The following is a 67,399-nucleotide window of genomic DNA, read 5'->3' on the forward strand; positions in this document are numbered from 1 at the left end:
TTGTATAATTACTGTTCCCAATCTATTGAATGATTTGTGTTAATTTCTCTCTCCTCACACTTGGACTCTCTCTCTCGACAAGGCAAATTTTTTACTTACAAGGTAAATTTATGTTACTTTAATTATAACTTTTTTATTTAATAATTCAATTTAATTATAATTCGATTATTAATTAACATATGATAAATAAAATTGCAAAATATAAAAAAAATAAATTAGGAAAATTTATTATTTTTATTAAATTAATAATATTTTATTATTATAAGAATCTCTCTTTAATGGAACAAATAAAAAGTAAAATATGTGATTTTAGCCAAATTTTAGCGTTGCCTTTACGTATTCCATATTCCAATACTAATGGTCTAAGCCTAGTGTAGCAGTTGTTGTGATACTTATTAGTTTTAAAAATAAATTAAAATATCAATGTTTTTTGTTTTACCATTAGAGGACTATTTAATAGTGTGTCGATGGTCAGTGTATCGAAAAGTTCTACAAATAAATAGTTTCTTAAAAAATATACAACAATATCGGTTGGCAAATATATATATATATATATATCATTTAAATGAAATAGTATGATCTTGTTAGTAGTTGGATTTAAAAATTAAAAAATTCTATTCGTCGTTTATTTTTTTATTATTTTATTATGTGATATTAAATAATAATTTTATAAATAAAATATAATAATTAATTTCTAATCATTTAATATCATATCATAAAATGATGAGATAATTATGATGAAAATTAAGGTGATAAGTAATATTATTATTTAAAAAATATAAAAAATTTAGTTGCAATCATAACTGCACATAATATATACATCAATCTAATGTGATTAGTTAAAAAATAGATTTTATTAAAAATGATGTTAATTTTAAATTTTAAATATAAAAAAATTAATATTAATACATAAATTAATATACGACTTTATTTGTATGCAGTAAAATTTTTAAAAATATACATATAGTGTAAGTAAGATCATGATTAGTCAGGTGAAGTCGAGATGAACCGGAGGATTACCGGACTCGTAGGACTTTGGTTGGGTGAGAATTTGGTTCATTGCAATTCTCCTAGAAAATCACGTGTATGGTGTGGTCTATATCATGAGACTTGGCGTATACGATCAATTAAACCCATGACCGGGACAAATGTTGAAAATCGACAGGTGCATGTTCGTCCGTAGTGGTTCCCTCTCCTTTGTGCTGACTCGATTTGACGCGGTAAAGAAATGTGACCAATCGTGCATGCACAGATCGCGTCGCTTTAACAAATCCGTTTCCCCGAAGGCACTTCCAATGCCAGATGTCCCGTCGCTGTGAGCAGGGGTCGGCCGGACTCCATTAGAAGTTCTCTTTGACTCGTTCTTAGAAGTTCCTTGCTAGTTGCTTACGGATTTGGCTTTCTTTCTATTATATATAGGGGAGGAGGAAGAGGATCGAAGAGATCAGTATATATGTTAAAGCTCAACAACACGAACAAATAAGACCACCCGGCCATCTTCTTTAGCTGCTTTTCTGTTTTTGACGAATTCAATCTGGGTACTCTGCGGCAACAAAAAGAGAAATCAATGGCTTTCTTCTTGTCAACATTCTTTGGTTGCGTTAGTACCGATTCTGGCAGCAGGGTTGCGTGCAGTGATGTTCAAGCAGGAGAGGAATGGACACATGGCAAAGCGAGCAACAAAACCAAAGTCCTCAAGAAAGCCAAGTCTAATAAGAACCAGTCCTCCAAGAGATCAAGCCCCCCTTCCCCTCCAATTATCGTGTCTCACTTTCCCGTCGGAACGAGACTTTCTCACTTATGAGTACGTACTCTCGATCGATCGGAAATCAGGACATGACCTGCATGCACTGATCATTATTATTAGTGAAAATTTCTATTTGTTCCGCAGATCAGATGTATCATCATGTATAATTGTTATAAGTTGATGATCATCATGTACGTTTCTTTTAATTAGGAGGAAATTAGGATTTAATTAAGCTCGATCGTCATTTGGGAATTATATTATATTTTCCATTATTGATGGATGGTACTTAATTATATGATGATCTAGGTAATTGGTTTAATGCGGCGGGCATTTTATAAGTTAACTTGATTTTGGCACGATCGATGGATGTGTCATGTATAGGCCTTTTGCTTGGCCGGCTAAAGAAATTAGGATATATATATGTTTAATTAATGGACGTGATATTGTTAAAGACTAGAATATCTTATAGCATGGAGGTCCATGTTCAAAAATAGAAAGGAACCCGGCCGTGCATGAGGTCATCCAAGGCATGGATGAACAAAATTTTCGAATACAGCAATTGGTACAAACACCTGCAGAGAATTAAAGCCACGGCTAGCCCAGCTTGACATGATCATGGTTTGCGACCAAATTCATGTCATAATTAATATATTCACATCAACAATTCATGGTGAAAATTTGGACGCAGCCGGCGGCGTATATGAACCCCATGTATTTAATTTTCTTCCTTTAGAATTTTATTACGTATAAGCAAATGTACATATTAATTTTGTGGGCTCTGACAATTTTTTTTAAAAAGTCAAATGCCTTTTTTTCATATATTTTTTTGTTTATATTCTTAAACATTTTTAAAATAAATTAAAATATTATTTAAAAATATTTATTTAATCATTAAATAAAAAAAAAAAAATGTCGATAAATACAGATCTCAGAATCCAAGCATTTCTGATATATAATTATTTAGATTTCCCTCCTCGATCTGTATAAGGTTCCAAATTAAGGAAGAGAGGAGATTTTTATGTGAAGACTTCACTATCAAATATTAGTCGACCAAAATCCATAACGTAGGGACTTCAGACTAGTCTATATATATACGGGCAGGTAGTGGTACATGCGTGCGTGCATGCATGCGCGCAGCTGCTAGCCTGATAAACCAAGTGATGATTTAGGTTAATGATGTTACCAAATTAGTTAGGTGATCATGAATGTTTTTCTCTATTTTGTTTTGACCAATAAAACCTAGCTAGCTTCACCAAACTTCCTAATTAAATACACGACACCGCCCACAAAACATTATGAAAAGAGAACGTACAATACCTTCATGACCACGTCAATTAAATAATATTATGATCTCCTCCATCTTCATCTTCATTTTCTTCTTCTTCACTTCTCCTCCTCATTAATTTTTTTCCATAAATATTATATTTGGGAATTAGTTGTATGTTGAACTCATACTTGGATTTTTTTTTTTTATAATTAAAAGTTGATTATTATTTCTAATTAAATTGTTAGTAGTGGAAGTAGGAGATTATTCATGTAAACAAGCCCACATAATGTTACCCAAATGAACCTTGAGCCCACAAGCGAGACCGAATAAAGTCTATGTGAGCAAAAAAGGGAGGAGGGACTAAAATTGTCTTTGAATCATATTAACTCAAGTACCCACTAAAGAATATCAATACTTTAAGGTAAATTTATATTCAAATTTGAAGCAGCACATGCCAAGCTACATGAAAATAACTTGATGACCACTGGACCACCACCCTTGATGGTCACTCTAATCAAAAGTTACTTCTCTTTCATTTCATAGCTCCCACCCTCTTTATCTTCTCAACTCGATAGCACTATTAAGAGTTAGCATTTCCAAATATCAATTTTATCATCTTAGAAGATTCCTTAATCATCTATTGTATTTTATTATATATTGAAAGGATACAAATTTAAATGATTTCATTTTTCTAAAGTTGGATTTCCAGCCATGTTGTTTACGTAAATTATAAACATATACCAAAAGCAGAAAAGCGTATAGTTTTTCATTGTAGGTGGGCCGGAATTGGGAAAGCAGTCTGATTTTATCTCCGAAAATGGCAATACTCCTGATAAAATAGTACCTTTTTTTACCATATCAAACTTCTGTTGGTTGGGCAAAGCCGCAAAGGTTCGCTTGTTCAAAGTATTACACAAGTAGCGCGGTATAAGATGCTGTAAATGTTTTCGGCTATACAGCCCATGAGCCTCTCTCTCTCTCTCTCTCTCTCTCTCTCTCGTCTACCTGTCTATCTAATGCAATCCGAGAAAACGCGTGGCCAACATTTTTGCTCACCTACCTCTTTCTCTCCGTCTTTCTTCCTCTAAAAGTCTCCATTCTTTTAATAAGCAGGACTCTCTTTCCTGAGTTGCTCTCTCTCTCAAATCTATGCATCCAGAGTTCCATTTTCACTACAAACTGAATCTAACGTTTTTGTGGGGTCCAAACAAGCCCCACTACCATTCTCGTCCACCTCCTTGACAATGCCGTACTGGGTTTCACCAAAACTCGCCAACAAACCCCTCCTCACCAACCACAACCTTTTGCATTTGGCCGAGACTTCGTGTTCTGGGTTCCAACATTTGCTTCGTTGTGAATGGCTCTTAAATGTGCATCCCTCTGGGTTTGCGCCAGAAATCCTTGTTCTAATCTCGGGGCCTCAGATTGTGGGTCTAGGAATTCTGGGGCCGCTTTGATCAGTTTTAAGCTCGATTTGGAAAAGTTCCGCAAATGGGAATGTTGTCGTTTTGGTGCTTTGACTCAGCAAGCTATCACTCCTGTGGAAGATGAGAAACCGCATGTGCCTGGGGTTGAGTCTTCTGGGGCCATTGAGCGGACTCGTGGTAATGAGCCCAGGGGTTTTCACAAGGATTTGAATCTTCTTCCCAGTGAGTTAGCACAAAATCTCAGATTTTTAATTGTTTTGTTTCTGTGTTAAGATTTATTTATTTCTTCATTCTTTCTAGTTGGAATAATATGTTTTACCTGATACTTATGTTTAATAGGTCATAATATGGTATTGAGCAATGTAGGTTGGTATGCCATGTTGCGCTAATGCTTGTAGACGGTGGCGGAGCAGGAATTGATCTTTGGGAGGTCGACTAATATTTAATAATTAACCTTGTTTTCTTAGATACTATATATTTTGCAATAAATGGTTATACTAAAAAATTACAAACGTAATTCGAAAAAATAATAAAAAGAAGAATCAGCGTGAATCAACCTACATGGCAAACGGAGAGTAAGGTGAGTTTGACTGAACTAAAGAGAGGATTGAGAAAGGTTGCTATGAATTTAAAATATATATATATATATATATATATTTTGTGGCTTTCAAGTTTATTTTCAGCTAAATCTTTAAACTTTTAGAAAAACTCTAGATATTTCTACATTTAAGGCTAAATTTTAAGTTTTGGCAAGAACTTGAGTTAGTGCCCCTTTTGGATGTATGAAACATAAACTATGCGTCAGTATAAGTTTTTTGCTAGTGAGGGGGTTGTTTCAATATTTTAGAGGGGACCGGATATTTTTCCTTTTTATTTTATTTTTTTTATTGGAGAATAAAAAGGGAAGAGTATTTATAAAAATAAAAAAATAAAAAAAAACTTCGGGGGGTGGTTGGGTCCTCCGTCCGCGACTGCTTGTAGGTCTTGAGTTTTCTTAGTTATGGATATAGGCTAATGATATGTCATTTGGTGTGTATGAGAGAGAAGCACAATAGGTGGACCCAATAGTATTAGGCTGCGTTTGGATGTTGAGATGAGTTGAATTATGAATAGTAGTATTTTGTGGATCCCATTGAGATGGGTTAACTTTTTAGGTTGAAATGTATAAAATAGGTTGGAGTGGGTTTAACTTTTTTATGGAAAATTGAAAAAACAGTGGGTCTCCCATCAATGATTGGTTTGAGATGAGTTGAGTTTGGTTCAACAACCAAACATATAAATGTTTCCTATGGGCTGTGTAAGAGCTCTGCATTAAATATTTGTATCTATCTCTCTTTGAATTGTAAAAAGTGCTTAGCATAGATATATAGGGTATCTTGATTCATTTCCTAAGAGGTTGGGTTGAATTGCTTTAAATAGCAAGGTTGGGAGTATTTAGTTCGATTACTTCTAGTAAATATTTAGTCATCGATCATGAATAAGGCATTTTTTGGAATTTGTGAATTCCATGCCGTTGCTGTCAAGTTGGAAGGCGGCTCTTTCCATGCATGCAACAAGTCATCAACCTCTAGATGCTCGAGTATGATCACGTTTTGCATGTTTTCAGATTAGCTGGCATATGATTGGGCACTGCTTTCTCAATACTTTAGCCACAAAGAGATTATACAAAAGTAATCCATAAACTGACGTGGCTTAATGTGGTTCATCAGGTTGTAAAGTTACTTTTATTGTAAAGCAGATCTAACAGATCAGATGAAGCTAAATCAGTTTATAAGATTACTTTTGTGTGATTCCTTTATAGATGTAGCGATACTCATAGAAGTATTATGCTACCTCCTTGGTTACTAAATATCAACATTGAAATTAAAATGGTTTAGTTATTTATTTCTTTGTATACTCCCTATATACTTAGGCTATGCCTTTTCCTATTAATAAAGTTTTAATTTTACTCATAAAAAATGGTTTTAGTTATTTAGAAGTGTCTTTTTTTTTTTTTTATACGTTAGAATGCATCTTTTTACAGTTGACTAATAATAATTATAAAAATTTCTTTCCTATTTTGCAAGTTTGCTATACATATTTTATACGTATACAATTTTGTGTTTGGACTTTAACGGTATTAAATGTTTCCTGTGGCTGGTGTAGACCTCAGCATTAAATATTGTGGGATCCGCATGATTTATCCATCTTTTTTTGAATTGTAGAGTGTTTAGGATAGAATTGTCGGGTAGCTTGATTTGTTTCCTCAAATGTTGAGTTGATTTGCTTTAAATAGCAAGGTTGGGAGTATTTAGTTTGATTACTTTTGGTAAACATTTAGTCATCAATCATAGGTAAGGCATTTTTTGGAATTTGTGAATTCCATATCGATGCTGTCTAGTTGGAAGGCAGCTCTTTTCATGCATGCAACAAATCAACAACTTCTAGATGTTTGAGTATAATCATGTTTTGCATGTTTTCAGATTAGATGGCATATGATTGGGGCAATGCTTATTCTAATACAAGTATTATGCAACCTCCCTGGTTACTAGATGTCAACACTGAAATTTAAATGGTTTAGTTATTTAGAAGCGTCTTTTTTTTTTTTTTTTTATAAGTTAGAATGCATTATTTTTCCAGTTGAAAAATAATTATAAAGATTTCTTTCATATTTTGTAATTTTTCTGTGCATGTTTTTTATACATGTGCAATTTTTTTGTTTGGACCCAACGGTATCTTTTTGAAATGTAGAGTGTTTAGGATAGAATTGTAGGGTATATTGATTCGTTTCCTAAAAGGCTGAGTTGAAATGCTCTAAATAGCAAGGTTGCAAGTATATAGTTTGATTACTTCTGGTAAACATTAAGTCATCAATCATGGATAAGGCATTTTTTTTTTGGAATTTGTGAATTCTATATCAATGCCGTTAAGTCGGAAAATGGCTCTTTTCATGCATGCAACAAGTCAATAACCTATAGATGCTTGAGTATGATCACGTTTTGCATGTTTTCAGATAAGGTGGCATATGATCGGGGCAACGCTTGTTAGATTTCAACTCTGAAATTAAAATGGTTTTAGTTATTTAGAACTAGTCATTTTTTATAAGTTAGAATGCATCTTTTTTAAGTTACTCAAAATAACTATAAAGATTTCTTTCATATTTAATAATACTTGAGCATTTGGTAAAATGTATAGTTTACAATTTTTTATTTATTTATGTTTTTCGGTTGCAATCTTGTGGGTTGAATATATAAATAAATTGCAGAACCATTGACTGCAAATGACCTATCTTCTTCTCCAAGTGATGGTTCAAAAGTACGGGTGGCCTATCAGGTATAACACTTTATTATTCTTCTTTCAATGGAATTTTTAGTATTCTGATATCGAGTGTATTGTAATAATAGGGGTTACCAGGAGCATATAGTGAGGCTGCAGCCCTAAAAGCATACCCTAAATGTGAGACCGTTCCATGTGATCAGTTTGAAGAAACATTCAAGGTTCAAATAATTGTTATTTACATGCTTTTATTGGTTGTCAATGTATTGTTTTTTATATGTTTATTGATGTTTAATTTGACAGGCTGTTGAACTGTGGTTAGTGGATAAAGCAGTTCTTCCCATCGAGAATTCTGTCGGTGGGAGCATCCACCGTAATTATGACCTGCTGCTTCGACATAGGCTCCACATAGTCGGGGAGGTGCAGATGCAAGTTAACCATTGCCTTTTAGGATTGCCTGGCACTAGAAAAGAGGAGATAAAAAGTGTTTTGAGCCATCCTATGGTCAGTCATCTTGCTTCTCTTTCATTCTTCTAGTCTTGTTGTGAAGGGGAAATCTGATGCATTCTTTGACCTAATTCTGCACAAATGACATGGGCACTTGATATGATTGTTAAAATATTAGTCAATTTTCTTTATCCTAATAGCTTTAGGATGTCCCAATCAGTCAATCTCAGCTGTTACAAAACACTGAAACAGTTAAAAGGTTAGTCAACAAGGTCTTGATACAATTCTCTTGTCATTTAATACTTGGGTTTACAAACCCAAAATATTTTTTGGAATAGAGCTGACCGTGTTACTAGTAAATCCTATTTGAGATGAAAGGCATGGCTTTGCTTTGTTCTTAAGTTGCCGTCTCAAAAATGTTTTCGTTTGCAGGCTCTTGCTCAATGTGACATGATGCTATGTGATTTAGGTGTTCTCAGGATTAGTGCTCATGATACTGCTGGAGCTGCTCAGGTTATATGTTCAACCCTGGTGAACTCAACATGTTTTTTTCCTCTGAATTACATTAGACGCTTTATATATTAATTGTTTTGAGCATTTTGGACAGATGGTGGCGTCAACTGGCCTAAGAGAGACCGGGGCCATTGCAAGCGCCAAAGCTGCAGAAATTTATGGGCTTGACATTCTTGCTGAAAATATTCAGGTAAGACTTCCCTTTCAGTCTCATATGACTTAGGCATATATCACGTGAAATAAAAGGGTTGTTCCAGTAAATACTTTTAGTTAATGTTCATAGCATAGGTTTAAGATAAACCACAGATTTCTGCATTATTTTCTTTTTTGCGATATCAATACCATAGACTGGGAACATTCTGCTTATGGGGATCATTGGGTCAGCCCTAACCAACCAACTTGACTACACTTACTCGAACCGACAATGTTCAGTTGGTGTTTTCTCCTCTCAGTGGTAGGACTCTAACTAAACGGGGGTACCAACATGGATAACCCAACCCAACCAATTATGATATACAAAGTTGATCTCTCTCTCTCTCTCTCTCTCTCTCTCTCTCTACACACACACACACATATAGATATATATATATATATATGTTTTTCCCAAGGAGTTTTTGACAAATCTGTTCTTGATTCTTTTTCTCGCCATGACAAGATGCAGATAATGAAAATGAAATCAAAGAAGGCTATTAATCACTACAAAATCTCAGGCTTTCTCTAGGATTCCCAAGGAGTTTATGTGGAGCATTTGACTGGAAAGGAATGAGAGGTGTTTTAATAATAGGGAAAGAACTGTAGAAGAACTTTGGAAATTTTTATGTTTTCCCTGTTTGGTTGGTTTTCAGCTATTGTTCTGAATGGTGGGGCAGTTCATGAGTTTCTGTCCTCGTTGATTTAGTTGAATGTTTTTAGGTGTTTCTTTTGTATACTCCCTGTGTACATGGGTTTCGCCTATTACATTTGTTGAATAAATTTTTTACTTATATAAAAAAAAAGAAAATCTCAGGCTTTCTCTATGACAACCTGAAGCCAAGTAGTGGACTTTAAATTCACAAAAAGCAATATCCATCCAAAACCGTTTCTCAGAAAAAATTCACTGTTCTATAAATTTCTTAAACGAAAAATGGCTTGGGAGAATATAAGGAATTCATTTAAGGAATATTTCAGTACGTATTTACATGGAAGAGGGCTATATATATATATATATATATTTTTATTTTAGGGGAGGGGGGGTGTTGGAGAGAATTGTGAACTAGAAGGGATCAAATTAAAATGATTTCCCAGAAAAGCAGAATGCAAGAAAGGGAAAGAAAGTAATGGAAAGCTCAGGATGTAGAGTGAGAGGAGAGGGGTAGACAGAACACCAATTCTCTTCTAGTGTAGCTTGTTATGTTATTTTATGCCTTTTTCTTTTCTATATGTTCAGTTTCTTTTTTATGTGTTTGTCTCTGGATCCAAAATCTTTGTTTTTTGTATTTTTAATACATTTTTCCATTGTCATTTCAATTTGTACCCTAAACCACCAAAGTTTTGCAATTTGTAGAGAGTCCAGATTTGACCGTTTAGACACAAAAGGATTACGAAAAAGTAAATCCACAAAATTTGTCTTCAAATTTTAAGAGCTCCAATCTCATCCTTAAAATTCTTAATTAAAAGCAATTGATAGTGTGGCCCATTTCAATGTTTTCCACATCAATACTTGGAGCCTAGCATATAATTCAGAGACCCAACGGCATAGCATGACCAAAAATCTTACCCAATTTTTACATGTGCCAATGTCAAATGTAACAGTGAAGCTGCAGAATTGCTCCCCCTGTCATACATACACTTAATCTTTGTAATGCTATTCTGTTATTGGAAAACTATTCCTCAACACGTGATACATGCAACTACTTGCTAGTTTGTACATGGAATACTTTTTTTACATGTAAGAGCTGTAAATGTCTTGACATCTTTGAGGCTTTGTTTAGCATTCATATTTGATTTGTCTCTTCCATTTTTATTGTTCATTATCAATAGCTTTAATGTCATGAATCATGCAAGTGCAGCTTAACCAGATTGTTCCCACCTTGTAATGACAGGATGATAAGGATAATATCACTCGTTTCCTGATACTTGCAAGAGAACCTATAATTCCTGGAACTGATAGGCCCTATAAGGTATAATTTTTCCTGGGCATTGTGTCCTTGCTGTCAATATGGTGATGAAATATTTATCTGTTGATTCTGTTCCTAGACAAGCATTGTGTTTACTCTAGAAGAAGGCCCTGGTGTACTATTCAAAGCTTTATCGGTCTTCGCACTGAGGAGCATTAATTTGTCTAAGGTAATCTCCAATAATAATTAAGTTTTTAAATTTCGATGTATCAATAGGCTTTGATTGTTTTCATCTGTTTTGGATAAATTTTAGATTGAGAGTCGCCCACGGAAACAGCATCCTTCGAGTGTTGTTGATAATTCCAATGAAGGGAGTGCCAAGTGAGTGCTATTATCTTTTGAATTCAGATTTGCAACGGTAGAATTTAATGTTTGAGCTATCCTGGATTTAATATCATATTCACTGGTGTTAAATGTTATGGATGGGGCTTTCTTTTTAGTAATTGTTATGAAAATTAGACCAGGTGGAATTAAATAATATTTATCGAGCAAAAGAATTCATAGAAATAGAAAAGAAAGCAAATGATAGGACTCAATTCTATCAACTTTGTTGTCACATAAAAGCTATTTAAGAAGGTCATTGGTTAAGTTCTAGAGAGATTTCCCAAGAAAATAAAGAGCTTTGCAAATTTTTAGATGAAAAGAGATGGAAAAAGGGTGATTATACGTGACTTATTGAAAAATGGTCATGGGATTTTAGAATGGTAGTCGTCTCCTGAAAGCCTCCATGCTGCAGTTAATACTCAAATATTTTCTGGTGGCAGGCATTTTGACTACCTATTCTTCATTGACTTTGAAGCTTCAATGGCAGAGCCTCGCGCCCAATATGCTTTAGGACATCTGCAGGTCAGTCTATATGTCCTGATTGCAAGAGAAAATCCAGCATTGTTATGCTTTTGAGTTGAAAAAAACTTTTATGGATCGATGAGTATATAAGGATATGTTACCTTTTTTTCTTTTTTAGCAGGAATTCGCAAGATTTCTTCGTGTCCTTGGCAGTTATCCGATAGATACAGTTCTATAGAAGCAGGTCACTGCAGTGAGTTTGACTTGGATGACCAAACCTGCAAGCAGAAGCTTGATCTTGTATTGTTGTACATAGAGATATGATCCTACAAATGCCAATGCTGGAAGAAGTTTTAAAGAAGCCAATTGCAGGTCTTTGTAATCTTTTGTTCTTTTCGAGCTAGATTTGCATTGAATTCAAAAGAGAGATACAAAAGGAGGGAATGGGGAGTCCCAATAAATACAATATTACTCCATTTGTATAGAGATTTAAAAAAAAAGGGTGATTGGAGGCAATAAATTTGATTGGGCTCATGTTTCCTTACCGAGTTAAGGAAGAAAGAAATAACTCGTTCTCGGTGGTTACATTTATTTTTGGGGGAAATAATCAGTGTTTACTTGGAAAATAAAGTCATTTTTACAGACTTATATGATGTGATGCATTACGTCGAACCAATAATAAACAGATTTTGACAATTTGATGCATAAGTTTGTAAACTAGTTTTTCATAATTTTCTGTGGGCTTAAGATTTTCAAAATGCATAATACATACATAAACTTGGCTCCACATTCCATATACTACCAATTGATACTTCAAATATGATTCTGCGTCGCACAGAGAACCATACATACTAAACTAATATACCGGTTACGTGGACAAACACATTCAAAACAAGCATACACTATTGGCATCGATGAATGCTAGACACCAGTTTATTCAAAGTAGAGTATCAGGAAGAAAGTGCTCAATCATCCATCGTCTTCCCCATAAGCAGTTACTCTTCACTGGTGCAGCTCCTTCAGGAAATCTTCGTTGTCGACCAGGACCTACGAGTAAGAAGCAAAAGAGTATCGTGAGGTCAACAAGGAAAGCAAGAGGGTAAATTGAAGGATATTGAACAAACACCAATATACACAACAGCATCCGCATCCAATTGGATTTGACTAGAGCATACACCATGAAATCTTTCAGCTATAGAAAGCATTATGCATCTACAACTAAAGTCTTTTATCCCACTTCAAATGAGCCTATTCCTTCAAACGTCAGCTCAATTCATTCATTATCAATCCTAAAGAGTATACTGTTAATACAGCCCAAAGAAGCCAATTATACTCTCCTGTCAATCCCTCCAACTCGTAGTACTTTATTTCTAGAATTTGATACAATAAAGCTCAAATGCATACAATTTGAATAGATACGACTACTTCATTCTATATTCCACTTGGATTGAATGCCCATTTCACTTTCTATCAAAATATAGATTTATATACCTGATTACTAAACAGCATAGCCAATATTAAATTCTGTCCAGAAAACAATAGTAACATCATATGCATAGCAGTCTCTTGCATTAATTTAGAAAGACCAAATGCCACATCTCAGAGCCAATGGTATAACTATTCCAACCCTAAAGGCAACACTGCTTGTAAAATTGATATAACTAAAAAGGCATCACAGTAATCACTACTAAAAAGCACTTACAGTTTTCCAGCCATCTGGATCTAGGAAAGAGGTAATCTTGGTATTGAGACCTGGAATTGGCCCAGCTGGTCGAGTAATCTTTCCTCCAAGCTCTTGCGTGACCAGGCTGACAACCTCAGCACTTCTGTATACATCATCAGTGCCAATAGCAACCTGGAGAGAATACCACAGTGAATCGTGATAGGAAAAAAAAAAAAAAATTGGTGGCAGAAGTTTCCATAATGAAGAAAACTAGTCCAAGAGGGAGAAATAATAATATAATGAACTGACCTGTGCATATGCATTTCCCTTGGTATATTCGGTCACACCATAATTGTAAGTCAATTCTAGAACAGTTGTCTCATGTTCTTCTGCATATCCCAACATGGCTATGGTGTACTGTCACATACATGCAACAAAGATCAAGGAATTCTACAAGCCCTTTGGTGGCTTAAAGAAGACTAATCTGCTTCTGCTAAGATTGCTGTGTAAAATCATATGAGAAAACATACCTTGTATTCAGGTTTATCAACCTTCTTCACCACCCTCATTCCCAAGGCCTGCATAGAAGGGAAACCAAAAAGATCAGGAAGATCATATTGGAAGAACATAGACGGATTTTATGTATACTATTATATCAATCATGGCAAGCTTTAACGTGCTTATGTGGTACAAGAAACATAGCTACAAAAAAAAAAAAAAAAGGTTCCAGGCTTCCTCCTGTAAACTGAGACCAGTTTTCAATCTCTTCTAATTGATCATACAAGAAAATAATTCTCTGACACTTCAAATGCATCAATTATGCACTTATAAGAATATGCAGGGTGACTTTTGATATGCATGTATGCATGCATACATATATATATTAATCAAACCATCAAATTTATAACATATGCACTTAAAGGTATAATGACAATCTGTTCAATTATTATTATTATTATTTTGGGATGGTGGTGGTTGTGTTGTTTTGGGGGGGGGGGGGGGGGGGGGGGGGTTGAGATGGAAATATAGGTAGCATACTAAAAATGTTTTGGCTTATTACCTTTTCATAGAACTTGATAGAGCGATCCAAATCACCAACACGAAGCATTACTTGACAGAGTGGCTCAGGAGTTGGACCTCTTTGGATAAGTTCAAAAACATAACCATCGGGGTCCTTAACAAAAGCAATGACACTTTTCCCACCTTTAACAGGACCAGGCTCTCTAGTGATAACCCCACCCTTAGCCCGGATGTCTTCAACCAATTTGTAAACCTAAAAGTTCAGGCCATGCATAAAACATAAATCAGATAAAAGTCACTCTACAATGCAGAATGATACTTTTTGATAAGTAATGCAGAATGATACTTACATCTTGAGATGCAATAGCAAAATGACCAAAACCAGTTCCAATATCATATGACGTCACACCATAATCTGTAAACAATATCAAACCAATTTCTCAGAGATCATATATTTTTTTGGGGATAAGTGAATAGAATTTCATGAGTCGGAGATCATAAAGTTAACAAAAACTAAAAGGCATAATCATGCACTTGGTAAAAATCTCACCCACTTAGTAGAAGTATCAACCCTGTCACAAAATGCTCTCTATACCTTTTCCATTTTTATAGTTTGGAATCAATTTATTAAGCTACTTCTACCCAAAAATTGAGTACCGAAAAATGATATTCATCCCTAGATATACAAGTGTAGAGGTAACAAAGGGGAACTTGCCCAAGTATTTGATATAGTAATCTCTTTACCATATCTATAAATCACATCCTAGGCATTGGGCAACATGTCAATAAATTCAAATATCAGCGCCAAAAAAATCTTTTTACTTTTTGATAAGTAGCAACAAAACAATCTTATTAATAGAAAAACAAATCCTAAAGCATTCTAAACAAGGAATCCCTAAAACAGACCATTATCTTGTTGTGGTTCAAAATAAAGTCATAATGCTTCAACAGAGGACACTAACAGACCAGATCAAGGTGCCGATAACGAGTTTAACTACTACTCAGTGTACCATAAGAAAATAAAGTTTGAGGTAACAAGTCTAAGCAACTCACTGTATGTCAATTCCACAACAAAATTAGACTCTTCTGAGCCAAACCCAAGAAAAGCATTAGAGTATTTCTCTTCGGGAATGTCTCTTTTCCTCAGCAGCTTCATCCCGAAACATTCAGTATAAAACCTGAAACAACCCCCCATTCCCCCGGGGAAAGATAAAAATTCTAGCATAGCCAATTCACTAAACTCATTAAAAACTTCAACAGCAATGCCTTTAACCACATACTTGATTGTGCGGTCAAGATCACCAACACGATAGACCGCATGGAGGAATCGGCGCTTATCCTTCTTAGGCCATTCAAGCAACTCAGCGTTAGGAGCAGCAACAGGTGCAGCCTCAGCCATTACAAAACCGAATCAATGCAATTTGATCTGTGTCAATCCATCATGAAATGAATCCAAGAGAAGTATTCTTTCGCCCCAAACTATCAAGTTACATCCATATATCGTATTACAACACAAAAATAAATAAATATTGTATTATAAGTACAAACCGTAAGCAGCGAAAAACCCATAATGGTGGTTACTGTTCATTCTTACCCCACTACATTTACATGGACAAATATTGGATCAAAATAGCTAAAATAATGAGAAACTACCTCCAATAATAGTTAACTATGATTAGGATCCTCGGTGGCTCTACAGTAGATCTTCGGAATCCTAGCGGGTAACAATATACAATGATTAAACCCTACGAAACTTGACCTATTTAATCAAAACCACCAGTTCAGAACTCTGCCACAATCCGCCCCCCAAATAACGTCCTCTTTCATACACGTCACAAACAAAGTTGCAAGGAAAAATAACATAAGATCAAGCCAAACAATCGCCATCCCTAGCCCAAGAGAAAAAACGGTTGAATAATTTCTTCTTCTTTATCTTTCAAATGAAGAAATAGGAATTTCAAATTAACGGAATGCTTCCAGTTCCATAAGACTTCAATGTAATATTTGTATGATTGTTTTATTTTTAAGGAAAAGCCTGCGACTATAGGAAATCAAAGGCAACATTTTGAACAAAAAAGTAACAATCCTTTGGCGATTTCGTTCAAATGGAGTTTTCGAAGTCCAGCCAAACACATGAAACGATCATCGTATTCAGAAGCATAAATAAAGTTTCTGGAAATGATGCACTTACAAATCAATCAGGAACGTAAACAATCAAAACCGGTACTAATTTACCCCACAATAATCTCCATCCCAAATTCGTAGAGAGAGAGAGAGAGAGAGAGAGAGCTTACAGAGAGTGAAGAGAAGAGTGTGAAAGTTGAACCGCCCTAATGCAATGGGTCAAATTTATAGCGTCTCCCTGGGTTTGCTCAGTAAAGAGCAAGGATCACGGTACAAGAATGCATACGCATGATGAATGCTACTACTGGAAAAGGTGTGGCCACGAGGGAGCCACTTTTCGAAACCACTTTAGCTCGCTTGTTTATGTTTGGCCGTTCTTATCTCACGGAGGGTGTAGCATGAGTCTATGAGAGATGCTACCAAGGTCAGATGACTTTTTTTTATATATATGTTTTTTATATTCTTAAATATTTTTTAAAAAAAAAAAAGAAATTTACTTAAAATATATTTCCTTAATTAGTAAAAATATATATAAAAAAAAATAAAAAAAAATCAATGGGTAGGTGGTTTTTGTCGTGGATATGGTATTATACTATTATCCTATCTTGGAAGGCAACATTTTCTAGTATGTGCTCGCCATTGCAAGTACCTTTCAACATAACCCGTACGTGGTTCCTCTTTCCCGGTCACTGGCATGAATATGATAAACAAATGGCCTGCCTACTAATTTGTCGTATGTATTAAATGTTGTATTCTTACGCATCGGGGTCCAGACTCAGAGACAAAGTTGTATTCATCCTCATTATAGACTATTTTGTTGGCTATTTTTTTCTCACATCTCATCCAGACTGATCTTAGTTTAGGTAATTAAATAAATAAAAGAATTATTTGAATAAAAAATAATTAAAATTACTATATATCAAATTATGTAAAGGACGATAAAACTCTGAAAAAACACTTACCATCCACCAAAATAAAATGTGAGGCCAATAAAATAAGATAAAATAAAATGGGAGGCTATCAGAATTCAGAACCAGGGGGAAAAAGTGTGAGGTTCATAATTTTCTGGGAAAATTGGAAGGGACCCAGAAGGATCCGCGAAATCGACCGTGCACAGAGAGAGCGACGCGATCGGGATTTCACCCAATGAGAGTCGCCCGCGTAGCAAGGCGACAGAGGCTTGCTAGCGGTACAGAATATCGTCCAGGTTCAATGAACCTGATAACGGTGTTCTTTTTATCTTATTTTAGGCGACTGGTCTGAAACAATCGGAACAAGAGACTGAAGAAAACTTCTAATTTATTAGATTGGAGAGACGAGTTCAGAACCATTTCTCCAATGGCGCTCTATGTTGCTTCTTCTTCCTCTCCTTCCACCTCGATTTCTAGTTCTACCTTTCCATTTTCCACTTCTTCGTCTGAACTTAGCGGTAAATGTAATTTCATTTTATTCTACTTCAAAATTCCTGAATTTTCTAGCCCCTTAGATTTTGTTAAACGAAATTTGTTGCATCTTTAGTACCAGAATCTTATTCTTTCCCTCCGTTTTCTTCTCAATCGAACGGTGTTTTTTTCTTGCTTATTATGTTGTTCTGATAATGATGACGATGATGTGTGTTTGGGTTTTCAGCTCCACCAATCAGTTCGCTTCGGCTATCGGACTGGAACCGGCCTCATGTTCTATCCCAAGGTGTGAATTCTTCTCGAAGAAATTGCTCGGTCAAGCCGGTCAACGTCGAGCCTAAACGGAACGGTTCGATTGTCCCTCTTGCGGCAACTATCGTTACCCCCGGTAAGTTTGTGCCCTGTCATTGATTATTTCAGGATTAAAGTAATCCTGATGATGATTTGAATGGAAATCTCCGATTCGTTCGATTGCGTTAAATTTATATTTGAATTGTGCAGAAGTTGTAGAAGTGGTGGAGAAAGTACAGGTGGAGGACTATGATCAATTGGCTAAAGAGCTTGAATGTGCCTCCCCTCTTGAAGTCATCGATAAGGCCCTAGAGAAGTTTGGCAACGACATTGCAATTGCTTTTAGGTAGTCTATCTCTTTATTCACTTCTTGGGACCAAATTCATTTTATTTATGTACCGGTTTATGGTTTACAGTTGCATTGTTTGATTACTATATCCAGTTGAATTTGAATGTATTGCTGAATAAGCCAAAGTATAACGAATATTTATTTGATGCATAATTTTGAGGTTGAATGTAAGATTTCAAATGAGCTACTAGCTTAGCAATTATCCCCTGTTTTGAGAATCTGTATACAACGATTAGTATCCTCTGGATCTCAACGATAGATTTTAAAATACTAGTAACGATTTTTGCAGATAAAATATAGATATTTCTTCTGAAACTTTCATTAGTTTATTGTATATCACTGACTTGATACCGAGTGGAACAAAACTATTTCATCCAAAATTCTGGGTAAAATTCTAAGAAATGTACTGTTGAGTTTTATGGCAAAGTGCTCCAAGAGTTTTTTTTAACTCTCCCTGAAAAATTTATGTGGAACTAGTAAAAGGCCGATAAGAAAATGGGGATCTAGTAAAAAGGAAATAATAATTATAAAATTGGCTAATGAAAGTTTGCTGTTGCCTCCATGTTGAAAACTATAGAGATTGTACCATACCATTTGCCAATTTGATGGCTTGCCCTTGTTATTTAGACCTGTATCCAGAATCCATTGTATTTATAAGACCATTTTCTGGGTATAATTTCTGAATTGCAAACTTTTTGCAAAGCTGTTAGTGTTGTTATCTACCGAGGCAATATGCTTAGTAACAAATACATATTTTTCTGCAGTGGTGCTGAAGACGTTGCTCTGATTGAGTTCGCACATTTAACTGGTCGACCATTTAGGGTCTTCAGCCTGGATACCGGGAGGCTAAATCCAGAAACCTATCGATTTTTTGACACAGTGGAGAAGCATTATGGCATCCGCATTGAATACATGTTCCCTGATGCTGTTGAAGTTCAGGCATTAGTAAGGAACAAGGGGTTATTTTCTTTTTATGAAGATGGACACCAGGAGTGCTGCCGTATAAGAAAGGTGAGACCTTTGAGGAGGGCCCTTAAGGGGCTTCGTGCTTGGATCACTGGCCAAAGGAAAGATCAATCTCCAGGTACTAGGTCTGAGATTCCTGTTGTCCAGGTGGACCCAGTTTTTGAAGGAATAGATGGTGGGATTGGCAGCCTGGTGAAGTGGAACCCAGTTTCAAATGTCCAGGGCGAAGACATATGGAACTTCCTCCGCACCATGAATGTGCCTGTAAATTCATTGCATTCACAAGGATATATCTCAATTGGTTGTGAGCCTTGCACAAGGCCGGTCTTACCAGGGCAGCATGAGAGGGAGGGAAGATGGTGGTGGGAGGATGCCAAGGCCAAGGAGTGCGGCCTCCACAAAGGAAATATCAAGGAGGAAAACACTGCTCACCTGAATGGTAATGGAAATGCGGCAGCCCAAGCAAATGGAACTGCCACTGTTCCTGACATTTTCAACAACCAGAATCTAGTTACTTTGGGCAGGACCGGGATAGAGAATTTGGCAAGATTGGAGAACCGAAAAGAAACATGGATTGTTGTGCTCTATGCACCATGGTGCACCTTCTGCCAGGTAACTATTGATACATACATTTCTGAATTCTGTTACCCGTGTTTTCTGAATGATTGCTTGAACGGAATTTGTTTCAATTTTGAATAGGCAATGGAAGCCTCGTACATTGAATTGGCTGAGAAAATGAAAGGGACGGGGGTGAAGGTGGGAAAGTTCAGGGCAGACGGTGAGCACAAGGAGTATGCAAAGCGAGAACTGCAACTAGGAAGCTTCCCTACAATACTTTGCTTCCCTAAAGGCACTTGTCGGCCGATAAAGTATCCTTCCGAGAAGAGGGATGCCGAATCCTTAATGGCATTTGTGAACGCCCTCCGGTGATAGGAAATGAGGAAAATCTTTAATATAAGGTGTTAAAATTCATTTCAGGTGAGAGTCCGAGATTGCAGTTCATTTTGACGGCATACGGTACTTTTAGGGGAAGCTAGATGACGTTGCTGTTTGCAGCCCGGCAAAATTGCACATAAATTAAATGTGCCAATGAGATTAAGATAGCTTGCTTTTTTCTTTTTTTTCCCCCAATTTTTACGTTGGTGGTATTCTTTTTCGTTTTCTATTATGTGTCAAGAGTTCCTTAGGGGGAAGGAATTTTGCTTTCTTGTTTTATAGAAAATAGATGGTGTGGGAGTATTAGTCAATGAGTGGGACTTGGATTATGCAGTCCGTGTAATTTGGAATTTTTGCAAGTTTATTGTCAACTTCTTGAACATCTTGCTCCTTCGTGGAACAGGGTAAACAAATCCAGAACATATGAAACAACCGGCAGGCTCGAATGTTGGATTAGGAGTAGTAAATCGTATTAACAGATCGTATTCGTGTTATGAATATTATATGATATAGGTTCATTAGAAAATGATTCGTTAAGCTTAATGAGTCAAATTTTCAAATTCTAATAAGACTCATTAAAATAATGGGTTGCTACTACACAATTCGTTTTAATCTATTATGTATTTTTTGTTTATGTAAATAAGTTGAATTGATTAAAATAATTTATTTGACTTAATTAACATAATTTTACATAAAATTTAAAATTATAATATCTCTTAAAAATATAAAATTAATTATATAAGTCTAAAATTACGATTCAAATAATAAAAACATCAAAATTACAATTCAGATGAAGTGCGAGAGGCGGTCGTGACTCATGAAAACTAACTCAGCTGAGAATTGAGAGAGAGAGTTAGAAAATACGAAATATGGTTAGGTTATTTTTGTTTTTAGGTTAAAAATGATATAATTGTAATTATGAATAAAAAAATTTAACAACTTAAGCGAGTTAACCCGTTAGTGATCTGTCAATGAATTGTGTCTTAATAGATCAATTCGTTTTTACTTGAATTCGTTAACATCAAATTCAAACTTGCTAATTTCGTGTCGTGTTAAGTTAAAAAATTGTATTATATATTATCATCCCTAAGAGTACAAGTAGTTGCCTAGCTATTTTTTAGACAAATTTAAATTAAGAAATTCACTTTTTCAAATTTAGCTAACTATTTTTAATAATACAAAATAACAAATTCTTTAATTCTATCACTATTATATTAAAATATTAATTTTTGTATTTTTATTTATTTTAATTATAACAGTAATTAAAATATTTATTTATTATTAAAAAAGTATATATTAATTTTCTAACGTTTATATTATTTTAATAGATTTTTTAATTGCCTTTTTTTAACAATGATTATATTCTTCCGAATGATATATTTTTTCAACAGCCATAAGATACGTACCGAAAAGCATGGACAATAATTACGGAAGAAAGAAATTGTAAAGGAAGCCAGTACAAAGCATTTAAGGAGGGGAAAATATTTGTTTATGTGGTCTCCAACACTATCCAACTAAAGACTTCTCAATAAAACTTGCTATTCAAATACACAAAAGCAACTATTAGAGCAATACACAAACCATTTAACTGTCAATACTATATATAACGATTGATCCAGAAGTTTCAAAGCTTACCAAAAAAAAAAATGTTGCCAATACAGTGTATTTAATGGATGAAAGATTCAAAGGTGCAGTCGATAGTCATGTGCTGGTTTTAAAAGCAGCAATGGTTGTCACACTGAATAAACTATGCCGAGCTGACAGCTCACTGACAGTACTCTAATGTTGGCCAAGAGCTTGGGCTTCTCTTTTGTTAGCTTAAAAAAAACAGAAACGCTTTGGGCCGGTGTCTCCTATAACGAGTTATTATTAGAAATGAATAAGAAACTGCCACGCAAGGGTTCTATAAGAAACCACATTCGATGCATAGCACAGGGGATCAACTCTACTATCTCATCCATCGAAAAAAAAAAAAAACTCTGCTATCTCCCTCTCTTCCCGCTCGAACTCAGTATTCTCCAAACTCAATCTCTTCTTCCTCCCCAACCCATCTCAGACGCAAGGCAACTACCCATCGAATGCTCAGCCCCCAAGCGACGTAACCACCAAAATCATAGCCCGACGTTGTTTTCTGCTACCTCCTTCACGTTCAAGCCGCTCAACGCTCCATTATCAAGCAGTGGCTCGTTGGTTACGGACACAACGAATGGTAGCAGCTAAGTTTTTTTGTCTGTAGTCCAGCCGTGCACCTCATCTTTCAGCTTCACATAAACTCCCTCAGCAGCCGCCCTAGCTCACACGGAGACCATCAAGCATGAACCACCAGTTCGCTGCAAAACATCTAGCAGATCACCATTACCCAGCCACCACTTGCAAGAGGTTTTACACCTCTGTTTTGATGATAAGAAACAGAGCAGCTTGTTCTCCTAGTTTCGGATCATGTAGCCGCCACCAGCAACTGCAGTGAGGTTCAACGATGCCGTCTAGCCACCGCGTCTACCCTGCTTCTTCCTGCAGCAAATGTGGAGCCAGACTCCTTTTCATGCTCTGGGATTTTTATTGTTGGCAGATATTGGTAGTCATGTACCCGACGACGTGGAGGAAGCTAGCACTGTGGGTGGCTGGGTTGTGGCTCGACGTGGAGGGATATGGATAGAGAAAGTGATCTAAGTGATGGACGGGGATAAAATAATGAAGAGAGAATAAAAAAAAAAACAAAAGAGATTCAAACTACCGAAACGTGATATGGCAAAGATTTTGGTGGAATGATTTTTGGAATGTGCAAAAAGGGAAAGTGAAAACCGTCGGAAAGATAAAATGCAGAAGGGAAGAAGAAGCTCACCTCAAACCACGTCGTCGGGTATGGCTGCAAAAACCGGTAAGAAATAAAAAGATTGGGAAAGTTTATCGGGGCCGGGGGAAACCGGAGGGAAAAAAAGAAGGGAAAAAAGAAAAGAATCCAGCGAGTATTCCCTTGTAGCGCCGCACATAAGGTGTGAATAGTTTTCCTACGTGGCTATCATCTATTGGCTTCCGTTAAAATGAGAGTATAGGAACCACCTGTTAAAAGTTGTTCTCTAAAAGAAATTCCAATCCAAACCGGTTTTTCCATTTTTTATTTTTAATGCATGCCTGTGATGGTTTGGCGTCATGAGTATTATTCCCGTTTCAAGCGGGCCCAACCCAACAAAACCAACAGTTATTTATTTATATGCCCTTGGACCAGCCCAATTTTAGCTTGGATGTATTTTGGCTTGTAATAAATAGGAAAAATGATATTTTGGTGTTTCATAATTTAAAAAAAAAAAGTAAATATAAAATTTATGTAAAAAATTAATTTTTTAATAATAAATTTTATTCTTTTTAAAAATGATTTTGAGGTTCCATTTTAATTTTATTATAATTTTTTTTCACTTATTTATTTATTTATTTTATATTTTAATGGACCTTATGATTGTATTGGAAAAGGGAAATCTATAAAGAGTATCATAGGATCCGGTGCCTTGTCAAATCTCTAAAAGTTTGCAACGGTGTTAACAAAGGGAAGCTGCCACTAATGGTGGGTCAACTCGCTCGTGTTTTTCTTTTTAATTTTTAATTTCTTTTAACTCACGGTATAACTTACCATCTTAAGATTCCCATTTTAAGTTCCTCATCATCTCCGCCCTTTTTACAAAAGTATATTTCTTTTTGCTTAAGTTCTTAACCAAACAAAACCCGTACTTTTTTTTTATTCAAAAACATTAAAAAAAAAAAAAAAGTAGAGAAGGAGATGGTTTCAAACTTCGAAATATAACTCAAAAATCAAAATGAGAAATTACACTAAGCGTCTCCTAATGATCAGCTCTCAATACACACGTCAATTTTATTTTATTTGAAAAATACTATAGTCATAAAAAAATTATATAAAAATAATTTAAATTTGATGTAATTTGTCATATTGTAAAATTATTTTTACTATAAAATAGATTTAATGAGATGACAAGAAAACAATTTCAGATGCTAAAAGACATGATCTTTCTTCTCTTTGTTTAAACGACAAAATACGCATGTGCATTTCTTGGGTCTTGCAGTTGAGCAGCCTAGTGTTTGTTGAACTGCCTATCTTACACATTCCATTCATACCAGCCATGCACCTACCTTTCTCATTCTCATTAGAGGAAGGAGTTTTATCCATGGATTCCGGGATCTCATTCCTCGGTCCTGTCTTTTTACTTTTGGCTGACATGCACTATCTAAATTCTTCCGAGCAACCATAACTACTCCTATATATCTTTTAACTACTAACTTATTAAGAAAGATCAATGATTGATTATTGTTCCTTTGCCCAAAAACTGTCCTCAAATCAAAGATTTTCTTATTCCAGATTTCCTTGTGCTATTGCTGATTCATGACTGCAGGTAACAGATTTTGGGGTACTGTGTCTGTATACTTACTTCAAATCTCTCTCACAGATGTGCTGTAATTTACACCTTTGCGTGATGGCACTGAGGCTTGGAGTTTGCTGTATTGTTGCAGGAAAAAAAAAAAAAAAGTGGGGAGAAAGCACCAATGGCCCACTTGAGTAAAGTTTACTTTGAGCAAAGTTACATATATATTAAAAATGAACAGCCATGGACTAAGCAGCTTCGCTTTTCAAATTTATTGCCCTACAGCCACAGGTCCACTGCTAATCTGCAATCATAATGAGCTGTGCTTAGCATCAAGTTAGCCATCTTTTTCCTTGACCATTGTTTCCTCTAATTATCAAAATGGCTAATGTTGAGTGGTAGTGATTGTTTAGCGACTGTAATTATATATTTTCCTTGACCGCTCAAGAGTTAAAAAAGAGTACGAGAGACGCCTTTTCCACCCTTCAAAAGGAAAGTTAATTTAGCATAATGTCCAAACCACAGTAAAGCACACGATCAAGATGGCTACAGAAACCTCTATCTGCAAAAGCCAGGCTGTATAAATTCAAAAACCATATAAAGGTTCACAAACAAACAACCGCGTGTTATTAAAAAAATATTACTTTTTAATATTATTATTATATTTTATATAAGAATTTAAAAAAATTATAATAAATAAATGAAATGAGTTGTTTTTAAAATGAACTTAATCATTTTTATCACACCAGTTAATTTAACTCTCATATATGTTAAATAATTTTATAAGTTAATTACATAAATGAAAATTATTTAAATTATGACACATTATTTAGTGTTGTTGGAAATAATAAAGTCCAAGAAAACAGTTGTTTTCAACTATATTGGGACTTTTTATATTTATCATTTTTAAAATTAAAATCAGTGATGTTACCTCATGACAAATATGAACATTTATTTCTCCCTAAATTAATAAGAGGAGCTAAATAAAATATTAAAATGACCTTTCCTGACCCAAGTTCATTTGAATTTTTCCCTTCTCTGTGGCTGTCGGTTCAAATATCACAAGGTTATTTCAGTGAATTCCTTAAAAACAAAGTACAGAAACCCCAAAACCACACCATTTCTTTTATTAAAAAAAAAAAAAAAAATTAAAGTACAGAAACCCCAAACCACACGGGCTACTTTGGTTAATGTCTTCTCTTTCCTTTTGACACAGTAGATCTCTCGACTCTGTCAGACCCGAACCTAGACATCAAATTCCCGCAACCCCACGAGACAAAGCCACAAATAAAAGAATCCAAAAAGGAAAAGAAAGGAGAAATCTTGGAAGATAATGCAAGGATCTGTAGCTGAACCAGAAGCAGAGGGTGAGGAAGTTAAGCTCGAGCCCATCTTCGATAATGGCAGCCTCTAAGCTCACTCTCCTTCTCACCCTTTTGTCCTTATTCAATGTACTTTCCTCAGTCTCACAAGGTAAATAAAGCAAAACCGAGAACCACCAATTTTGCTCATTTATCTTCAATTCTTTATGTTCTCTGTTTGCAGCTAAATCGCCGTCGGTACTACCACTGGGACTGGCGCAAATCAAGCAGCAGCAGAAGGAAGACACCGAACCCTTCGTGGGTGTGAACATTGGTACCGATGTTTCAAGTCTACTATCACCCTCAGCTTTAATCTCTTTCCTCCAAGTCCAAAAGATTACTCACATCCGCCTCTACGATGCCGACCCCGACCTCCTCAAGGCTCTGGCTCGCACCAAGATCCGCGTCACCATCAGCGTCCCCAACAACCAGCTCCTCGCCATTGGCTCCTCCAATTCCACTGCCGCAGCTTGGGTCGGCCGAAATGTCGTCGGTTTCTACCCGGAAACCCTCATCTCCGCCATTGCCGTCGGCGACGAGGTCTTAACCACTGTGCCCTCCTCAGCTCCTCTTCTTCTCCCAGCCATTGAGTCCCTCTATAGCGCTTTAGTCGCAGCAAACCTTCACACCCAGATCAAGATTTCGACTCCACATGCCGCCTCGATAGTTCTCGATCCTTTTCCCCCTTCTCAAGCTTTCTTTAATCAAAGCTTGAGTTCTGTTGTACTTCCGTTGCTTCAGTTCCTTTCGAGAACTGGATCCCCTTTAATGATGAACCTTTATCCTTACTACGTATTTATGCAAAACAAAGGTGTGGTTCCCTTGGACAATTCTTTGTTTAAGCCCTTGACACCCTCGAAAGAAATGGTCGATCCAAACACTTTGCTCCACTATACCAACGTACTCGATGCCATGATTGATGCGGCCTATTTCTCGATGAAGAACCTCAACGTCACTGACGTTCCGGTCCTTGTCACCGAGACTGGTTGGCCTTCAAAGGGCGATTCGAAAGAGCCTTATGCCACAATTGACAATGCGGATACGTATAATTCCAACCTGATCAAGCATATTCTTGACCGTAGCGGAACCCCTTTGCACCCGGAGATGACGTCCAGTGTGTATATATACGAGTTGTTCAACGAGGACCTGAGGTCCCCGCCGGTATCGGAGGCTAATTGGGGGTTGTTTTATGGAAATTCGACGGCGGTGTACTTGCTTCACGTCTCGGGAAGTGGGACTTTTCTGGCCAACGACACGACGAATCAGACGTACTGTGTGGCCATGGATGGGGTGGACTCGAAGACGTTGCAGGCTGCGTTGGATTGGGCATGTGGTCCGGGGCGGGCTAATTGCTCGGAGGTTCAGCCAGGGGAGAGTTGTTACCAGCCTAACACCGTGAAGAGCCACGCTTCTTATGCGTTTGATAGCTATTACCAGAAGGAAGGGAGGTCTGCTGGTTCTTGCGACTTCAAGGGTGTGGCCACGATCACCACCAGTGATCCAAGTAAGTTTTTAATTATATTATGAATTTTAAAGAACTTGGGTGTTTGAGATTTTAGTCTTTCAATTCAATGCAAGTGAGCAACTAGTTCTATGTATACCTCTGGATTTGCTGCTACAATTTGGCTGGGAAAAGACCCAATGAGAGAACTAGCTGTTTCTTCTGTTCCCTGGTGTCATTTGTGCTAAATTGCGTCTCATGGCTTTGTTTAGTGAAAAGAGTCGAAAAAACTCTAGTTTTGGTTGCTTTCAAGGCTAATTCGATTCCACTGGGGTCAAGTAAAACTGAAAACACACGCTCTGCGGCTTCAGTCACGGAGAACTCATACTCTCACGGGTCACAAGTCATCACTTTGATGACTTCAGAGAGTGAAAAGATGTGTGGCTCCCCACCTGGCAGCACACTGTCTCTTATGTGATTGGAATGTGGACAGAAAGGGCTGGTAATTTGCATTTCCTAATTGGAAGTATGATTTCCCTTTTGGAAATTGGTTCCTCTGTGGATCTCATAATGCCCTGCCACTCCAAAAGATTCTAGAAATTTTGTCCTGGTCAAGGTTGCATTCCTTCAGGAGAATGCTTTCTTACGACATCCCTGCAAGCAAACTTCCATTATATAAGCATACAATGTTGCCTTGTATCTACTAAAGATTCCCTTAGGCAAAAGGGCTCCACATTGTTTGTACATCTCCTGTTTCTATGTCCTCCATGGATGAATCTAATCTTTTGATTTCCTCCCTTGTGGGGAATTTTTTTGTAGGTCACGGGAGCTGTATATTTCCTGGAAGGTGAGAAAAGCGGGCTTTTTATAGTTTATTGCTCCTCTCTTCTACGTGTAACATGCAACTTTTAGGCAGCATTTTGCTGTTACCCCTGCAGTTATTAAGAGCATTATTTTTAAGGAAACTTGCGTTGTGTTCTGAGCAAGCTGTATTTAAATTTGTGTACAGTAAGAAGGTAACCAACACAACAAAGCAGGCAGTGAACACGACGCATGCAAGTGGTGCAGCGGACAGTCTAAGATTTGTCACCTTCTGCAGCTGGCGAACGAGTGCAATCAACAAGGGGTTGCACGTTTTGTTGCTTGTAACTTTCAATATTTTGTTTTTCATTCCTCTAGTAACTCCATTATGAGGTAGAAAAATAAAGCAAAATTTTGAAATGTAGTATTAGTTTGTAATAAGCTCTCGGCTATGGATCTCGTGTCTTTGTTTGGGTGGGAGGTGAAGTGTACATGGACGGGAAAGCAAGATACATGTGGTAAGGGAAAGAAAAGGTGAAGTGTCTTTCAAAGCTTTTCTTTTGCTATTTTGAATAGGAAGCTGAAAAAAAGGAATTCTCCTATATAATCATTGCGAAGAGGAAAGAGGAAGTTGTGTATTCATTGTTCTTGGTTGCTTGTCAACTGCATCAAGATTGGCTAGACTATCATCTTGTTAGTTAGTACAAAGGCAATGCTCTGTTTTTTAAGAGAAGTTGGCGAGATTGACTCAGATTCGCCGCCCCAACTGTTGATTTGGTGTGAAGTACTACGTATCCAATGCAAGTTACTGATCTCATCCCAGTTTGTCATTAATTAATAGGTGTGCGGTGCCCGTGGAAAGAGATTGTGAATGCGTCCTTCATCACACTGCCCAGAAAGCGGTATATTTGTACTAGCTGCATTCGGATAGCTGCATGTGGATATTTAGAGTATTCTTTAACACTTCTCACTATTATTTATTATTTTATTATTATTTTTTATCTATTTTTAATACTATTCATTACTTTTTATCTATTTTTTATTATCATTTATTACTTTATTATCACTTTTTATTTTTTATTTTTTATTACTATTCATAATTTTTCTCAACATCTAAGCTCACCCGCGACTTGAACATTGAACATCTGCATTTTGAACTAGAACTTCCTGTGGGCATGAGCCAGCCCCCATTATACCAGTTCCAGCATCACCAAAAGACTAGGGGCTTAAACTGTGCTCCATTTTTCTGGTTGAGTAATGAGGAGAGGGACCAATGGTCTAACCTCTTTCACATCCAATGATGACGCCATGCTTTTGGAAGATAGCCTGTTGATTTTGTACATTTGCTCTGTTTGTTTGGACGAGTATAGTATTGTTCATGGAAATCAGTATGTTTTCCTAATCAAGTCATAAGAGTTCACATGGTAATAATGGTAGCATGAAAACTGTTTGTCGTCATTGGAAAAGAGTAAAAAAAAAAAAAAAAAAAAAAACCCAGTTCTTTCGTGGCCCCTCACCAGCATCTTGCCTTCAGACCAAGTGAATGGTACCCTTAATATTTATACTCCTCAGCCACAACTCCAAAAGAATGTGTTACAATTCTTGTCTCTGTAATCACAACTATTTTATAATGCATTACGGTGCAGAACAGAACAAATTGTCAAACAACATTATGCACTCTCTCTCTCTCTCTGCGCTTTTTGTCTCTGTAATGGCTAGCTTGCCTGATGTTTTCGCTATTCCTCGTCAAGATAATTTCCTCACCGAAAGAAAGAAAGAAAGCAGGACATGGGAGGGTGAGGTAGCTATCATTATTCCAAAAGACTAAACGCAATGCAAAACATAAAAAAAGTCCGAGGAATCGTATTAAATAATTTGTTTGGTCTCATAATTGACAGCTAAAAAAGCGGTTGATAAGGCACTTGATTAGTTGGATTTGCTTCGAATCATTTATTCCAATGTGAACTCAAACAATTTTAATGCATCTAATTTTAATTTCTATGCATTCTTGAACAACATACGTTAACAGAAATTACTTCATGCCAGAAAAATAAACCCCAAAGTGCTCTCAAAAAGTGGAAGAAGAGTTGTTTAAACAAAAAGTATAGGATTGCAGCAATTAGCTGAAGATGTTTGATTTATTGGAAATGCTTCGCTCCATTTTTTTTTAAATTCTCAATTGGATTGCTTGTTTCTATATAATTGGACAATGGACTCGTTAGATATGAAATATATATTAAGAACTAAAAAAAAACAATTGGTGCTATATGTGCTCAAAGGTTTAAATGAAGTCTTAAATGCATTTTAGCAAGGAAAAGTTTGAATGCAAGTGTTTTGGAGCACCCCTTGCGAACGAAACGTGACCTGGCAAAACAAAGACGTTGCATTTGGCATTTTGGTGTGGGATTGATCTATGAGTTCCATGCCTTCTCTCCGATTTCCCCCCGGTAGTCGAACCTCCCATTCTCTTCTTCTCCAATCAACTGAACCATGTCCCGTAGTATCCCCTTCTCTTCTCTTCTCAATCTCTGAAACGTCAAGACGCCTTCTCCATTTCCTGTACAAAGCCCTTATATTTTCTTCTCCCATCTACCCTAGCCACATTCGTCGTATCCAAAGTTTAATCCCCTTTAGCCAAACCTCGTAGAAAGTTCCTGTAGACAGATCTATCTTCTATGTTATAAATCTTTGTTTTTGTGGTGAAATGCTAGTTTAATTCCGAGGAAGGAGGCTCTTGTGTATAATACACCAGATGATCATGTTACTCGAGATATAAGAGAAGGTGTTGCCAAGTTGGATGATCTGCAATTTAGAGTGTTGGATTCGGTTGGCTTAGAAATAGCATCATCTTTGAGGTCTATTCTTGACCGAACTTTAAAAATGACAGCAAATGTGTTAAGAGGTCTCAATTTGCGGTATTCCTCATAGATGTGAAGTTGTTTTCATGGATGACTTTCCGGAATTATTTTTTTGTTTTAGTATTTTGGATGACTTTCTGAAATTATTCCTCATAGACGGGAGGTTGTCGTTGTTGTGCTATTGGAGAAAGAGTAGCCGAACTGGGGGAGGAACGAGAGAGTAGTCGGCTTGATCTTTTTTCTCTCAGTTCTTCTATGCACAATCGTCGCATGCAGACGCTGTGCAGTCAGCTGACGTGGCGTCATGCCACGTCAGTCGATAATATTAAAAAAAAAAAAACGAAATCGAAGGAATACGAAAATTGAAGAAAGAAAAGGACATTAATTTCGTGATTTCCCGCTTTTGTGTGGGAGAGAAGATTCTCGCGAGCGAACGGACAAAGCTGGGGCCGAAGATTTCGTTTGGGTACAGAAGAGGGATCGCAGCTTCACCTCATTTCGTTGGTGAGTTGGTTTGGGTCAAGCCAGAGATTCGTTTGGGTCAGGCTCGTCCCTGGTGGGCTTCGTCTGGGTCAGGCTCGTGGGCCAGGCGGATGGGTTGGTCACTGTTCGTGGGTCGGTGAGCTGTTCGTGGGTCGGTTCGTGGGTCTGTTTGGTGGGTCTGTGAGCTGTTGGACGTGCAGTTCGTGGGTCGGTTTGGTAGGTCGGTGAGCTACTCGTGGGTCTGTTCGTGGGTCATCTTCGTCCCCATACCGAGGCACCACCACGGCCACCTCTCAGGTTCTGGTTGAGGTCTGTTTTTGGTCTGGTTTGACAAAACTTGTGTAGCATGCCAATGTATATTTCAGATGTACTTTCTGTGTTAGGCTGATGAGGATTGAATTACTAAATGAAATGTAGCCTGCTAGTTCTAGTTAGGATCGGTCTGACTATTTTTTTTGTTGAGCAAGAAAGACTTAATTTTTATAGGATTTAATTCTTTGTGCTGAATGTTATGGAGTTACTCAGTGTTTGTGATGGGTATGAGTTTGGTTGTTGGAGTAAATTTGAAAAAATAGCAGTGACACTCCATAATGGTTATTGTTTTGAGTTAGATACTAGTTGTTCTTATGATTGATTGAGCTAGCCAGTATTCATCTGGATCAGCATAATAGTCAGCTTTGATCTGTACATTTTATTAAGATCTTAAGGACTGTAACCTGTAAGCTCAATGAGTTCATGCGCATAGGATGATATTGACATGAAAATCTATTTAAAACTCATTTTAGAATTACACCACGCATGCCTCTTATATATATATATATATAATTACTTTATAAACAACAGATGATTTATTTTGTAATAGTTAAAATTTTAAATCAACTGGGTTGGGTAAAATAATCCAAAATATAAAAACAATTGAACAACTATAATTAGTAAGAAATCAAAAGGTAATTCATAATATAAACACAATTTGTTACTATAATTAGTAAGATCTGTCATGTTTAATTTAATTCACTATATAAACACAATTTCTGAATTTATATAGTAAGACATGTCATGTATGTATAGTATATACATACTATTTAAATGATTTTATAAACATGGTATAATTTTTTTAGTCTTTATTTATTTTTCATGCCATTCCTATTTTTCATGCATACATAACATTTGGACATAATTATGTACAAGTTGTACAGGTCATGGGAAAAGGGGAAGAACACGCTTCTCCCTTAACATCATGTAGCTTAAATCCCCAAAGCTCGATATGTTATGTGATAATTAAAAAACTAATTCAACTCAATGATTGTGACCATAAATTTAATTATTATTATTATTATTATTGTGTTAGGACATCCGTCAAACAAGTTTACCAAACTTTCCAAATTACATGCACGGTTACTTTGGACCAGTGCCTGCATGGTCAGCAGCTTTCCAACATATCCAGATGGCAACAAAGATCCAAGGAACATTCAGGTGGTTCTTCAACTTCTATCTTGTATTTTATTTTAGTCAAAAATTTATTATTATTTACTTTTTAATTTGGTATAATTTTTTTTGTCTTAAGCAAAACGTTGGTTACCCATATCAATATGGGATGCGACCTCCAATGCCATTTGTTGCTACAAGCTCTGCACCAAGCGCATTAACATGTCAAGAAGAGATATCTGATGCAGTGGAAACTGAAGCGCAATGTACTTCCGCTCAAGTTGATTCTGAAATTATGTTGGATAGTCCAGATGAATGGGTAACTGACGATGGCACTCCCATTCCAGCACAAGTGGTGTCATCATCGAATGGTGAGGATATGATTAAGGAGCCAAAGTCCGGGATGGAATTCAATTCTTTTGAAGATTTGTTGAGCTATTATAAGCATTATGCAAAACAATGCGGGTTTGGGGTGATGACACAGAGGAGTGAGAGGTCAGAGGATCAAAGTGTCAGATATGTCACTCTTGGTTGTGCACGGGGAGAAAAGGCCCGCATTAAGAGTTCCAATATCGCCAACCCACGTCCGACAGGAAAGACGGACTGTAAGGCACACATTAATGCGTTAAGAGTCGAGGGAAAGATGCGGTTGACAACAGTCCATAATACACATAATCATCATACCAGCCCACAAAAATCCCTTTTTTTCCGATGTAACCGAGAAGAGAGTGACACCGTTAAAAGAGTGCTAGACACAAACGACTTAGCTGGCATCCGGCTGAATAAGAGTTACGGATCTCTTGTCGTTGGCGCAGGTGGCTTTGAGAACTTGCCCTTTTTGGAAAAGGACTGTCGCAATTACATCAACAAAACCCGTCATCTTCGACTTGGTGCAGGTGGTGCTGGAGCACTTTGAGATTATTTTCTGAGGATGCAGTATAAGAATAACGAGTTTTTTGCATTAATGGATCTAGACGATGAGGGGAGGTTAAGGAATGTTTTTTGGGCAGATCCACGTAGTCGGGCTGCCTATAAGTATTTTGGTGACGTGGTCACATTCGACACCACATACCTGACTAATAGGTATGGGATGCCTTTTGCACCATTCGTTGGTGTAAACCACCACGGGCAATCGATTCTGTTGGGAGCTGGGTTGATTTCTAATGAGGACACAGAGACCTTTACATGGCTATTCCAGACCTTGTTGCAGTGTATGGATGGTATAGCTCCAAAGGCTATAATTACTGATCAAGAAAGAGCAATGAAAAATGCAATTGTTCTTGTCTTTCCGGAGACCCGACATAGATTTTGCCTATGACATATACTTAAGAAAGTCCCTGAGAAGTTTTGGTCATATGCAGCCTACAAGAGTGGGCTGAAAATGCAGCTGATGAAATGTGTGTACAATTCACAAACTATTGAGGCATTTGAAAAATGTTGGGCAGAGTTTATTAGTACATACGAGTTACATGAGAATTTGTGGTTGAAAAGTTTATATGCAGAGCGTGAGCATTGGGTACCGATTTTTGTAAAAGAGCACTTTTGGGCTGGAATGAGTACAACCCAACGCAGCGAGAGTATGAATGTTTTTTTTTACGGTTATGTCCATTCAAAAACAAACTTGAAGGAGTTTGTTGACCAGTTTGACAGTGCACTAAAGAAAAAAATTGAGAATGAAAATCAGGCAGAATTTCAGTCATTTAGTGGTACCATTCCCTGCGTTTCTAGATCTCCAATTGAGAAGAAATTTCAAGATTTGTACATTAATGCAAAATTTAAGGAAGTTCAACAACAAGTAATTGGTGTGCTTGACTTGGACCCAGCTCTGCTAACATCGGATGGTGTAATCAACAGTTATTTGGTAGAAGATGAGGTCCGTATTCAAGAGTATTCAAAACAAGTTACATATTCTGTGCAGTTTAATGTGAATGATTGCAATGCGAAGTGTTCGTGTGGGTTATTTGAGATGAGGGGGATAGTGTGTAGGCATATTTTGGCGGTATTCAAATGTAACAGTGTAAAAGTATTGCCAGACTAGTACATTTTAGACCGATGGAGGAAGGACATCAAGAGGAGATACACGTTAATTCGGACTAGCTATGACGCAGGGGATCAGAGGCCAACTAGTAATAGATATTCAATTCTTTTGAAATTGTGTTATGGGATGATAGATTATGCGGTGGATTCTAAAGACCAATTTAAAGATGCAAAGAAGCGGATACTAGAGATGACTGAAGCTTATCGTCTGAACCAAAGCTCCTTTTCTATGATGCAAACAGGTTTGATGGCAATGAAAACACTTTAAATTGTTCTTTATAATTAGAAAAGAGGAATTCCAATAGGATACTTATTGTTATATCCTATTTAACATCTACTTGGATCAAATAGGACCAGAACCTGATTTGTCGACAATGGATACTACTGCAGTTGGTAGTTCACAACAAGTCAAGAGTCCAAGGATTGTCAGGGAGAAAGGAAGACCTCCATCCCTTCGGAGAGCCTCCAGGATGGAGACAGACATGCGGAAGGTTAAAGCGAAACAAAAGAAATCACAACAGGGAGGAAAACGCAAAGAGGTAACTATCTCAACATTTGTGTGAGATATATTTTATTTTTATGCACGGTTACTTTAGATGTTATTTATACACGTTAATTTCCATTGAGTTCAAAATACTTTGACGATTATTATTAGCGAGAGGAAGGAGAAAAAGCACCCCTGGGGACGCGAAGGAATTTATTTGATGAAGGAGATACAACATCCATGGGGACGTGCATCAATTTTTTTGGGCCATCAGATGTAGATAATACCATAGGTCTTGGACAAGTGCCGGTATGATAAATAGATGGAAATCTGTTATACAGTTTCTTGGTTGGTCTAAATTTGTATTCTTATGAAATTTTTGTGAGTTATACAGTTTCTTGGTTGGTCTAAATTTGTATTCTTATGAAATTTCATGTGTTATAAACAGCCTGTCCTAGACAGCCCCGCTTTTGAGAGTAGTGGAATCCATCAGCGAGAATCAGTGATGGAGAGCCAAGAAAGTGTAAAATCTCTAAACTTTGCATAATTATGTGGATTTGTGTAGGCATATACGTGATGAGATTTTTTTTCGCATATTACAGATTTATTTTGGGTTGGATGGCACACAACCGGACCTTCCTGGGTGGTGATGGATCAAAATCACGTGCAAAAAGGGTGAGTTTAATGAAGCTTACCAAGAGGAGATTCATTGGTATGGGATGTAAAATGTAAAAATGTGTGCCAAATATTTTCTGAAAATTAGTTAAGTTTTTAATAGGCATTTGGTATATATTAGTCGGTAATTCCCGAAAATGGGAAGATGTTCATTGTTTTGTGTACTTCATTGATGTATGTGGATAGAAAGGTTAAGGTTAGTGGGAGAATTTTTTGTGAGTAATATAGGATGGGATGACAGATTATGGATGTATGTGGATAGTTAAGTCATACTGATGATGGAATAACAGTGTAAATAGTTTCCATGGTTTTCTAGAGGAGTTGGTTATTACTTTTCGACCATTTTATTCAACTGTATTGATGGAGAGCTTTCAATTTCATTACAAATTTGAAAAGAATTCCAGTAATATACTTGTGCACGTGCTGGAGCTATTTTGGCATGATAAGATGCAAAACAGGTTGGGTTCATATGCCTCTTCCCACAGCCATGCACATATGCCTATGTATAAGTAACAAAAAAAATTTGGTATGATATATTTCATATAAGAACTGTAAAAGAAATGGAAAGGATGCTTGGTTTTTCAAGTATGGTGTATTCAGAAAGAAAAGAAAAAGGAAAACGCTGCTTGTACACAGCATAGACTTGTAAACGCAATATCATGGGTTCGGCTCAGATCACACTCAAACAGGTTCAAAGATAAACTGAGTCTAGATATGGCAAATTTTTAAGATAAACAATAAATTATCATAAATAGATTACATTATGTGGAAAAGGTAATAAACATACCAACATGCTTGGTATATGTTTGCATGATACATAGCTTGCCAAATAAAATCGATACCAACTGTCAGATATAGGACAAGCATGATACAAAGCTTACCTTACATCAATTCGAACACTTACAAAAAGTCCAACTATTAGACTATTATGGACAGTTTCTGTACATTCAGAATAAACTACTAACACTTAAACTCCAAACACCATATAAACCATTACAAAATCACTTGGTAACAAAAGACAGCAACTACAAAAGCCCAAAAAAGACGGAGCAATATGCGTGAACGTCTTAGTCTTGCTTCTTGCTCAAAAAGCAACAACTCCTTTTTAAAAAATGCCTCATCTCTACTGGATTGCTCCATCTCTCTCTTCTCAACTTGGGCTACTCTCATCCGAAGCTGAAACTCCATCTTCTCAATCTCACCGACTCTTATCTCCAGCTCTCTCTCCTTCCTTTCAATTTCATTTTTCCTTGCTCGTAGATCACACTCTTCGCAATTATCACTATCACTATCTGCCCACTTGAAGTAGTTACAATGTGGTAATCCCTGAATATTTTTGACATATATAAAAGATGTTAGATTTAGACAATATTAATCATATTATTTGCCAAATCGAGATAATGAGTGAATAACTTACCTTTGTGTTGTATTTTGGACACCCAAAGAAGGGTCTTCTTGGATTTCTTGTGGTATTTGAGTATCTCAATATAGCTTCTTGCTCACAAAAGCACATTGGTTGACCCAAATTACGTTTGCCAGAACATGAGGAAGACAGTGATGAGGATGACATTCTAACATAGATTGGGTCATGATGGAAATGCACACATATCAAAAGATACACATGTAGTCAAAATGGAAAGGCACACATATCCAATTGCATATGACTACAATGCACTTTTATGCATATTACTGATTTTACACCATTTTGAAAATTCCACATCGAATTGTTCTAAAACATGTGGGTTCACCTCAGATTTTAATTGAAAACTATAGCTTATAAAAAAAAAACAGTTCACACGAACTAGGGATATGATCAGTTCTTTCTGCATTGCTCTGTTGACTTTTAACTTTTATAATATAATAAGGAGGGTGTCATAACCAATACAACATACAGATCATGTGAGCCGATATCCAGGCTCCCAAATGCATTCTAACATAGGGGAAAATGGAACAACTACTCCACAGCACATCACGGTTTAATAGATGGAAAAGTTGCATAGATTAGGAAAAATAAACACTGCTACTAGCATCAATCAATCCCGAGAACAACTATTGAATTCTAGTAAACATTACTACTAGCATCAATGAAACTCGAGAACAACATCTGAAACTCATAAACACTGCTAATAGCATCAATGAAACCCGAGAACAACATCTGAGACTCATAAACACTGCTAATAGCATCAATCAAACCCGAGAACAACATTTGAGACTCATAAACACTACTAATAGCATCAATCAAATATGAAATAATAGAAAACTACAATAATATAGAAATTTTAAATAAAATACAAAAAATAGAAAACGACAATAATACAGAAATATGAAATAAAATACAGAAAATACAAAACTATAGATATTGAAGAAATAGAAAACTACAATAATACATAAATATGAAATAAAATACAGAAAATACAAAACTACAAATATTGAAGAAATAGAAAACTACAATGTTACAGAAATATGAAATAACCTGGACAGAGGCGACTGATTACCAGTTTCGGGATGAAGGGTTAGGGTTAGGGTTAGGGTTAGGGTTAGGGTTAGGATTAGGGTTAGATCTAGGGTAACGATTACAGTTAGATCTAGGGTTAGGGTTTCGGTTAGATTTTTGGAGAGGTTTCGGTCTTTGATTGGAGCTCGGGAAGATGAACGGAGGAAGACGAAGCTATACTCGTGGGTCTGGAGGGAAGAAAAAGGGGGATCCGGCGAGAACACCTCCAAAAAATGCAGATCGTGCAAAATCTAATGAGAGATTCGAGAGACTGAAATTGGAAAGGAAAAGGGACGTGGGATGGAGAGGTTTTCCTGATTTCATGCGAGAAGGGAGATACTGAGAGGAGGAATGAGAGTGAACTTGACGCTGAAAGGGCCAAGAGAGAAAGAGAAAAGATCTCGGGAAGAAGATAGACGAGAGAGAAAAGATTTGAGAGCTGTTTGCCTTGATCAATGAAACGACACAGCTGGGGCCGAGAACCAAAACGCTCCGTTTTAACTTAATGCCAGGTCAGCAGCCGTTTGCACGCTGCTTACATCCCGAGACTACATCCAGCTTTTTTGTTTTTCTATTGGTGCTTCTTCTTTTGTAATTTTTTTGCCACGTCAGTTGGGTGTATATAGCGAAATTGTTCAAAATATATAGGAGAAATTTAATTATAAATATGATTATGTACTAATATATATATTAATTTAATGTGATTGATAAAAAATAAATTTTATTGAAAATAATATTAATTTAAATTTTAAATATGAAAAAATTAATATTAATACATAAAATAATATATAATTTTATTTATATGTAACAAAACTCTTATATATATATTTTGCTACTCATATATATATATATATTTCACGCATTTGTATGTAATAAAAAATACTAATTAATAATGTTGTCATTATCTCTATAAAATCATTGTAATTCCACCTTTGAGCGTGAACTACGGGCCGTGTGTCGTTTAACGACAACATGTGTGTAATCAGAGCAAAAGCGGCAAGCAATTTGAAAATGGCATCCTCGTTGTTAAAGGGTGTAGCCTCTTGGTCCTTTTCACCTCATTTCTCCTGTCACGGTCGGAGAATAAACCCTAGAAAACCCTCTCGTCTTCTTTCATTTTCAATGTCTTCTTGGGCCTGCAAAAAATGCACCTTCATCAACCCACCTTTTCAAAAATCCACCTGCCAAATCTGTTTAACTTCTTCTTCTTCTTCTTCTGCTTCTCCGTCTTCTTCTCCTTCATCTCCAAAATGGGCATGCAAGGCCTGCACTTTCTTGAACCCATACAGGAACACGAACTGCGAGGTCTGCGGCACGAGGGCCTCAGTGTCTAGATTCGAGGATTTGAACGATACCGATCTTGATGATGATGAGTCTGGGGTGGGCTCCGTTTTCTTGCCATTGCAGCGTTGCAAGAGGAAGCTGCGGGACCCTGTTGCGGATGACGAAGATTGTGTTGAATTGGGTGGGTTTCGAGGAGCTAGGGCTTCGAGTAAGGCGGTGGCCGTGTTGGGTGAGTTTTGATCAAGTTTGGATTTTTGAACTTTTGGATATTAGTTTGCTTAGTTTTACTTGTTATTATCGTAAATGTGCTATGTAGGGTCTGCAATTTTTATTAGGGCAAGTTTTTTTTTGGGGATAATATATTGCTGGACACCGTAAACAAATGCGGATGGTCTAGTGGTAGTTTCTCTTTCTCTTTTGTTTTTTTCTTTGTACAAGATGATTGATTCTTTAGCAAGCCATGCTTTGTCCCTTTTGTGGCAATGTCTTGATTGGTAATCATGGGAATTGTTAATGGTTGTCTACACAGAGCAATCAGAAAGCATATTGGACCTCAGAAATTATTTTTTGGACATAGTTGGTTTCCAATGCAAGATGAGTTTTCCATGACTTGGACTTTAGATCAACTGTGATGGACTTTTCTCTTTCGTATTTTTGTTTTAATGTTTATACAATGGAATATTAGAGCACTAGTGGTGGACTCAATAAAGTTAAAATTTGGCCAAAGATTAATTAGATTGCATAAAAACCCACTGTAGTAGACTCAACAAAGCTACAGTGTATTTAGCTTTCATCAATTTTACTGGCCAAATTTGTTGAGCCCTAGCTGCTGGCCAAATATTATTTTGACATACAAAATTCCCTCTGCCGCGTGCTATTTGTTTTGTGCGTTCCACTTGAAGCACGATTTCATCTTCTTTAGAAGCAAATTCACAATTTCAGAAACCAACAACGCCACACCAAAAAGCATTACTAGAAGCGTGATTTCCATTTTCTCAGAAGTATTACCAGCAGCCTAAATCCCAAATTTCGATGCCGTCATCTCAGATCTCATCTTCTGGTGAGCATTCTCAAATCTCATCTTCTTACCAGTTTGACGAACCATCTTCTGGTAAGCATCCTCATATCTCATCTTCAGGTTTGCATTATTAAATGGGGAAGAACCTGGGAATTTTTCAGATGTCATATATATGAATGTTTGGGCGATGTTGGTTTGTGAGGTTTGCATTATCTGAATATGGTAATTCTAGTTTGAATTATGAGAACATTACGAAAAAAATTGCCTCACAGAACTTGGGAATTTATATGACATCTTGCTTTGAAGCTAAAAATAGTTTGAAAAGGAACGTTTTTCTCTTGGCCAGTTTGGAGGAATTTACCCCAAATTGCTAGGTTGTGTTATCTAAAAAATCCACTTAATTTTCTGTCGTCACTTTCAGATGACACTTCTCATCAATTGAGATGAAGAGAAAAATTAATGGTGCAGCTTCGATTGCGGTCAGATTTTCAGACATGCTGCTGTGAAGAAACTTCCTTCAAACTGCTAGATGGCAATTTTTTGAACATGCTACTTTTTTTTATCACAATAATCAGGCATCATGCTAGAAACTTGCTACTTTTTTAATAGAACTTTTTGAACATACTAGAAACTTCCTTCAAACTGCTAGATGGCAAAATGGGGCATCATGATTCTGTGATTTGTGCCTCCTATATTGTTAACACAATAATCACACACACACACACACACACACACACACACACACACACACAGAGGATTTCCTTCTTATGATTAGTAAAACACTTGCCTAAAAACCGAACATAGGAGGTGGATATTACATGTTAACTTGCAAACTAGAATGTCTATGGCATGATTTATTTATTTATGATAATTGTCTATGGCATAATTTATAGAAGCAAAAGTCTTTGGAGTTCCACTAGGTTGTTGGATCTTCTAGGTTTCAGACCTCAGAAAAATGATTGAGGGAAAGTAATAGTCGAAATAATGGAACTTAAGTTTGATACAGCTTGAAAGATCTGCACATAATTTTTATGATCAGTTGCCCAATTATTATGAGAAGGTTGACAGCCTTCGAGAGAATAGGAGTAATATGAATGTTAGGAAATTAATGTGTAATTTTTTAATAACGGAAACAAATAACGAATAAATATTCAAATTACAATTAGAATTAAAATAAATGAAAATGTCAAAATCATTAGTTTAATAGAATAGTGATAGATTTGTTGAGTCTGTTATATGGTATTGGTGAAAAGTGGCTAGCTAAATTTGTAAAAGTGAATTTCCTAGTTAAATTTTGGCCAAACTTCGTTGAGTCCACAACTAGTGCTCTTAGGTATTTTGTTTTTGCATTCAAATATTAGGTGTTTTTAGTTTCACGTGACTAAAGACAAATTAAATGTGTGACAGAGGACTCAGGTTCGGGCACCGTATCTAGTTCATTGAAGGTTTTAAGTTATAATGTTTGGTTTCGAGAAGACTTGGAAATGCATAATAGGATGAAAGCCCTTGGTGACCTTATCAAACTGCATTCCCCAGAAGTTATCTGTTTTCAGGTTCTCTCTCTCTCTCTCTCTCTCTCTCTCTCTCTCTCTCTCTGGATTAGCTCTATGTATAAATACATCTTGCTTATGGTCACTTTCCTCTGCAGGAGGTTACTCCTAATATATATGACATTTTTAGCCGGTCCAGCTGGTGGAAGGTATATAGTTGCTCAGTCTCATATGAGGTTGCAAATTCAAGAGCTTACTTTTGCATGCTGGTAAGTTTTGGATCATCTCCAGAGTAAAGTTCATTTTGCATTTTGATTATTATGCTGTTAGTCATGCTGGATGGGTTTAAGGAGGTCCTTTTTCAGCTTAGTCATGACAAAATTGAGTGTTGACAAGAGATGTTTATTTGTAAATCCTCCATGTTATACATTAAAGAACTGTATTCATTCACTATTCTGGGCACTGACATCCGTATTGTAGTTGATTTTTTTCACTTAAGTTGCTGTTTGTGACTTGTGACATTTTGCTATCATGTCTGTTATGAAGGTTCTCAGTGGATTGGCTGAGTTGGATGGTACACTTTTTCGTAACTGATATGGTCATGTTTGGAAATGGTAATAGAAAAGTGGGACAAAGTTGGATTTTGTCCACGGTTGGGATTGGGAATATGTTACTCATTTACGTTAACAGTAATCTTTCATATATTGTAGTCATCCCATCATCTTGCTCACTCAATTTTTCAAATTCCAATGCTTGATTGTGTTTGGCAATACTCTCCGGATGAGTATGTCTTTGTTGATATATTTGCTGCTGCCAGAACCATTGGCATGGTCAACCTCTTTTCTAGGACTGCTGGTGGCGTGCTTTATAGCTATATATGACTTGGCTATGTATGTGCACTATATTTTATATTTTAATGGTGTGAAATAAAGGATTGTTGGTTAACCAAATTGCTCGATTTGTTTAATTGATGATCATGTGGTACTAATATGGGTGTGCCTATTGTATGATTATGTGGTTCTAATGTGTACGTGCTTATTACATGGAATGCAGCTAAGCAAAGTGACTGTGAAATCCTTCAACTGTATACCCTTCAGCAATTCTTCAATGGGGAGAGAACTATGTGTTGCTGAGGTTGAAGTTCAGAAGGGCAAGACTCTATTGGTTGCTACTAGCCATTTTGAGAGCCCCTGCCCAGGACCCCCGAAATGGGATCAGATGTATAGCAAGGAACGTGTTGAGCAAGCAAATGAGGCAGTCAACCTTCTCAAAAAGAATCCGAATGTGGTTTTTGGTGGTGACATGAACTGGGATGACAAATTAGACGGTCAATTTCCTTTACCTGATGGATGGGTTGATGCATGGCGAGAGTTGAGGCCAGGGGAAAATGGATGGACATATGATACCAAATCCAACCCAATGTTGGCCGGTAACCGTACATTGCAAAAGCGACTAGATCGAATTATTTGTAATCTTCGTGATTTCAAGATAAGTGAAATTGACATGATTGGGATGGATCCGATACCAGGCCTATCATATTACAAGGAAAAGAAAGTGAAGAAAGAGAAGAAGCAGCTGGAGCTTCCTGTTCTGCCTAGTGATCATTATGGCTTGCTTTTGACAATCTCTAGCCAGTAATATGTTTCTGGTGACTAATTGCGGTGCTTCTGTGCCTGCTTTTGCGCTTTTGCATGCAGTTTTGTATAGGTAACAGGTGGAAGGATGTAAATGAAGGGCACCTTGTTTTGAGTTCTGTATGGAACTTGCTTTAAAAAATGATATATTTTCAGATATACTGCTAATTACTGGAGTGTTGATTGACTATTCTATCTTTTCATATTGTGGTTACCTTAAAGAAGTAGAGAGAGAGTCGAACATGATAATAACACTCCAATGAGTCGTATTATGGTTGCTTGCTAAATGATCACAACATAAGCTTTTTGCTATCAAGAAGTTTAGCAGCCATAATGATAATATTGTCCCAATGAATCTTGTGCTAGGCAGGCATTGGAAGAGCAACAAATGGGAAATATTCTCTGTTGAAGTTCTTATGTTTCTTTGGAAGAAACGCTTATGCATACGGATCATGTTTGCATCAGGCTTTACCTCCTGCTTTTATCGATTCAACCCTTCAGATCTCTGAAGCTGCAGGACCTTCTAGTCCAAGATAGTCGTAGAGGATTCCGCAGAGCGCATCTCCTCCCCTGGCCAGCGTCAGAAATATGTGGTTATCTCCCTTGATCAGCAACGATGAGGAAATGTCGATGCTAAACAGGCGGTACAGTCCATGAATTCCATTTCTGCAAACCGTGTTATCTGTCCCCAAGTTCATAATTTGGAAGACTAGTTGTTCTTCATCCATGTTATTGACATAAGCCTGCAACACAATACCAAAGGCAAAAACTAGTAGAAGTTTGCTACGAGTTTGGGATGCGTACGAAATAGATCATTATTAACTTTCACGAGATTCGAATGCTTAGTAAATATACTCGGATGCAATACTTCTAGTACACAAAAAAAGGAGCGATAGACAGGTCATGTTGCTGTATTGGTTTTTTTTTTTTTTTTTTTTTCCAAATTACATGTGCAAGTTTTCTAGTAGTTTGAAGGATTTATCACAATTTCAGAGGTTTTACTTACCTGAAGATCGGTGCGGGTTGCTGATGCAATGGCCAATCGCAGCTTGTAAATTCCACTCGTTAGTGAATCAAGGTTGAACTGTATTTTCCATGTTATTCGAAGATACTTGTTATCTGCTCCTCTCCTGTAAAAGTTCAGCCTTCTTGTCAAGGCACAACGTTTACTTTGAGAGAGAGAGGATTTTGACTCTCATTTTCATATAGGTGAAGGGTTTTTACATTAGCTTCTAACGAAATAGTAAAAAAGAGAAGGAAACACCTGTCTACATGGGCAAAGAACCAGTCTCTCTTTGGATCACTGATACCTATAGTGAGAACTTGATCAAATTCAGGATGTGTGTCAGTGCATCTGTCCCACAAGTCGTATTGCCTGAATCTATATTTTGGTACACAGGAAGGTTGAGTATAAATCATGTTTAACTCTCTCCCCACCAACTTAAAGCATTACATAGGACTATAGGAAAGGCAATATCTGCTTGCTTCTCTGGGCTATTAAGAAATAACTTGTTGACATACATCGGATTCACATCAGGAACGAAGTAACCAATAGCTGTACGATCAGGGAAGCAATTTCCCATACGGTAGGACCATCTCTGAGGGGAACAAAGGTCAAATTGCCAAGTTGTGTTTGTGACCCTGAGCGAGAACATTAAATTTCTTCGTGTGATTGGTTACATTGTCCACAACCAGCCAGCGGAAAACCAAACTTTTTTTCAGTAAGTTTACAAGTGGATGGGATCAATGAGCTTGAGGCAACTTCTTATTCAAGGAAAACACAGGAGTTATGTGCACGGTACCTGCAGATATGGTAGCCTGTGCTTTATCAAAGTAGTCACCGATGAAACCAGGAACCCAGCCATGGAGTCCATAGATACCTGGGATTACATTCTTGATTATGAAACTTCCATTTGAATCTGTTTGAACCCAAAACTGATAATCCTACACGCAAGAGAAACCTTTAACTTTCAAATTTACCATTAAATGTAACCGAATTAGAAATTTATAACAATGAAAGATCAGTCATGCCAAAAGAAAGAGTTCAATTAGTTATTACCTTGCTTTCTGTCTGCCAGGCTCCTTCGGTGCTCGCAACTGATAGACCAACGTAAGCATACTTGGCAGGGATAAGAGAATTAGAAACGTATCTGGGATGAATGTTTACAATGTGAATGAGCTGCAGTCAGCCTAAGGACCATTGATGCTATGAATTGGATTATTATGCAGCCAGACATTCCCATCAAGAATTCACTACCTGTCTTCCACAAGCAGTCTTCCTGAAGCTGAGCCGCGTTCTTTAGCATTGAGATAATAAGGTGATGAGACAAAATCATATGGCCAGGCCATCTCTTCACGCAGTCTCTAAGATGACAAAATCATGAGAACTACCCCATTATTAAATATTCAATTTTGAGGTTTTAGCGCACAGAATAACTCCACAGAAAAACCCCGATGTAACACAATATATTTCATGGTCTAGTGAATTTATGCCGTCACAATCTGTTTAGACCAGAAAGCAATAAAAGAAAATTCATTTAACTAACTAAGGTGGAAGTCTAAGGAAAACAAGGCTGAGTTCAATCACAAGAGGGCCACGATATATTGTTTTGCACTTGAAAGCCAGATATGGACGAATTAAATGTATTGATGATGATGATGCAATGACAAGGTACCTGCTTGTTTGCGTCCGTCCATAAGTTGTATGCATTCGAGACCTTTGATGTTGAGTTAAGATATATGAAAAAAGTTCCAAACACCTTCCTCCACGTCTCCCCCCTTTGGAAATGAGCTAATATATCATCCCCAATAAAATGGGTTCCATGAAACATCTGTTACACAAAACATCCTCAAACTTTAGTTGAAGCAATAACATATTTCGTCCCTTTGGAGATTGTCATATTTCAGTATATCATGGTACTTCTCTTTTTTGAGGATTTTTGAAAGATATCTATTGGCTACTTGGAGCCATCCCACAAATTCATAACATATACTGTTTCAAATAATTTGAAATGATCTGCTTCTCCTTTTCCTTAAAAAAACAAAAGCAAAAAGATGATCTGTAACTTCCTGCAATTTTAGAGTGATAAATTTACGGCAAGACAAGCTGGATCCGTGTGGACAGTGAGGTTTTGCTTGGTAGGACCGCCGTTTCGAAACTCGTGGCTGGGAAAGATGACCCAGAATCCTACATTAATGGGACCAGAACTTATCCATCCATGGACTCCACCATCTTTGTTGTCCATTGAATACTGGTACTTATCATCAACCTGCATTCATCAACACACAAGATAATCTATTTCTATCTATTTCATTTTGGTTATTGGAAACGAGTGCATCCATCCAGGCACAAAAAATCACAACAGACAAACTTTAGTTATATGCACCTCGCCTTTGAGATCTGGATTAATGGGATTTATCAGCAAAACTGACTCTGGTACAATTAGTTGTTTGCCTCTACCTGGTAGTAGATCTTCTGGCATTGGCATTATCCTTTGCTTCTCATCAGAAATTGCCATATAATGAAACCTACTCCAGTTTCATGAGGGACTCGGTTAACGTATATAAAAACAAGCACCAGACTTGGAAGCCCAAATACATAAGATATAGATTGTACTCTTCTCTTCGCAACTTAAACACCATCCTTGTCTGAGCAAGATCAAAGGCTTGACATCCAGGAGGACGCTCATAAATTGCACAGCAGTGGAAGCCTGAAACGCCACTTTTTAATATGTACCTAAAGAGTATATTGTATATTAAAAACTCGAACAACTTTAGTACAAATCCTGAAGGAAAAAAAGGTTTGTATGATTAATATACAAACCTTGTGTCCACACTTAGCGGCAACTTGGTTCCTGGAGTTGATGGATCATATGTACTCTTGAACGAAACCACTAAATGGTCATTACTCATATGGATGACACTATATTCTGCCCCACGTAGTCTGTGTTACAGAAAAGAACAAGCTCATTGTTTATTTTAAAAATTAAGCACAAGAAATTTACATCCCAAGGGAACAAAAACATACAGTTGATATCTATCCTGGCCCCCTGGCAAACCCCAGTTGATGTCCCAATATCTGCACATTCCATACAGGTAAAAAGTGTTAAGCATAGGAATTTGATTCCAATCTGACCTGTCTAAAAAAATGTACACTTTTTCACTTATTTTAAAGAAGTGCAAGTTTGGATATGCAAAACAAGAAAAAAAATGCAGTTAGTTCTAACACTTTGTGTTCCATATTATGGAGATTACCCTCGGTTAGATTCACTTGATTTCAAATCTCAAAGGTTGTCCATTCCTCCATACTTGATGCCGGTTATGTACCCTTGAGGTTTCAATATTGTGAGCTTTACCAACCCATTGTCCGGCATAACCTACACCAATCCCAAAGTAATCAGACAGATATGTTAGAGAGATCATAAGAGAGGAAATTAAGGAGTCATGGGGCCATAAACTCACATAGGGGCCTTTGGTGATCAAGCTCACGTTTCTCTTTGCCATAAGAGAAATGGATGCTTCTTCCCTTCTATTTTTGCTCTATGCTCCACACTCAATGAAGAGATCAGTGCATATGATTGAAGATCTGATGAGGAATGGTAGCTTTCTGGCTACTATGGGAATTAGTATATACGGCCTCAAGTATCAGCATCCGTTGTTTTAACCTTTTCTTATGTTACAAAAATGCATGGGCACCTTGTTAGTATTACTTTTATATTAGTTCTTATATTTTGAAAGTTCTACGCAGAACAAAGTTTCTTAAAGAGCATTAGCTGTCAATGAATTATCTTCTCTTGGTAGATTTACTGGTCCTTTCTCGGAAGTGACAATAACAAAAAAAAGAATCTGCTGAAATGTCGTTTTTTGTTGGAGAGACAGGAGCTGACAAAGGAGTGGAATGAAAAGTTGGAAAGCAATTTAACAAAATTGCGGTGAGCGTGGATCGAACACGCGACCTTCAGATCTTCAGTCTGACGCTCTCCCAACTGAGCTATCCCCGCGCTTTGTCAACAGTTGACTCTAAATAATTTTACGCTATATTTTACCAATCTCTCAAACTCATGCTTCCTCCTGAGACTTGATCCAAAAACCACTAAAACCAATGCAACGTTCAACCCTGAAGAAAATCTTATATATACATTTTCAATCTAATTGGACTCTGCCCATTATGGCCAAAAGAACAAACGTTTTATCCAAGGACTGTAATTCACAGGCTAACCTCTCAATTTTCATAGACAATCAACATGAAAAAAGGCTCTACACTCCTTGCATTAATGGAAAAAATTATGAATGTCTCTTTTGGGAGAATGGTACAAATAATGTGTCAGTAAAAGTCATCAAATTAATAATGGAAAAAAAAAAAGAGAACAAAGTTGCTATGTTCATGTATCCTTACACCTTCAGACCTTTTGCAGTGATTTTCTTGGTTGAAGGAAGGTTTACATGTTCATATATGCAATAATTACCTTAACACGTTTCAGAATAATTATAAGCAAGTTTCATATATGATCATTATGATACCAGATCGAATTCTCACTTGACATCCTTAATTTACATCAATTAGGTATAAACATGTAGGAAGTTCCAATCTAACAGCAAAATTAAAGGACGAGTAAGGGACGGGGAGGAGGAAGGGAGTGAGAAAGAGAGAAGGGGTGGAAAAAGGCTAAAGAATATGAACAGATCCATCCAGGTTGCTCATCAACATGGAATGGGTCTCTTTTTCACCACTGGCAGTTGGCTCCGATCCATTTACCGTAGAAACATGGATTATAGATGATAGACAGCATGTACAAAATTTAAGACCTTCACAACCGCCATTTGTCCTCATTTTCAATTCTCAATCTTCTATATATTCTCTCCTTCCTAACTTCATTTCTCATCAAACATTATCTTGGTTAGTATCTCAGAAAAGATGGATTCTAAGCTTCTTTTGGTGGTGCTTCTCGGTGCACTTATTTGCACTCATGCTAGAGAGCTTGTCAATCAAAAGGCCGGTACATTTAAAGTGGAGAAGACATTCTTCCACCACTTCCCTGGTTATGGTGGTGGGCTAGGTGGTGGTGCTGGTGGGCGGGGTGGCTTGGGTGGTGGAGCTGGACTTGGTGGAGGTTCTGGCTTGGGTAGTGGAGTTGGGCTTGGCGGGGGTTCTGGCTTGGGTGGAGGTGGAGGTGGAGGGTTTGGTGCTGGTGGGCAGGGTGGCTTGGGTGGTGGAGTTGGACTTGGTGGAGGTTCTGGCTTGGGTAGTGGAGTTGGGCTTGGCGGGGGTTCTGGCTTGGGTGGAGGTGGAGGTGGACGGTTTGGTGGTGGTGGCTCGAGTTTTGGAGGTGGATCTGGAGGTGGCTTTGGGTCTAGAGCTGGAGGGCTTGGAGGTGGCAGTGGTGGAGGGTTTGGAGGCGGTGGCAATGGTGGCGGTGGGGTTGGGGGTGGATATGGCGGAGGAGCTGGTGGAGGTATCGGAGGTGGATTGCCTTGAGTTCAGAATCTGTCACCAATGCTAGTTACTTAGTGCCAATGTCTGGCTAATGTTCACAATTATTGATGTACGAGTTATTCTGTGGTTTCATTATCTAATATGATGAGGAATAATTAGGAAATAAGTTGATGTTTTTCTTATTTTCTTACTTATTTTTTTTATATTCAATAAACCAAATAAACTGATGTTAAATTTTGTATGATTTGATAGAATGCTTAATTGTCTACCACGTTGAGAATAAGATACAACTCAACCCAATTAAAGGAACTTTGCTTACCATTTTAATTGGAAATTAACATGGAATTATGATAAGAAACCAAATGGTGATAGGTGGTTTATGCCATGAAATGGTGCGGCCAAAGTGATGGGGGCAAGCAAGCTTCTGAAATTTGGGATTTGATGCTAATCCAATGCAATTATCAAGCCTCGATGCAGTGCCAATGTGGATTTACATTCAAGACAAAACCAACCCCTACAATCTGTGTGATTAACCAACTCTCTCTTCTCTGTCTCTCAAAAGACATGATACGTTCATTAATATGTGTGATTAACCAACTCTCTCTTCTCTTCTCTGGCAGAAGACTGCATGTATGAACTACTAGTTGTTGACTGGGTCACAAGTACGCATGTCTAGGGTAGTTGAAACTTGAAAGACCACCTCTCAATCAGTTAGGAATTTCAGTGTTGATTGTTTTGGATGAGGATACTTTGTCACAAACACATGATACGTTCATTAATAAATGAGAGGTAAGGATATCATAAATTACAATAATTGGTGGTGAAATATTTGAATTTGGCTCCAACTCAACTCTATGTATTAAGAAATTCTTTAAGATTGAGAGGTACACTTGATTAATCAGTTGGTGTCTAAATTTATCTGAGTTTGATATTCCAGAGACACAATCTACTCACAAGTAATGTTTTTTAACTTGGTAATATTATTCTTCAACTTAAATTTGTTAGAGTTATTCTATTATCAAGTCGGTATGTAGAATACATCATCCACATTATTTCAATGGTAATATTGAATTTGTAAAGATTTTGAAAAATTTTAAAATTTATATTTTCAATCAAATTATACTATATAAAAACTTTATTACGTGTGCTCCACATATTGGCGAGAGAATAGAATTTTTTAATTTATTATTCTTAGTCATATTAGTTGATAATACTGTAATAAAATTTATATGATAATCATGTAAATGTATAATTATATAAAATATCTCATAAAATTAATTTTGAAAGAAATGATAAACTCAGTATGAAAATAAATTCCTAAAAACACGATGCAAAAAAAAAAAAAAAAAAAAAAATCATATTTTGGACTAAAGTGTCTGTTTTTAATGTGATTTTGGACTAAAGTTTTGAAAGATAATACAAGGGTTGCACTACCTTTTGCTATTCTGGGCCTAGCGCATGTTGGACCGGAGACATCTTGGCCCACTTATTACTTTCGATCTCAAAAACGAAATTGGTCCAAACCAGGCCCATGACAAGCGAAAACACCATTCTTCTTTCTCAACCGCCCTAGAGAGCCGTTTCACATACTCAGACCTCTCCTCTTCTCTTCTCCTCTCCTTCCTCTCACACCGTTCCGAAGCCCCACCGAGTCCACTTACTGAACCTCAGAAGGAAAAATGGCTGACGTGGTGCAGTACCGGCTCGAGCGCATGGTGGACGAGCTCGACGACCTCGAGATACGAGGCCTCTTTTCGCGCCGGGAGATAGCCGAGATCGTTAAGCAGCGCCGCAAGTACGAGTACAGGCTCAAGCGCCCTAGCCCGCTCAAGCAGGACTACCTGGCCTACATCGATTACGAGACTCAGCTGGACTCGCTCCGCCGCCTCAGGAAGAAGTCGGTGGCTCGTGACCTCAAGGCCAAAGGCAACAAGAAGATGAAGCAGTCCGTATCGGACTTCGCCGGCGTCTCCAGGATCGTAGAGATTTACCGGCTCGCCGTTATGCGCTTCAAGGGCGATATCGATTTGTGGTTTCGGTATCTTGAGTTTTGCAGGCGGCGAAGGAATGGGAGAATGAAGAAGGTACATAAATTTATTCTCAAACTTTGTTTTTGACACTATTTTGTTGCAGAGAAAGTGAAGGAAAGTAATGCTTTTGATTGTAAAATGAGAAGGTCGAGTTAAATTAAGCTGAAATTTTTAAAATTGGGTCTGCTGTAACGATCTTTTGTACTTGTTAGGATACTTAAATGTTTCTTTCGCTGAGAAAATTAGAAGAGAAGGACACAATGGTTTACGTTTTATCTGTTTATTTTGCATTGGTTGTTAGTTATTGAAAGCTCAAGGGTTCAGCCAATTTGGAAAACTAGACTCGGCTTTTTTGCTCTATTGTGTATAAAAAATTCAAACCTTTGATGCCCCCTATTTGGTTTCTGATAAATTGGAGTTAGTGAGACTGAATGTGAAACTGTATGCGATATATACATTAGTAATTTTTTTGATGGGTAAAATCATGGATAAACTAAAAATAAGAATAGCGGCGATCGCAGTGGCATTCGTATTAATCCCATTGAGTTTATGAATTGATGAATTACCCAATCCGTTTGGCAGCATTAGGTTTAGTCAAGTGTAACTCAGTGTTTTCACCAATTATAACGGTTGAGGACGAGTTCTCTTACTACATGTTCTGACAAAATATTACTCCTCTCGAGAACTTTTGCAGGTCCTGGCCCAGGTAATTAGGTTTCATCCAAAGGTCCCTGGAGTTTGGATTTATGCTGCAGCATGGGAATTTGACCATAACTTAAATGTTGCGGCTGCTCGTGCTCTGATGCAGAGTGGTTTGAGAGTCTGCCCAACTTCAGAAGAACTGTGGGTTGAATATCTTCGGATGGAACTCACATACCTTAATAAGTTAAAAGCCCGGAAGGTTGCACTTGGAGAGGACGAGGGAACTCTGGTCCGTGATGATAGACTTGCTGATGAAAAACAGTGGAGAGACGAAAATAAGGATTTGTTTATGTCCCTTAAAGATGATGAAATAAATAACGAAAGATTGAATGTTGACAATGAGGAGTCAAAGATGAAACTAGATTTGTTTCAAAAACAAGGTTTGAGTGTTCTAAGAACTATCTATAATGCTGCAGTCAAAGCTCTCCCTTCTAGTTTTAGCCTGAGAAAGCAGTTGTATGAAATATTGGAAGCAATGGACCTATCACAGTCAGATGATATATGTAAGGAGATGCTAAATGACCTGAAGAGAGACTTTTCGACAGATCCAGAATATTGGGATTGGCTTGCAAGACTTAGGTTTGATGATCCTAAAAGTGCACCAGGGATGAATGAAGAAGAAATAGTTCTTTCTCAGGCGCAAAAAGCAATTGAGGTACAAATGCTTCTGAACTACTGAAATCATGAACCAATGAAATTTTCATATGTGGTGTTCCTGCATTGTTGATAACTGTACAAACACCTGAGTTACCATACAATGAAATTGAAATGGACATATATTCATCATCTGATTTATTCCTATATAAATCTAATGGTCACCTTGGATGCTTTTCCATGCGCAGGTTTACGAGGAGGCTTTAAAAGTCGTACCTTCAGCCACAATGTTTAATCTGTATGCAAAGTTTTTGATGGGTATAATTGATCCCCAAAAAGAAGAAAACCAACATTCTGATCATACTGTTGACTATAGTTCACATCTCTTGATGGTATATGAGAAGGTTGAAACAATGGGTTGCATTACTGAGGATCTTGCTTGCCAACATATTTCATTTTATTTGCAATTGGGAAGATTGGATGAAGCCAGAAAACTGGCAGAAAAGTATTGCAGTGGGAATTTGTCAGATTCGGTGCAGTTATGGGTATTAAGGGTCTCGATAGAGATTAGATGCATAACAAAGGATTCTCCTTCTCCAAGTAAAGCTGATCTGCTATCCATTTATGAACTCCTAACAAAAATCTTGAAAAAAGTGCCTGTTTCTAAAGCTGAAAGCTTGTGGCTAATGGTATGTATTATTTACCCACATACTTTGCCTTCTATTCTGTTGAAATTGAATTATTATAAGTATGAGACAGCATTTGTTTCGTTGTGTGACTTAAATCTTCGGAATTTTGACTTGGGCGGCTCAAAACCTTGGCCACAAAGCTGTTATTAATGAAATTGACTTTTGGTAAACTCAATGGCTTAACCAGCTACTGCCTGATATAAATATCTTTGAACTAATAATAAGAAGTGATTTGTCTTAGCTCTTAGTAATTTATAGCACTGGTTTCATGTGACCTCAAATAAAATCTTTTCTGATGTTTTCAGATCAGTATCTTAAATGTGAACAGCTTGGGGCTTGAGTCCTACTTGTAAACACTTGTGTTAATTGTTTGTGTTGTACCAAATCAACTTGGACTGGATCTTTTATATATTCTAATTTATATAATTTTGATTGGAAGATACTTATCAAAAAAATAATTTTGATTCAAAGATGTAATATATTTCTCTTTCACATCATTTCATATTGCAGGCCCTGAAGTTCTTTGCGAATCACAAGCATATTTTTGACAAGTTGGTAGAGATGTCTCTTGTTTCATTAGCTAGGAATGGTGGCAGTGAAGATGGATTTTCCCTCTCCGCTGCTATTGTAAATTATGTTCTTCCTAAGGATGGAATTCAGTGTGCAAGAGAGATATATAAGCGGTATGTTGAGAGATCATGAGTTCCCAAGCTTTTATTTTAAGAATTAAATCGAAATTTAAATTATCTGACCGTGTTAAATTACACTCCATGTATTGGTGCATCCTTTTAGTAATCTTACTTCATGCAGTTGCTAAACTAAAAGTTTCTGAACTATATATACTGTGTTTCAACTGCAGATTTCTTGCTTTACCACGTCCTGGTCTTGCTTTATACAGAAACTGCATCGAGTTAGAATCAAATCTTGCATCTGTCGGCAATAAAGATGGCCTTGTAAATGCCCGGAAATTATATGAATCCGCACTTGCTGCTTTTGACCAAAATGTGAGCTTGTGGCAAGGTTACTATTCACTGGAGACTAAGGTAAACTTTTCTCTACTCTACGATCTTTGAAGGGTGGGGAGGGCAATTTATTTATTCTGGAAGCTGAGCTATATACCATACAATGAGCTTGAGAAGTACAACAGCATCCCTAATTGCGGCTCACTAGCTTAGCATAACAATCTTACATTTCGACCTCTGCAATTTTCACTCTCAAATATCAAAGTCCCCGAGTGACCTTTTAAAAGAGTCTTTTTGTCGAGTGAATTATTGCTTGAAAATTCAGACGGAGTCATCAGTAAGGTTTCTGCGGTACTTGTATCCCAATGAGAAGAGATTTTCTTGTTTATTTATATATTGTATGGATATATTGTATAGTCACATTCCAATTTATCGATATTCAAATGATTTTTTTTTACGAGAAAGAACTATTTATGTCGTCGAATGTGCTCACGAGTTTGTTCTTTGTTTCCTTACTTTTAAACAGATGGGAACATCAGAAACAGCAAGTGCTGTTCATTGGCGTGCACTGAAGGCTCTAAAAGACACAACTGCACTCGTTACATCTGCAGACTTATGATAATTTCTCAATTTTGATCTCTTTTTTATTATTTGATTGTATTATGAGAGGCAGATAAATGAGACTAATGGCGGTTCACACCCTCTAGCATCAAAAGTGAGCGAATTATATTTTCTTTTCCATCTGTGAGTTGTATACGCGTGTGCATTCGCCCTCTTGCCCCCAAGTCTGGTGAGAGAAAGAAGGGGGAGGCGAGTGTATTTTTCTTGGCTCAAAAGCAGCTGTTCAGCAAGTGACGATCCACTCTAGACTCTCCTCCTCCTCCTCTTCTTCTTCTTTTTTATTTTTTTATTTTTTATTTTTTATTTATAAATCACAGCAGTAATATAATTTTTGAAAATGGAAAGTGACAGATGGAGAGGCGAAGATTAACAATTATTCCAACTAAATACCAACCAAACCATGCAAAGGAAAAAACAATTTGTGAAAACAGAGATCGTGGTTGCGTTAGCAGGCCATGAATGAAAAAATGGGCTCTTAATACTGAAAAACAGGAACCGACTTTGGTAATTGGATGCTCTGGAGACGGTGTATTCCTACTTGCCAATTAAAATGGACCGAAGCACGTATATATGCAAAGATATATCATACATCATAAGAAAATCAGCAGTACATGCAATATTTTCAGGAAAAATGTATACTTGGAGAATTTATTTCAACTTAATGAAAGCAATGCTACACTTTTCTCTTTGGACAGACCATTATGATTCGCTAACTTATAATTCCAAATCGAATTAGAAGCATGACATCGGCACCAAGGAAAACGGAAATTTCGCAAATTATGTTGAACTATACTCTAGGCCACTGTGGACTCACCACCTGCACGAGTCGACAAGTTAATCAAATGCACATTCACTGTATTCAATCAGAAACAACAGAAATGATTTTACAACCACCATATAAAAACTTAAGGATAGAAATGAAAGTAAAGGTCCACCATCCTCCACAAAGCAACTTCTTCTAACATCAAGATTCAGGAACTAATGGATTGCCAGGAGGGTTCAAATGCCATGGCAGAGGCTTTGGCTCTTGTAGACAGGCTTAAGCTGTGCACCAAAATGCAAATAACTCATGTGAAAGTGGAATCCGGCTCAAGGATGATTTGTGGGTGGTGGCAACGTGGAAATGAAGTAAGCTGGATGGTCAAGGAAGCATGGAAACAGGCAAGGGAGACAGCGTTGAGGATGGAAGTACAAGTTCAGCACATCTACAGGGAAGTGAATCAAGCCCCAGACTACCTGGCTAAGATAGGGGCTTGGGGATCTAGTATGGAGATACTACAAAAGCAAGACCTGCCACAGGAGGTGAGAGGAGCATTTAGGCTAGACAAGGCGGGACTGCCTTGTTTACGTTATAAATGATTTTTGGAAACTTTGTCTAGTGTGTGTATATGCACCTTATCCTTTTTAAGGTGGTTTTCCTCCACCAAAAGTGAGGTTTTGAATATATACTTACTTTTTCAAAAAAAAAAAAAAAATTTGATTGCAAGAGATAGACCAATAACACATAGGGCCAATGTCTTTATGCTTCTCAGTTCTAGATCATCAAAGACAGTAGACCTAATATCATCATTGATCCTCTCCTACCATTCATTGGAAAAACCAGTTCCCAATAGCTAACCTCGAGTGTGCTAAACACTAATCGCATTCGACTAGCAACGACCGATGGCTCCTCAGCTAGCCCAACTACTGCCATTTGTTCTAGTTGAAGAGTCTTTACCGGAAGCCTTCATCAAACATAAGTAATGATTAGCTAAAAAGGGTTCTGAGGCCATGCTGAATGCAGGATTTAAATCTCCAAAAAGCAATTAAATAATCAATGATTCAGGCACCAGGGGCATGGGCAGAGTTACAATCTACACACGTGAAAAATATCAAAGAGGCAGGTTTTAAGTGCAAAGTTGCCATATCCTGAGAAGAAGAGTAATTTTAATTTCATAGATAAAAAGATGGCAGGCTTCATCCATTTCCGGAAGCTGCCTGCCAAATTACCACAATACAAACACACTTGATAATGCTCATGAAAGTAAGAGATGATATCAAATATGCTGAAAGCACCTCACCATGCCATTCCTCTCACAAAGTATGCATTTGCTATAACGGCACAAAAGCCTTTCCACTGAAGCCTCACTTCATCTGACACAGGAGGCGTAGATGACCATCTAACAATAGTTGGTTGTGGTGTACACAAGATGGTGATGAATATGATACTTAGCCACAGAATGCACTCATCAACCTGCATTGTGAAATAGAATTAAAAAAATATATGAGATTACACCCCAAATCATTCAACAGATCTAGTGACCAACTAAAAATCATAGCAAATGTAATTTCTCCATCACAGAGGTTGTACTGTAGTTTGCATCTAGAACACAAATCCATGATCAAGTTTATTAACAAAAAATGTTTCTTTGGTCTGCAATCGACTAAGATGAGCCTCTTTGTTTCAGATAAACTGATTAAAATCTATTACAATGATGAGAACCATAATCCTTGGGAAAAAAATATAACTTGTGCAAGTAGTCATGCTCAAGATCAGTCGCACCATGAAAAATAGTTCTTGCTGAAGTATGGAGAAGTCATGACTTACCTCCTCTGAGATAATCTTGGATTTCAAACTAGTGATTCCACCATAACTTTGCATTGCTTCAATTTCAACACCAGATTCCTTCATATCATTAAGTTCCTTCCTTAATCCTTCATCAGTACAGCCCAGTGCATACGCATTCACTCCAGCACTGATGAACTCCTGCTATAATTTACCAAACGCATTATTTGGAAAAGGCATTAAAATATTGCCTAAAGAACAGAACAAACAAACCAATGAATATACTTTTAGGTTGTCACCGCCTCCCCGGTCAACAGCATTCTTGTATCGCTTAAACAGACTGATTGCTATGTTGCGCGATGAACGGTATTCATCATCATCGGCTGAAATTGATTCGTGCAACCGACACTATGATACATAATAAGGCACTAAATATATCAAGCACTTAAATAGAACCTCAAAACTTCGAGAGATGAAAGGAAAAAAATCAGTTCAGGCAGCAGTCTTTGCTCAATTACCAGCCATCTCTTTGGAGCTACATGGTGTAATAAATGATGGGTCTTAAGTTGATCACGGCCTTTCCAAGAAAATGAGGAATTATGAATGACATTATTACATGGGTTTCTTAATACGCTGGGACAGACTGAAGTGATTTTAACCAAGGGATTCACATGGCTAATCTTGCACGGAGATGCTTCATGCGATGTTATGGCCCCCGAAGCGTACAGCATCACCATGATTGGACCATGATAATTAACACCTTCGATAAGCAAAACTGAATCACGTATACCAAACCATAAGGCGAAAAAGGAAGAGTAAACACCAAGCAAATACCAGAAGAGGGAAACCGAACAAAATTGAGCAAATCAACTGGGTCCAATCTCATGAAAAAATCTCCTATTAAAGGTAGCATGTTTATTCGGGGGGAAAAAACCCAACAAGTTGCATACCAAAAATATAAACCCAGCAAACTAAGATTAAGGACTACAAAAACAAGAATGAAAGCAAAGGTGGATATGACTTACCTTTTTAGGGTCCAAATGAACTCGTTTGGAAAGAAAAGAACTGAAACAAAGCAGTCAAGAACCAGCAAGGACCAAAGAGAAAGGTTCAACGAAGAGAGAGAGAGAGAGCAGTTAGGATTGAAAAAGAATCAGTTGTAAGGTTGTGGAAGTTGCTGAAGCAAAGCCACCAATTTTTTGAATGGCTGCGGAGATTCTCTGCTCTAGAATCTAATATAAGCCCCGACAAAAACTTGAATTGCCTCGCGAAATAATTTTCCAATTGTTTTTGCTTATTTCTGGCTCGCTTTGGCAGACGAGTCAGCTCTTGGATTGGTCCACGAGGGCCAGCCCGGCCCCGCCATAGCCACCGATCAGTGACAAAACAAAACATTGGTGGACGTAAATTTAACATATTCTACTCGTCAAAAATAGCTATTATATAATCTTTGCACAAATGTTTAATATTAATAAATGAGTTTTTTAAAACTTTATTTAACTTACATAGCTTTTAATTAAAAAAGGAATTTCTTTTATTAAAAACTGTATAAAAATTATACAATACTTGTGTTATATTTAGATAATTTGAACCTCCCGTTCATCACCATATTTTTAAATTTTATTTTACGATTTTAATGAGATGTTCACGGTTAATGACGTGTTTTGTATCCCAAACCACTTCTCTCACCTATACAAGACACACAGGGTGAAGGCCTGTGGATCAAGATATCAATGACACCTTCGACGCCCAAATTATTGAGGTAATATTTGGCTATCAAGAATTTTTATTTCAAACATAAAATTTTTATTTTATTATTATAATTTTTTTAAATTTTTATATAAAATATAATAAAAAATTTAATTTTTTTTATTTTTTCAAATTTTAAAATAATAATAATATTAAAATATAATATTTTAATATTTAATCTTAAAACTCAAAATTCTCATCTAAAAATTCTCAGTGATCAAGCAGAACCTTAGAGATGAGATATGGTATTCCAAAAAAAAAAATGAGAGTTCATACCCAATGTGGTATTTTATACCCAAACCGAGGTGGGTTCCAGTGATCAAGCAGAACCCCTTAGAGATGAGATATGGTATTCTAAAAAAAAAAAATGAGAGTTCATACCCAATGTGGTATTTTATACCCAAACCGAGGTGGGTCCCACTTTGCCAATGGGGTGTTTGTGCACCGTACTAGGCGCCTTGTCTATGGTAGGACGATTACCTGCTGCTCAGGGTGCCATGCCGCCGCATTGAATATGGACATGCTTTCTTGCACATCCTGCCCTTGTGGTAGGTGTGGGGAGTGCGCCCACTATCTAAATTTTTGGAAAATGTGGGTCTTTTTCGGGATTGTTGCTTGCTGTCCTCTTTTTTTTTTTAATATTAGGGATTGGGTAGGGGGATCGAACCCAAGACCTCTCTTATAGAAGCTGGGTCTCATGCCATCTGAGCCACATGCTCCTGACTGTCCTCTTTGTATATTTAATACAACGTGATCCCTGCCATACGTGTGAGTTGTCGTGTGCGCTAGTGATGTGGTTGCCTCTCCCTTCTTGACGTGTACCACACAGGCTGGGCCCTGATCCTCTTCCTTTTGAGACGGACCGTTCATAAGTTAGATGGGCCTTTGAGGAGGGGAATCAGCCTGACCCGATCAGAGGGAAACTTCCCTCCCAATGACAATTTTAAAACTTAACTATGTTGATATTTTGTCAAAATTGTTTAGACTAGATGGTATAAGGCCTGATTTCCAAATAAGAGAAACATGTTCGAACTCCCACCCATTAAAAAAAAAAAAAAACTATGTCGATCTTTTAATTGAAATAGATTTTATATTTGAAACTAATTCTAACTATATTAATCATGTGAGGAAGCGATCTAGAATTTTCTTACATTTTTTTATCCTTATGATATCCTATCACCTTCTTAAAATTATACTATAGTAAGTAATTTTACAAGTTTATATCAATCGAGTCAAACTTGCACGACCTAAAATTTGTTTAATAAATGAGCTTAAGTTTTGCTCATGCTCAATCCATTTTTTGCTGAACAAATTTTGAAGCTTCGCTCACTCTCAATTCGACGTTATTAAAAAAATTCAATTCAAATCGATATTTTATTATTCGTTAAGAACTCAACCTATTTATAATAATTTTGATCTATTTATAATCACTCTTAATTATACAGAATCGGTATACCGTTATGCATTTGGTGCCCACACACCTGTGGAAAAAGAAGGAGACCTTCAAACTTAAATGCTATTACCAATCTTATTTTGGTGGATAATACTAAATACAGTTTTGAAATTTATAATTCCTTCATACTTTCTTCGAAAAAAAAAAAGTAAGGTCTATCGTTAAAAAAAAATTGATCTTTTTATGAGGATCCCAGATTGAGAAATGTTATATACAATTATGAAGTGCGTAAGCACTGCGTAATCTCTTTAAAAAAATTGAATAAATATAGAATTTACATAAAAAAAAAACTAATTTTTTAATAATTGACACCACTATTTTGAAAAAATGATTACACGACACTGCACACTTTATAATTATATCGAACATTACTCTTTAGTTGCTTACATATGGCCACCTACTACAATCTCACTTGCCAAGTTTTTGTCCCAAATAACACACAATTTACACAAAATAAGCCAAATATTAACATGCCAATACCTCTGTTCACCAACTTGATCAGTTAAAGCAATACCTCCCAATTCAAAACTAAAGTATTTTGTTTCCTTCCCTTCCCTCCACAGCGATCTCTCAACAAACTTATAGGTGTTGTGTCATTTTGATTTCCTGAACTTGACTCCTCTAAGCTACACATACTCCTCATTTGACCTCCCACTTCAAAATCTATATAATCTTATGTAGTAATTATCCGCAAGAGTTCTAGGCTTTACAATACAAAATACACACCACCTAAATGTGGAACCTAATAATAATAATAATAATAACAATAAAGTGTAAACACCAATCTACATTTTTCATATTAACTGATGCGAAAATTTTCTAATTGGGCTATAAAAATATTTTGCTATTCACATGAAAGACTAGAAATCTCAATTACTATTGATAGTTAAATCAATCAAGTTTTAGCGTTTAACTTGTAATCTAAGTTTTTATGTCTCTAATTAAATGTCTTATGTATTTTTAGTTTTTAATATTAAGTAATTCTAAATACAGTTTCAGAGTGTACAAGTCATGTGTATTTTTTTTTTTTAAAAGTGAAATTCATCTTTAAAAATATAGTTCTTTTAAAAAATAATGCTATATACAGTCACTTTTGTGTATTCCCTGCGCACTCCACTGATATAATTGGTTAGATTAATTTTTTTTAATATACAACCAATCATATCACTAGAGTACACAAAAGAGTTCACAAAAATAACTGCATATAGAATTTTTATTTTTTAAATAGGTCTCAAATTTATTTATTTATTTAAACAAGTGCACAATATTTATACATTCTAATAATCTCATTTATTTTTAATTACTTTGAAAAAATAAAACTATCAACTCTTCTTGTAGGATGCCAAAATTAGAGTACCAAATAATCAAAGTACACATGTAACATGGTACGATGAGTTGACATCCGAACGCGTAGAGAGAGAGAGAGAGAGAGAGAGAGAGAGAGAGATGAGGTGTGGTCGTCTGGTAGCGATACTACCACTCGCTAACGATGGGGTTTTGTTGGATGTCTCCATGTGGAAGAGAAGCCCTTACCTCCACCCACTAGGCCATTACCCACCAACCCCTCCTAATATTTTTCCCTTTTAATTGTAACCTTGCATATCGGTATATATATCCATGCATGTATAAAAGACACCCTCCTTATTTAGTGCAAGAGATGCTCTTTCGGGCTCTCAGATTTGCTTGTTCTTGAGATAGCTGAGGCGGAAGAAGAGAACCCGTATTTGTAAGTGTTTTCCCCGTCCATCTTCTTTTCTCTCTCTCTGCAATTCAATGTCTTCTGGGTTTGTTCAGTAATGATCTTTGCTCTTCTGTCGTACCTTTTTTTTTTTCTTATATGAGATTAGAAGATCTGTGTGATTGGTTGCTTACTCAAATGAGGGTGTGGAGAAACAGTATTGAGATCCGGATGACTGGTTGCAATGTCTGTTGTTTGAAAGACTGTCATTGATTCGTTTGTTATATGTATCTGGATTATACGGGTTTTTCAAGGACACTTTTTGGTGGTTTTCATTTCATTGAGATAATTCGAGTGAACTTCCCAATGAAGATTATATGAGATTGTATTGAGTGATGGTCGGGGGAGATTTTATTAATGTTTTTCTTGTACACGGTGTTTGAATATTCTTTGGGAGCTGATTCGATAAAATGATGCATTCTTGTTGTTTGAAATGAGGCCACTGTATTCCAGATAGCAGAGGATGATAATATGACAATTTGCATATATGACTTCGAAAACTTATATCATTTCTGTATCGTCTTTGTGATTATGGTCATGTTCTCAACCTACCAACTAGTCCCTGCAAAATACTGTATATAGAGGCCGTGGATTTAGTTTCCACCAAACATCAAACATAATAATAATAATTATGATAATAATTACCATTAATAAAATTATTGCACTAATTTTTGCACGTCCTTTGAAAACAGAGTGGCAAAATCTTGGATTATCGAGACCTTGAGAAATCTCTGTAATTGTTTGGTTTCTGTTTTGAAGCCATTGGCATTTTATTAGCAACGATTTTGATGATTTAATCTGTCTCTAAAACTTCCTCCAATTTTATTCATTAGGTATTTTTTGCTAAGAAGATGAGAGGAGGGGGTTTGTGGCAACTTGGGCAAACATTAACCCGTCGGCTTGCTCAGGCTGATAAGAAGACTGTCGCTCGTCGATACTTTTCTGCAGAAGCAGAGCTGAAAAAGACAGTTCTCCATGACTTCCATGTTGCTAACGGTGGGAAGATGGTGCCCTTTGCTGGATGGAGCATGCCCATCCAATACAAGGACTCAATCATGGATTCTACTCTGAATTGTCGGCAGAATGGCAGCCTTTTTGATGTCTCTCATATGTGCGGGTTGAGCCTCAAGGGAAAGGACTGCATACCTTTCCTTGAAAAGCTTGTCATTGCTGATGTTGCTGGGCTCGCCCCTGGAACTGGGTCACTAACTGTCTTTACAAATGAGAAGGGAGGAGCAATCGATGATTCAGTGATTACCAAGGTGCAGGAGGACCACATATACCTCGTTGTTAATGCAGGGTGTAGGGATAAGGATCTGGCTCACATTGAGGAGCATATGAAGGCATTCAAGGCCAAAGGTGGGGATGTCTCCTGGCACATCCATGACGAGAGGTCTCTTCTAGCTCTCCAGGTTAATCCTAGATTCCTCTTATCACGTTCTCCTATCTCTTAGCAAGCTAAGCTTAAAAACTGGGATTATATCTGCCTATAAGTCATTCAAACCATCAGCTATGGTCTTTGAACATTAAGCGTGCTAATGCTTGCATTTTGATTAAAAGATAGTGATTCTTTAGCTATTTGAACATTCCATTAAGAAACATGTATACTTCGTAAATAATTTTCTTTGATTTCTCTGGTGCAGGGTCCTCTGGCTGCCCCGGTTCTTCAGCACCTGACAAAAGAGGACTTGAGCAAGGTATTCTTTGGGGAGTTCCGTATCTTGGATATCAATGGAGTGCAGTGCTTTCTAACTAGGACCGGGTATGCTTCTTTTTGGCTTCTTTTTTCTCTAGTTTAGAAATAGCAATTCACCTTGCATGGTGTGAGCCTAGATACTAAGGTCCTTTCTGAATTTTTGGCTAGTGACAGTTTGTCTTATATCAACTTAGTGCTTTGGTGTATGATAGGGTATGCATGCATACTTCTTTGTTGAATGGTAGCATGACTGAAGCATGCTTAAGTGCTCCTTTGTACCAATCCATGTGACATCACAATAAAACATTATTATATCCAAGCTAACGAGAGAACAGGGGACAAATGTCAAATGTTCCTATCACCCCACTCTCCAACCCACAAAAAAATAAAAAAGGAATATACCTTAAATTATTTTCATTTTTAGGAGAGAGCCACAGAGGAAAGTTTATTAGCCTTGCCTCTTTCCTGAGATTTTCAGATACACCGGTGAAGATGGTTTTGAAATCTCAGTTCCTTCAGAGCATGCAGTGGATCTTGCCAAAGCAATCTTGGAGAAATCTGAGGGGAAGGTAAGATTGACAGGTCTGGGTGCTAGAGACAGTCTCCGACTTGAAGCTGGCCTCTGTTTATATGGTAACGACATGGAACAACATGTAACTCCTGTTGAGGCAGGACTCACATGGGCCATAGGGAAGAGAAGAAGAGCTGAAGGTGGTTTTCTTGGTGCTGAGGTAATACTTAAGCAACTCGAAGAGGGTCCACCAGTCAGGCGTGCTGGGTTTTTCTCTTCAGGACCACCTCCCAGAAGCCACAGTGAGATTCAGGATGATAAAGGAAAAGGAATTGGGGAAGTCACCAGTGGAGGATTTAGCCCCTGCCTTAAGAAGAATATAGCCATGGGGTATGTGAAATCTGGGTCACACAAGGCAGGCACCAAAGTTAAGATTGTGATTCGAGGAAAGGCATACGATGGGGTTGTCACCAAAATGCCATTTGTACCAACAAAATACTACAAGCCATCCTAATTCAAGTTTGGTACATCAACTCCAGAATTTTCATTTGGACATTTTTTGTATAAACTTGACTGCTTGTCCATTTCAATTTCCGTTTTCTATTTGCAAGAAGTCGGAGGTGGAACGTACCATTATGTTTTTGTCACTTCTTTATAAAGTTCCACGGTTACCACAATCATTTGCAGGGTACATAAGTGGTGGAATGGATTAATATGATGGATTATGATGTTCGTTACTAAATGTATGGGTTCACGATTCATCCAGTAAGAGTTCCCCGAGAAACGTTGAAAACAATTAAAATCGGAAAGGGAAGAGCCAAACGGGTCTCCTCAAAGGCTACCCTCTAGGCTCTACGGATTCAAGTGATTTTCTTGCACCTTTTATACATTCTTCACTTGGAAACAAGAAGCTTAAAGAACCCCCTCCACTTGATATGCTTCATTCATTTGCTGAAGTCAGTTTTCCTGCTTTTGGATTGAAGATATGGGGCTTATTCCTCAATTTGTTTTTAGAATTAGGTACAAGAAATGAAGCCCAGAACCAATCCTCATAACACTGTTCATCAACCATCCACTGCTCTCTCTCTCTTAATTGGTACCAGACTACCAGCTTTGAAATAAAATCCCGACTAATCCGGAATACAGAAGCCCTTGGCAAGGAGCTTTCTCTGCAAGTACATCTCACGAAAAATATTCTCCCAGTCAAATTCTCCCAATCTGATGCCATCTCAAACTAATCCACTGCTTTCTACTTGTTACCTTGGCACACTGATCAGTGCTATCGATTCCAACACCTTGGTAGATGAATCAAACTCACCCAAAAACCAAACAAATATACAAGAAAATGGCCTTTTTTGGCGTACATAAACTTTTGTTAACATACAGTCAAAAATCAAGGTAATACATAAATAAAAAAAATAAAGTTTTGACTTTATTCTTCTATGAGATTTTCAAAGATAAATAAAGGTTA

The 67,399-nt window shown here is 37.0% G+C and overlaps 11 protein-coding genes, 1 non-coding gene and 1 pseudogene across 23 annotated transcripts in view; 8 read left to right on the plus strand and 5 right to left on the minus strand.

Moving 5' to 3' along the window:
• The first annotated feature begins 2,677 nt into the window (after positions 1–2,677).
• On the plus strand, positions 2,678–12,163 carry LOC122276701 (arogenate dehydratase/prephenate dehydratase 1, chloroplastic-like). Of its 2 annotated transcripts, none has more exons than XM_043086598.1 (11): positions 2,678–4,663; positions 7,686–7,753; positions 7,825–7,917; positions 8,000–8,200; positions 8,576–8,656; positions 8,751–8,846; positions 10,738–10,815; positions 10,892–10,981; positions 11,066–11,133; positions 11,577–11,658; positions 11,777–12,163. In XM_043086598.1, the coding sequence occupies exons 1-11, from the start codon at positions 4,372–4,374 to the stop codon at positions 11,834–11,836; spliced, it is 1,209 nt and encodes a 402-aa protein (XP_042942532.1). In that variant the 5' UTR covers positions 2,678–4,371; the 3' UTR covers positions 11,837–12,163. The 2 variants fall into 2 exon arrangements, with proteins under 2 accessions (XP_042942532.1, XP_042942533.1); XM_043086599.1 differs by having other exon boundaries at positions 2,682–4,663; positions 11,780–12,163.
• A 140-nt stretch (positions 12,164–12,303) lies between these two features.
• LOC122276702 (lactoylglutathione lyase GLX1-like) lies at positions 12,304–16,798 on the minus strand. Of its 5 annotated transcripts, none has more exons than XM_043086604.1 (9): positions 16,590–16,798; positions 15,562–15,707; positions 15,335–15,459; positions 14,632–14,696; positions 14,322–14,534; positions 13,792–13,839; positions 13,571–13,678; positions 13,301–13,453; positions 12,304–12,645 (listed from the first exon to the last, which is right to left on the minus strand). In XM_043086604.1, exons 2-9 carry the CDS (start codon positions 15,678–15,680, stop codon positions 12,601–12,603), a joined length of 876 nt encoding a protein of 291 aa, XP_042942538.1. In that variant the 5' UTR covers positions 15,681–15,707; positions 16,590–16,798; the 3' UTR covers positions 12,304–12,600. The 5 variants fall into 5 exon arrangements, with proteins under 5 accessions (XP_042942538.1, XP_042942534.1, XP_042942535.1 ...); XM_043086600.1 differs by having other exon boundaries at positions 16,576–16,798; XM_043086601.1 differs by having other exon boundaries at positions 15,562–15,760; positions 16,576–16,798.
• Positions 16,799–17,648: 850 nt separating this feature from the next.
• LOC122276700 (5'-adenylylsulfate reductase 3, chloroplastic-like) lies at positions 17,649–20,763 on the plus strand. 2 transcript variants are annotated; one of them, XM_043086596.1, is made up of 5 exons: positions 17,649–17,840; positions 18,035–18,196; positions 18,310–18,445; positions 19,213–20,026; positions 20,114–20,763. In XM_043086596.1, the coding sequence occupies exons 1-5, from the start codon at positions 17,744–17,746 to the stop codon at positions 20,342–20,344; spliced, it is 1,440 nt and encodes a 479-aa protein (XP_042942530.1). In that variant the 5' UTR covers positions 17,649–17,743; the 3' UTR covers positions 20,345–20,763. The 2 variants fall into 2 exon arrangements, with proteins under 2 accessions (XP_042942530.1, XP_042942531.1); XM_043086597.1 differs by having other exon boundaries at positions 17,653–17,834.
• A 5,130-nt stretch (positions 20,764–25,893) lies between these two features.
• On the plus strand, positions 25,894–29,074 carry LOC122276589 (glucan endo-1,3-beta-glucosidase 1). The gene is made up of 4 exons (XM_043086421.1): positions 25,894–26,193; positions 26,266–27,585; positions 28,342–28,369; positions 28,532–29,074. Exons 1-4 carry the CDS (start codon positions 26,121–26,123, stop codon positions 28,713–28,715), a joined length of 1,605 nt encoding a protein of 534 aa, XP_042942355.1. The 5' UTR covers positions 25,894–26,120; the 3' UTR covers positions 28,716–29,074.
• A 4,979-nt stretch (positions 29,075–34,053) lies between these two features.
• On the plus strand, positions 34,054–36,157 carry LOC122276783 (protein FAR1-RELATED SEQUENCE 5-like). The gene is made up of 6 exons (XM_043086688.1): positions 34,054–34,309; positions 34,451–35,035; positions 35,261–35,368; positions 35,478–35,665; positions 35,782–35,919; positions 36,059–36,157. The coding sequence occupies exons 1-6, from the start codon at positions 34,054–34,056 to the stop codon at positions 36,155–36,157; spliced, it is 1,374 nt and encodes a 457-aa protein (XP_042942622.1).
• Positions 36,158–39,726: 3,569 nt separating this feature from the next.
• Positions 39,727–44,373, plus strand: LOC122277213 (tyrosyl-DNA phosphodiesterase 2). The gene is made up of 4 exons (XM_043087139.1): positions 39,727–40,292; positions 42,489–42,634; positions 42,730–42,840; positions 43,625–44,373. The coding sequence occupies exons 1-4, from the start codon at positions 39,752–39,754 to the stop codon at positions 44,207–44,209; spliced, it is 1,383 nt and encodes a 460-aa protein (XP_042943073.1). The 5' UTR covers positions 39,727–39,751; the 3' UTR covers positions 44,210–44,373.
• A 73-nt stretch (positions 44,374–44,446) lies between these two features.
• Positions 44,447–48,708, minus strand: LOC122276784 (annotated as a pseudogene).
• A 424-nt stretch (positions 48,709–49,132) lies between these two features.
• TRNAF-GAA lies at positions 49,133–49,205 on the minus strand. Its single transcript has one exon. It is a non-coding gene; the product is annotated as a tRNA-Phe (tRNA).
• A 914-nt stretch (positions 49,206–50,119) lies between these two features.
• Positions 50,120–50,680, plus strand: LOC122276785 (glycine-rich cell wall structural protein 1-like). Its single transcript, XM_043086690.1, has one exon. It carries the CDS (start codon positions 50,120–50,122, stop codon positions 50,678–50,680), a length of 561 nt encoding a protein of 186 aa, XP_042942624.1.
• Positions 50,681–52,195: 1,515 nt separating this feature from the next.
• On the plus strand, positions 52,196–56,466 carry LOC122276390 (U3 small nucleolar RNA-associated protein 6 homolog). The gene is made up of 6 exons (XM_043086059.1): positions 52,196–52,722; positions 53,363–54,025; positions 54,213–54,653; positions 55,164–55,336; positions 55,513–55,696; positions 56,142–56,466. Exons 1-6 carry the CDS (start codon positions 52,318–52,320, stop codon positions 56,232–56,234), a joined length of 1,959 nt encoding a protein of 652 aa, XP_042941993.1. The 5' UTR covers positions 52,196–52,317; the 3' UTR covers positions 56,235–56,466.
• Positions 56,467–56,805: 339 nt separating this feature from the next.
• LOC122276392 lies at positions 56,806–60,019 on the minus strand. 6 transcript variants are annotated; one of them, XM_043086061.1, is made up of 7 exons: positions 59,807–60,017; positions 59,300–59,541; positions 59,067–59,189; positions 58,824–58,985; positions 58,297–58,469; positions 57,855–57,960; positions 56,806–57,053 (listed from the first exon to the last, which is right to left on the minus strand). In XM_043086061.1, the coding sequence occupies exons 2-7, from the start codon at positions 59,516–59,518 to the stop codon at positions 57,024–57,026; spliced, it is 813 nt and encodes a 270-aa protein (XP_042941995.1). In that variant the 5' UTR covers positions 59,519–59,541; positions 59,807–60,017; the 3' UTR covers positions 56,806–57,023. The 6 variants fall into 6 exon arrangements, with proteins under 6 accessions (XP_042941995.1, XP_042941994.1, XP_042941996.1 ...); XM_043086060.1 differs by having other exon boundaries at positions 59,300–59,556; positions 59,807–60,016; XM_043086062.1 differs by having other exon boundaries at positions 58,824–58,982; positions 59,300–59,556; positions 59,807–60,010.
• Positions 60,020–63,509: 3,490 nt separating this feature from the next.
• Positions 63,510–66,605, plus strand: LOC122276012 (aminomethyltransferase, mitochondrial). The gene is made up of 4 exons (XM_043085420.1): positions 63,510–63,709; positions 64,555–65,133; positions 65,365–65,483; positions 65,896–66,605. The coding sequence occupies exons 2-4, from the start codon at positions 64,573–64,575 to the stop codon at positions 66,440–66,442; spliced, it is 1,227 nt and encodes a 408-aa protein (XP_042941354.1). The 5' UTR covers positions 63,510–63,709; positions 64,555–64,572; the 3' UTR covers positions 66,443–66,605.
• Positions 66,606–67,264: 659 nt separating this feature from the next.
• LOC122276010 (dihydrolipoyllysine-residue succinyltransferase component of 2-oxoglutarate dehydrogenase complex 1, mitochondrial-like) overlaps positions 67,265–67,399 on the minus strand; it is a 5,041-nt gene continuing 4,906 nt past the window's right edge. The window contains exon 15 of the mRNA XM_043085419.1: positions 67,265–67,399. This exon is cut by the window's right edge and continues 405 nt beyond it. The gene's annotated coding sequence lies outside the window, so the exon portion shown is untranslated.

Source organism: Carya illinoinensis, chromosome 9 (assembly GCF_018687715.1).
Source record: "Carya illinoinensis cultivar Pawnee chromosome 9, C.illinoinensisPawnee_v1, whole genome shotgun sequence".
NCBI classification, from domain to species: domain Eukaryota; kingdom Viridiplantae; phylum Streptophyta; class Magnoliopsida; order Fagales; family Juglandaceae; genus Carya; species Carya illinoinensis.

Excerpts from the sequence above, each read along its gene's own strand:
- LOC122276701 (XM_043086598.1), top strand. The coding sequence starts at position 4,372 with ATGGCTCTTAAATGTGCATCCCTCTGGGTTTGCGCCAGAAATCCTTGT. Across the intron at positions 7,754-7,824 it reads AAGTACGGGTGGCCTATCAG|GGGTTACCAGGAGCATATAG; the intron begins GTATAACACTTT and ends TTGTAATAATAG. Across the intron at positions 7,918-7,999 it reads AGTTTGAAGAAACATTCAAG|GCTGTTGAACTGTGGTTAGT; the intron begins GTTCAAATAATT and ends TTAATTTGACAG.
- LOC122276702 (XM_043086604.1), bottom strand. The coding sequence starts at position 15,680 with ATGGCTGAGGCTGCACCTGTTGCTGCTCCTAACGCTGAGTTGCTTGAA. Across the intron at positions 13,679-13,791 it reads TTGATAAACCTGAATACAAG|TACACCATAGCCATGTTGGG; the intron begins GTATGTTTTCTC and ends TGTATGTGACAG. Across the intron at positions 12,646-13,300 it reads ATCCAGATGGCTGGAAAACT|GTCCTGGTCGACAACGAAGA; the intron begins GTAAGTGCTTTT and ends TCTTACTCGTAG.
- LOC122276700 (XM_043086596.1), top strand. The coding sequence starts at position 17,744 with ATGGCGCTCTATGTTGCTTCTTCTTCCTCTCCTTCCACCTCGATTTCT. Across the intron at positions 17,841-18,034 it reads GTCTGAACTTAGCGGTAAAT|CTCCACCAATCAGTTCGCTT; the intron begins GTAATTTCATTT and ends TTGGGTTTTCAG. Across the intron at positions 18,446-19,212 it reads GACATTGCAATTGCTTTTAG|TGGTGCTGAAGACGTTGCTC; the intron begins GTAGTCTATCTC and ends ATTTTTCTGCAG.
- LOC122276589 (XM_043086421.1), top strand. The coding sequence starts at position 26,121 with ATGGCAGCCTCTAAGCTCACTCTCCTTCTCACCCTTTTGTCCTTATTC. Across the intron at positions 26,194-26,265 it reads ACTTTCCTCAGTCTCACAAG|CTAAATCGCCGTCGGTACTA; the intron begins GTAAATAAAGCA and ends CTCTGTTTGCAG. Across the intron at positions 28,370-28,531 it reads AGCTGTATATTTCCTGGAAG|TAAGAAGGTAACCAACACAA; the intron begins GTGAGAAAAGCG and ends ATTTGTGTACAG.
- LOC122276783 (XM_043086688.1), top strand. The coding sequence starts at position 34,054 with ATGGATCTAGACGATGAGGGGAGGTTAAGGAATGTTTTTTGGGCAGAT. Across the intron at positions 35,036-35,260 it reads GAATGATTGCAATGCGAAGT|ATTATGCGGTGGATTCTAAA; the intron begins GTTCGTGTGGGT and ends ATGGGATGATAG. Across the intron at positions 35,920-36,058 it reads TAGGTCTTGGACAAGTGCCG|CCTGTCCTAGACAGCCCCGC; the intron begins GTATGATAAATA and ends TGTTATAAACAG.
- LOC122277213 (XM_043087139.1), top strand. The coding sequence starts at position 39,752 with ATGTGTGTAATCAGAGCAAAAGCGGCAAGCAATTTGAAAATGGCATCC. Across the intron at positions 40,293-42,488 it reads TAAGGCGGTGGCCGTGTTGG|AGGACTCAGGTTCGGGCACC; the intron begins GTGAGTTTTGAT and ends AATGTGTGACAG. Across the intron at positions 42,841-43,624 it reads GAGCTTACTTTTGCATGCTG|CTAAGCAAAGTGACTGTGAA; the intron begins GTAAGTTTTGGA and ends CATGGAATGCAG.
- LOC122276785 (XM_043086690.1), top strand. The coding sequence starts at position 50,120 with ATGGATTCTAAGCTTCTTTTGGTGGTGCTTCTCGGTGCACTTATTTGC.
- LOC122276390 (XM_043086059.1), top strand. The coding sequence starts at position 52,318 with ATGGCTGACGTGGTGCAGTACCGGCTCGAGCGCATGGTGGACGAGCTC. Across the intron at positions 52,723-53,362 it reads GGAATGGGAGAATGAAGAAG|GTCCTGGCCCAGGTAATTAG; the intron begins GTACATAAATTT and ends GAACTTTTGCAG. Across the intron at positions 55,697-56,141 it reads ACTATTCACTGGAGACTAAG|ATGGGAACATCAGAAACAGC; the intron begins GTAAACTTTTCT and ends ACTTTTAAACAG.
- LOC122276392 (XM_043086061.1), bottom strand. The coding sequence starts at position 59,518 with ATGGTGATGCTGTACGCTTCGGGGGCCATAACATCGCATGAAGCATCT. Across the intron at positions 58,986-59,066 it reads GAGGCGGTGACAACCTAAAA|CAGGAGTTCATCAGTGCTGG; the intron begins GTATATTCATTG and ends GGTAAATTATAG. Across the intron at positions 57,054-57,854 it reads TAGTGTTTAGCACACTCGAG|GTGGTGAGTCCACAGTGGCC; the intron begins GTTAGCTATTGG and ends CGACTCGTGCAG.
- LOC122276012 (XM_043085420.1), top strand. The coding sequence starts at position 64,573 with ATGAGAGGAGGGGGTTTGTGGCAACTTGGGCAAACATTAACCCGTCGG. Across the intron at positions 65,134-65,364 it reads GGTCTCTTCTAGCTCTCCAG|GGTCCTCTGGCTGCCCCGGT; the intron begins GTTAATCCTAGA and ends TCTCTGGTGCAG. Across the intron at positions 65,484-65,895 it reads TGCTTTCTAACTAGGACCGG|ATACACCGGTGAAGATGGTT; the intron begins GTATGCTTCTTT and ends TGAGATTTTCAG.